Raw genomic sequence first — 72,089 nt, forward strand, 5'->3', positions numbered from 1 at the left:
TCCCTTTTCGGATTTCTATAGTCTTGCGCGCAAACAACTCGACGAAAGTTGTAACTCTTATTTTATTGATGTAGGTAAAAATAAAGGTATTCATTACACACAACTTTTTTACAGACCTAGAAGAAAACCGTGGTTTTCTAATTTTGTAGCTCGCAGATCATGGATCGTAACATTGTGTCGCGTACGTTCGAATCACTATAACTTAGCCGCTAGTCTGTTTAGGAAAAATTATATATCTTCGAGTAATTGTTCCTGCAGTGCGGGTGTAGAAGAAGACTTGGATCACATCCTTTGGGCTTGCCCAAGATTTGATGCAATTCGTCCGAACCTTTTGAAGGCACTCTCGAGAGCTTTAAAGTGTCCTCCACCTTTCTGCAGCATCCAATACCTCACTAATCCCTCCCCTAGAATAACCTCTCACATTTTCAGATTTTTAAAACGAGCCAACATTCAAATTTAATTTCAATTATACAATTTCTATACATTTCTCATCATTATTCAAATCTCGCGCGCTCTCTCTCTCTTTCTAACTCATTGTCGGTACGCCTTTGTCCGATTTAGAATCACTTTTAATTTGCACCGGGGGTTGCAACCAGAAAGGTGCTTATATACCTCAAATTTCGATCAGATGAACATTATTTCTGGACCGTGAAAATGCGTGAAAAGTCATTTTCACGGCGGGTATTTTTGAATTGTTTTAAACAAAAAATGTTTTTTTAAGAAATATAATATTAAATAATTGTTTTAATATGTAAGAACACTTTAAAATAGTGATAGAGAGATGATTTGATTAAAAAATTTAGCAAATTTTGCTTTAAAACGTTTTCTGCTACAAGAAAGTGTAAAATGACGATGTTTGTGAAATGGTTTGTACAGTGTACATGTGTACATGTTTCTTTCAGTTATTCGAAACAATTAGTAGAATTTAAATTTATTTGATAAACATTTCAACTTACCGATTTATTTTCAGCACTCATTATTTATTACAAGTTAAAAAGAAACGACATAACATAAACAAAACTCTGAGAGACACTCACAAGGAAGAAGCACTGTACAAACCTTTTCACAAACATCGTCATTTTACACTTTCTTGTAGCAGAAAACGTTTTAAAGCAAAATTTGCTAAATTTTTTAATCAAATCATCTCTCTATCACTATTTTAAAGTGTTCTTACATATTAAAACAATTATTTAATATTATATTTCTTAAAAAAACATTTTTTGTTTAAAACAATTCAAAAATACCCGCCATGAAAATTACTTTTCACGCATTTTCACGGTCCAGAAATAATGTTCATCTGATCGAAATTTGAGGTATATAAGCACCTTAAATGCCAACGTCAATCTATACTACTACTACTACTACTACTACTGTTTCTACCAAGAAGACTAGGTTTCTTATATTCCCTTGATTTTTTTGTCCGTGTGATTAGAGATAATATGTACACAAGATTTTGTGACATACACACACACACATATATACATGTGGACATTTGTTTAAAACATTCTAGACAAAAATAAGCCCATATAACCCATTTTTAAAAAATCGAAAATTGTCACGAATACAAAGCTTCCTCGAGAGGAGAGGAAGCAAAATTGACTGAATTTCATCAATTTGATAGCCAAAGATCAGTACTGGCTACCTGTATATATAAGAGGCCATTAAAACAAAAAGAAGAAGAAAAAGATAGCCAAAATAAAATTTTTTTTGAAATATCTGACATATTTCTTTGAGGAAGCAAAGTATTCATGAAATAACAAAACAAAAGTAAAATCATCAGTACTATAAATTGGCAGCGCGGTTTTTTACTTTTTCTTTCACATGTTGTCCCCTTTTTAAAGTTATACAGTTTTGTTGGAAAAAATTTCAGCTTTCAAATATTAACAAAATTCTTTTTTAAAGGGACATAAGGGGTTAAAATTGAAAAAGAAGAGTTCATTTGAAAAAAAATAAGATTAAACTTTCTTTGGCACTGAAAACTACATAAAAAATGCTTCAAAAATCTTTATTGACAAACTAAAATCCAGAAAGTTTAATAGAAGTTACACGAATTTGAAAATGAGAGTCTCATCTAAAAAGTCAAAACTTGAACTCCTACTTTTTATAATCTTTTTAAAATGAATTTATATTTTAAGGTTTTATTAATTTCATATATATGTACATATGACAACAATTTATAAAAGTATCAAGACAAACCCAGAACTTTTTTTTGTGTTTTTTTTCCAAAGAATGCCTCATAATAATTATATGAAATAATACATTCGATTAATCAAATTGGCATTCGTAAACATATAGGTATAGTTAAACAAAAATTCGTACGTAAATATTATACATATATAATAGAATTTAAATAAAATATAAATAAAATAAGTTAAATATACAAAATTAAAAAAAATGTTTTAAAGACTAGTTTAGTTAAGATAAATAAGATCAATTTATATTCCATTCTACAAGAGAACGAAAGTTTCTTGCGCAACTATATAGATATAGATTGAACTTTTAAATGAAATACATAGGTGATTCCAAATTTTTTTTCCAAAAATATAGCTAATGGTAAATGTGAGAAAACTAGCAATTATATAGTACTATAAAATAATAAATACAAATTAAAAATTTGAAGGACCTTTAAGTACATAGTACATGCTTTGATGATCTCTACAAACGGTCAGAAAGCTTTTTTATGATTATGGACAGTATATTTTGCAAATTGTTCCTTAAATTCATAACCTATTACCAGTTCAGTATTAATGAGCCAAAAGTTTTCAACGTTCAAATGAAAGATATTCTTTTTGCAACTTTTTGTGCGAATTTGATTACAAAATATTGTTTTAAATATCTAAAAAGAAGCTATTAATTTAATAATTGTTTAATTTACCGTTTTATTTTACATTGTCATCAGAATTTTTAATAATTTATATATTAAAAAAAAAAAAATTCGTTCATTTGAACGTTCAGAACTTTTGGCTCACCAGTATTAAAAGGTTTAATAAAAAAATGTTAGGATACGTTTTTTTGTAATCTCTTTATTGTGATTTAATTCATATAATTTTCCTGTCACTTTGTATAACACTATAAAAAATAATTAAGTGAATACATTAAAACAGGGAAAATATAAATTAAATTCGATTGTATTTGCAGCAGCGTTTAAACGGTTTGGGGGGTAATTGAATTAATTTGTTATTTTGTCATAAATCCATACATCTTGAACATATATCTTTTTGTTTTCTTTTTATTTCTTTTAATATCCACAAGACGTAGTACAATGTTTGATTCTGTTCCAATGCTACGTATTTTTACAACTTTAATTTAAATGATAAGTGTGTAAATTTCTAATAACTAATAAATGATCGACAGAATGGTACATTTACCGCTCAATAAAGAAAACTGACTTTTCTCTATGCGAGCGGAAATAGTTATATAACAGTATTGAAAAGTTACAAATGATACATGATATTTATCGTTGGGCGAAGAAAGACAAAACAGATTAAGCATTTTATGTTTTTAAAATGTTTTCTTTTCCACCACACTCCCTGCAGAAATTTTATAATGTCGCCAGTCTAGTCCAGATTGAGGTTAACACTATATCCCAAAATGATCCCAAATCTGTCTCCGATTTGACAATTTCTACATGGGATTTTATTTAATTAATTACATTAAAATAAAGTGAAGTGTAACTTTCTCCTGTTATACATAATTTCAAGAATGAATCAAGCTTTCTGACTATAATGTTGTTTGATTTAAAGACAAGCGACATTTATTTAATTCGTCTAAACTACTTTCTAATACTGAATTAGTAATTTTCTACTAATGAAATTTAGAGAACTCATTTTTCAACTGATTTAGTTGTGAATTTGACTAATTTTGGTTATTTAATAGCCATTCTCAATGAAAAAAAATACTAAACTTTTACCAAAAATTAATAAAAGTGCTAATGACATTAGTTCGTGGAGAACTTTTCTCAAATTCGCTAGTACAAAATTAGTAATTAAGATTTAGAGAGCTTCATCAATAGAAGACAGCGTTTCTTTGCCATTTTATTTAATCTTTTCTAATTTACGTATTGCAACCAATGTACTTCGTATGAATACAGAAATTACAGTTTTAATGCTTTATTATGTGTAATATGCTTCACTTTTTTACTTTCGTCTATTCGCGATCAACGCAGTGACACATTATATTTTTATTTTAAAAAACTTGGTAAAGACCATGTACAAAGCATACTGACTTACGATTTCATTTCAATAATAACAATGAAGCTTTTTTCGAAGTTAAAAAAGAAAATCACTCGTACAAACGATGGATGAACAAATTATTCTTGTTTACTTAATAAAGAATTTAACTTATAATCTACTTTATTCGCTAATTGCGCTGCGCAAATGTCTTTTCATGTATTTTCATTTTTCTATTCAAAAATCTGTGAAATAATTTGCTTTTTCAGTAATGATTGCAGTCACAGTCAACATCGCCATCCTACAATAATTTACATTATCGGATAAATATTCAAAATCCCTCTTTTTTCTAACCTGTCATTTTTCCAAAACCTTGTTTTGCAATCTCTCCGTATAGTAATTAATTATTAAGGCTGCTCGTCCGATAACTCTTAGAGGACTAAACGTGACCAAAAATCATTTTAATTACATATTGTTTTTATATTTAAAAAATCTTTCACAAAACAAAGCAAAAAACATTTTTTATAAATAAATTCGATTAAAAAATTGTTTACGTTCCTCGTTCACGCTCATTTATTTAAAAACCCCTTTTCTTTAAATTAGTTCATTTCAGTCTGATGGACAGGAACAACGCCCGCTTTACATGTTAATTTATTAACCTCTAATATTTTTAATCACAAAAAATTAGAGCTAAAAATATGTAAAGTGAACTTAAAAATTTAACTATGCTCCACACAATAAATTTGAAGTATTAAATTAAGTAAAGATAGCATTTAAATTGAAATTGTCAAGGAAACAAAAAAAAAATATATATATATGTAAATTAAAGTTACAGGGATTTTACTGTAAATTCAAGAACTATACGCATTAAGAGTAATTATCAAATGTACGTAAGAATTAATATAAGAAATTTAAATTGCACAAGATTCCAAATTGGAGTTAAATAAAACTTAGGTGAAGCTCTTAACTTTAGATTAACAATTTTGGTTAACAAGATATTGCTTTTCTCATATCGTTTACGGAAAGAAATGAGGAAAAAATAAGCTATTATTAGACAAAAAATTTAAAACTGTAACTTGGTATGCTTAAACAAAAAGTTCTTTAAAATGAAATTTTACAATAAAAGCACATTGCACGCCGATTATTATTAAAAGAAAAGCAATAGAACATTAGACTTATATTTGAAAGTAAAATATTCTCTACCGAAAAAAAATATATTTTTCTCTCGGATGTTGATGGCATACCAATGAATAAACTGATAAGACTGTCACGTTTTTTCATTTTTCAGTTTTTTCTATTTGCAAACATTTCAGAACACTAATCGATATAATAATCTTCATCGAAAAGCATTCACATCTTGGTCCACTAGCATACGACACACGACATTCTAAGTATCATACACTCGATGGTACTATAAATCTAATAATATAATACTTATAAGTTTGTGACAAGTCTAAAAATTCTATCAGTTGTCACGCAAATCGAATTTGTACTTTAAATTTTTTTTCGCGCATAGATTATAGATATAAGAACTCGATGCTTATATAAAGGACATCAACAATCCCATAAAGCACTACCGTTGCTTTGTGAAGACGTCATTAACAATTTCGACAATGACGCCTGCGAGCATTGTCGTCCATCATTAATGAGCTTCGTGTTTTAAATGTAGAGATCCAGAATCAGCTACTTTAAAAAAGTCATTCTGGATTGGCATTTAAGTGAAAATAATGCCCGGAAAAATATGATTTTTAAGGACTACAATAGCTATTGTTCAGCCCTCCCTTTTCGGACAACAGCCACATTTTGTTCTTGTAGTACACATTGCAACGACGTATATTTCATTTTAGCTCTATAAAGAAGTGAGCTAATTTTCTTCCCGACATTCAAAACCCATAAATAAATTAACTAAATAATTAATTTTATAATTGCAGTTTGAGAATTCTTCGTTTCTTAACTCGCGTGGAAATTGAATGTCACAAGATCGTTCAATATCACAGTCGTGTTTTTTGTTTTTTTGTATTTTTTTGTATTTTTTTTTAAAGTACTTTAACGTTATGTATATAACTGATCAATATTATAATGCACACATACATATATATTACTGATCAATGATTATAAAATATCATACAAATATGCATTGGTGCTTGACCGGTTTAAGGGCTCGAATTGTTTATTAAGAGTTCAAAATCACCGACTGAGTGCATTATATATTTTTTTTGTTCTACTCCTTCTGTAACTGCAACCTTGTGTAATTTTTTTATTACCCATTCTTTCAGTAATTTTAAAATTTTGTCTATTCTACATGCATCACTGTTGTAAATATTATTAGTAACGTTCATATTATTCTTGAAAAACGACAATTTCAGTGTTTAGAGCTTGAAAATCATCAGGACACTTTACATCTTTTATTGTTATAAAATGGCCCTTTTTCAAAAAAGGGTATAATAAATTAGAAAAGTAATTTAAATTTCATTTTACATTGAATTGAAGATTTTGATATATTTGGTTGGTTATATTGCCGCGTGGTCACTTCATATGAAGTTACCATCGCAACTTATAATGAGCATAATATCTGTAAACGCCAAAATAACAACGTACCATTCGTCGTTGAATAATAATTTTAAGAAAAAGATTAACATAAATTATTAATGTTTATGCGATATTAGTTTGCGTATTTTTAATTCAGCTGACATTTGTCCGTACTTAAAGTTAAATTTTGTTATTTTAAATTACTCTCAAATGAAATCATAGTGTCTTTAGTCATCTGATTCATAAAAAAATGCTTACCAATATCGCTAAATATTACATAGTGAAGTCATAACGAGCCTAAATGTCCCGACAGGGGTTCTAGACATATTGCTAAATATTCACCTATTGTGTGTGTGTGTGTGTGTGTGTGTTATTCATGGCCGAAATAGCAGCAACGATCAACCAATTTTTTTCACTCATTATTGATAAATTATAATTTATTCTACATGCATTCAATCGGCACAGTTAATCGCAATATCGAAATTTCGAAACAAGTTCCACAAATTCTTTTTTGGTACTTATTCGATGTTAAGCACATACGAGAAAAGGATCTCTGTTTACGAATTTCAGTAGCGCGAAAATTTTTCAGCATGAGCTTCAAATGAACTTTCATATCAGCCGAAAATTTCAAATGTGTGTATAGCTGTTAAAAATATTTTCTATTAGAAGACATATCGACTACGATCTCCAGCGTAGATTATTATTTTCACTCATGTGTACCGTTGTATGTACTGTTTGTCTTTCTCAAATATAATTAAATTTGCTTGCGAAATAGCAATAATGATAGTAACAGTTGCCGCACGAATTCTGATAAAACTCTTTACTTGTCCCACCAGTCATGAGAATTATTGCTGCCATTGTTACTAGAATTGTTATACGAAGAGTTGTTATAATTACCACCGTAACCTCCTCCATAACCACCTAATAAACAATGAAAAAAAATGTCATTAACATATTTGATTATTAGACAATTGTTTAAATAAATATATCTTAAATTTTAATTTATCTGAATTTTCATTTTACATAATTATTTCACACAATCTTCACTAAATATAATTTCTATTTTCATAAATGTTATCTAACTATAAATAAGTTGCGCAAATAGATAACAAAAATGTCATATTTAAAAACAAAAAATTTTAAGAATTAGGGTAAATTGGGTTATTATGATACATAGGTTTGGTTTGAGAAAATCACATGAGGCGTGCACGATTCGCTCGCATCTATGCAATTTTTATGATAGATTCCCATCAAATTGAGTATTATATCAAATATTTGACTATATTTATGAATATTAAGTTAATATCTTGTAAAATTTAATTATCATAAACTTTTACAATTGCATAATCAAAGATACCGTCAACCGGGGCTTTTCTGGTACATTAGGGGCTATTATGCTACAAGCTAGTTTTTAATTTGTAAAATATTCATTTCGAAATATTAAAATTTAACATCTAGCTGTAATTGTAGAAACTATTGAAATAGAAACTAGTTTCTAAAGGTATTTAGAATTTGCCAGGACCATTACTTTACGAAACTTGCCATTCTTTTGAACCGAGCAATAGATGTGATATGTTTGTAAGATCAAAAGAGTTATATGGAGTAAAGTATACAAATTATATAGAAGTCGGGGGGTCATGTGCAAAAATGAATGGCTAATGGAAAAGTGAAAAAACAAAATAAAGGTCTTGGTGGCAAAGGAAAATAAACTGCAAAACTCATTGATGAATAAACTGCTTATTACGGCCTAGAAATTAGTCGAAACACTGATTGCATTATAAAAATGAAAAATGCAATTTGGTTACATTGTGTACAATATAAGCTATATATACATGGGGTAAAATTCCTGTAGTATATTAAGTGAAAAAAAAGTTGGTCGGATTGGGCTGTAACTTGCACATAGTTTAGCCCTAGGGGTGAGTACTTTAACCACGAAGCATTGTTAGGTTTTTTCAAAAACTGAATTTTTTGAAAAAATTTAAACAGTGAATTTTTGAAGACTTGTAACTTTTAAACAGAAAGATGCAAAAAAAAATTTCAAAAAATTTAAAATTTGACCCTTTTTTTAGAAAATTAAACATTTTTTAGACTTTTCTTTTAAGTTCGGTCTTTTTAGGGTTCCGTGCCCAAAGGGGGAACCCTATTAATGAGACTATTGAAGCAAGGCATATACCCCCCCCCCTAGCGGCCACACGAATTTATCTAGAGGGCTGAAATTTGGTAGACATATGTATTTTGTCGTGTAGATTACAGGAAAAATATAGCAAATCTCATAGGAATTGATTATCATAGCGTTGTCAAGGAAAAACCATGAATTTTTACGAAAAATCCCTAAAAATGACTATGTACCCCCCCCCCCCCCCACTGGTGGCCACATCTTTTCACATAGAGAGCTCAAATTTGGTACACTTATGTATTTTTACGCGAAAATTACAGGAAAAATATAGCAAACATGATTCGGATCGATTTACATAGCGTTGTCAAGGAAAAGTCAAAAATTTTGAAAAAAGCGTTTAATCCTTCTAGCGCACACACTATTTGACCAAGACAGTTCATATTTGGTATACATGCGTATTTTTGCGTATAGATTACAGGAAAAATATAGCGAGCACGATTGGAGTTGATGATCATTGTAATGAACCCTTCTACATTTATTAATTAACAAAAAAGTTCATTGAACTTAGATAAAGTTACTTTAAATTTTTCTCTAAATCATTGCAACACAACCAACTCTGTTGCAATGTTTTAGGAATGGGCCCTTGCTCAGGAAATTCGCTGAATGCGAATGAATAATACTATTTCAACATTCAAGCAAAGGAGTAAATACTAACATTGATATTATATTAAAATCGCAAAAAGTACTATATATACATAGCTATGTATAGTAATCCAATTATTATTATTGTTATTAAATGGGGAAATAAAATATTTGTTATTATATAGAATCAATTGATACTATACACATATATGTGTATATATGTGTATATATCGACTCAATTATTATTATTGTTATTAAAAGGGGAATTAAAATATCTTGTTATTATATAGATTCAAAATGGTAGTATATTCTACGAGTTACTATATTAAATTCAAAAAAAGGGAAGAATGTGAATACCATTATTATTATCAAATGGAATGATTATCAAATTAAATCAAGGACTAATAATTAATTGAGCTCTACGTCTGTGAGATTCACAATATTGCGAAATAATTCGCTGAATAAGAGAATAAAGAAAAAAGGGAAAAACTCACTTACTAAAATCAATTTCAAAATTATGGACATAGGTTAATTTCCATTCCTAATATTCCATAGAAATTTTTCCAAAATTATTATCGCAAAAATTGTAATATTAAATAAAAAAATAAAAAAGGCTGAATTATTTCTACGATTTCAAAACAGAAAAAGGAATGTACCTTTTTCCAAAGAAATTCCAAAAAGGATTTTCCAATAAATATAGAAAAGGGAAAGAACCTAATTATTAAAACGGTCTCTCTTTTCTTTTTAAAAAAAGAGATATATATTCTACAAAAATAAAAGGAGAAATAAGTTCAATGCCTTTAACAAATTGCAAGCTTGCATTTGTTCAATAAGTTGAACGACTTGTTGCGAAACTATAGACCCTTATTGCACCACAATTCCCACCTGTGACAATTAACCAGTGTCCATAAAAACCAAATGAAACACATCAAAAATCGCAGTCTTCTAGTGTTTCAAACAGATTAACGTCGCGAGTCGCGAGTTATTATTTCACGAATTAAAAACTTGTGATCGCGAATATTTGCTTAAACGGGACTGTCCGTCTCGACTTACAATTTGATAAATATAACTAAAGTTTTAATTATTTTCTTTAAAACGGCGAGTAGTAAAGATAAAAATAATAATGGAGTGAATTATTCACAAGCGTAGATTTATTGTTTATTTTCTTGTGTTAAAACCGCGAAAATTAATTAATTAGTTATTAAATTTTTCAATTAGTTCAGGACGTTAAAAACAATTAAAAAAAAAAAAAGAGAACGCATATTATTATTATATTACGGTTGATTGGGAATCATTCCATATAATAATAATGGTGCAATAATTTTAATCTACTTCACCAAGGGTGAAAAACAACAATTTTTATATTCGTCGCCCGCTTCTATCCAAAGATTGGAGAGGTAGGATTAAGGACCTATAATAGAAATAGGTAAGAATTATAATATTTGTATCGTTCCAACCAATGTATAATATCAATTCATTTTTCACTTCATTAAAAGAATTGTTGTGTATCATTCTCATCCTTGAAATAAAGAAAACAGATGTAAAAGAATTGAACAAATTTAATTAATCGTAATTACACCATAACTCGGCTACCTAATTCTTTGTAATTCGATCTTTTAAATTGGCGAGAGATATCTAAGAAAAGGGAATAACGTTCCACATTAAAAAAAACAAGTTTAACTTGGCTATTTGAACCGGAGAGATTTGAATTTTAGGAATAATGACACAAGTAAATTTTTAAAAATCAAAAATTAAATAAATCTAATTTTCAAAACGCAACAATCATATTGTTTTTAAGGAAAATTCATATTTTTAGAAAAAATCATGAATTTTTCGAATAAAAAAAGAAGAAAATTTTTTTCTTAAGGAATTCAAATTTATACATTTTTGCGTATTAATTATGCTGGCATTAAATTCGGCAGTAGAGCATTCAAGAGCCTTAAAAAAGCCCTAAATTTTAACCCATAGTAGACCTTTCTACGAGTGCTCCTTCCTTGTGTGGACAAGCTACCTTAATGTTAAGCTAGCTTGTCTACAAGTTTTTCGAAGTAAATGCCGAGCATTAAATTCGTCATTAGGGCATTAAATTAGCATTAAATTAGCCCTTAATTTTCCAATAGGTTTCATCCAGATCGGACAATGTGGACAAGCTAGATTAATGGACCTTTTATAAGGCCGTATATAAATATATAAATGTACCAAAAAAAGTCACAAGAAATTGAACAATGTCCTGACATTTTAAGTTAATTTTTAAATAAATATCACTTTTTAAAAACTTGTCATTAAACAAAGGTTAGATTCTAATTAGATAAATATTTAAAAACAAAGAACGAATATTTTTTATTCATTTGTGGTTATCGAGAAGTTTAAATATTTAAAGAAAATGGATGGTATTCTATCCTTTCCTTTTACAGGTTTCATAACTTAAAAGTAATAATAAAGATCATATAGCAAATTAATACTTCTGTTTAAAAAGTGTTAGTAAATTTTTTTGAGCTATTACACTTTGAAATTTTTTATCTGTCGTAAAGAATTTTAAATATTGCATTTGCATATTATATGTTAAACGAAAAAAATAAGATGGTAATTATTTAAACTTATCCAATTATTATATATATATATATATATACACTACCGTCGGAAATTGTCGGTACGACTAACGTTCGAGGAGTGGACATTCGGCGCTGACTTTAAAGCAAGATATTTCAAGTTAAAAAAAAGTTAGAGACTTCTAACTTAGATGGTTGGAAAGCTGATAAAATTCTGCTTCTGAATGTATATGAGGTATCCCGTGCAGAAATTTCCCTACTTAGTTCTACTTTAAGTAAAGCTCTATCGTGGCCCTTGCCAGTTTTTCCGCAAGTCTGACATTTCTCAGATTAAACGACAGTTACTTGGTAATGCCATGTTTGCAATATAACCTAGAAAACTACATATCAAGGCAGTGGAAAGGCCCTTGCCAGTTTGTCCACAAATATGGCATTCCTTAGAGCAACTCGGTCTTGCCATGGTTTTATGACATAACCTCAAAATAAAAAGTCATTTTTAACACCAAATAAAACTATAATAAAATTAAATTTCCATGCAAAATATTTTACCTAGTAATAATTATTTAATAATAATATTTATGAATTTTAAATTATTTAAATAACAATTAATTAATTTAATTAATTAAAATAATTTATTTATTAAAATTACTAATTTTTTGAAAAATTAAAAAAAAATTAATTAAGTTAAATTTTTAAAAAAATTTAACAATTTTAATCTAAGAATTTTATCAACAACTCAAAAGAAATAAGTTATTTTTTCTTTACAAAAACTAAAATTTATTTGTCTTTTCTTTACTATATTATCTATATTTTAGATAATAAGAAAAATTATGTTCCTAAGTTTTTTTTAAAAAAAAGAAAATATTGACTTATGTGAAATAAATTATTTAACATTAAAAATAAATTATAATTTATATATAATTATTGTTTCTTTATTGTTCTGCTGCTCAAGTCTTCATTTTCCTTAGTCGCAACTTATCAAATCAATTTTGTAAGTACTTTACCCATAAATAAATATTAGTTTTTATCAAAAACTGTAGACGGGGAAGAGGAATAAAATTTTGGTAAAATATAAACAGTGAATTTTTTTTAAAAATCATAACTTTTGTATAATAGGGCCATCAACATATTACGTCACACGAATTTAGGCGTTTTTTGACCCCCCCACCCCTTGTCAAAATCTGTCACATTTTTAACATTGTTAATAAACAATTAATATAATAAGTTTATACTGATCAAAATAACTTAAATAAAAATTCGAAAGGGTTTTTTCTCTACTTTATGAATATGAAATCTACATTTTTTAATTTTTAGGGTTCCGTTCACGCAGTGAACCGAAACGAAAGCCTTATAGTTTCACTCATGTCCGTCCACAAAATCATGCCCCCCCTCTAAAACCTAGCCATTTCCACCGATTGAGCTCAAACTTGACGTACATACGTATTTTTGCGAGCAGATTAAACGAAAATTATAGCGAATCCGATTGGAATTGAATTGAATATAGTTATATTACAAAAACTCGAAATTTCGGAATAAAACGTACCTCCCGCTTAACTTTTACAGTTTTGGAGCTAGGATGTTCAAAATTGGCATACATACGTATTTTTACGAGTAGACTAAAGGAAAATTATAGCAAACCCGATTGAAATTGAATTGCATATAGTTACATTCGAAAAACTTGAAATTTCTGAAAAAAGCGTGTCCCTCCGTCTTAACTTTTACAGTTTTGGAGCTAAGAAACTGAAACTTGGTACACATTTAATTTCACGTGTACATTTCACAAAAAATATAGCTAACCTTTTTGAAATTGACTTAAATATTGCTTCGCTACAAAAACTCAAAATTCCTGAAAAAAGTTCAAAATTCCTTTTTATCTTAACTTTAACAATTTTTTAGCCAACCATCTCAAACTTTGTACATATATATGTACATATTTACAAGCAAATTGAAAGAAAATTATAGGAATTTTTTTTTTTTAAACATATATGAGGCATTTCATATGAGAATATGGGGTCATGTCTCGGATTTTTCTCAAAATTCGGTAAATTGTAATGATAGTGGTGCTAAATAAGTGTACAAATTTTGAATTTGAAATTTTTAATATTTTTCGAGATATTTACCATAACAAATTTGAGCAATATTTTTTTGCTTTACTTATAACTTTTTCGCTACTAAAAATAGAGAAAAATGTTGACAATGTTTTTTACGTAAAATACCTTAAACTTTTAGAAAAACATTATTTTTTAAAAAAAATATTTAAATAATTAATAACATTTAAGGAAATGAAGATAAACCGTCAATTCTTTTTTTATTTGAAAGATCATCTAATTCTGTGTTAAATAAAACCAGTGTAAATAGCATTTTTAACAATACAAATTATTAACAAATGATTATTGAAAATCGTTGTTTCAGTACCCCACGGCACAACTCGGCAGAGGTTGCCTATACCTACTAGGCATGGTAATTTTCAGTCTTTTTCTAAATAACATTTTATAATTAATTCTTGATTCTTAGTAATACTTAATAATCTTTTTTAGACACAGATTTAGATGATCTTCCAAATAAAATAAGAATTGACGGTTTATCTTCATTTCCCTAAATGTTATTAATTATTTAAATATTTTTTATCATTAATTATTAATTTAACACCCGTTTATCCAAAATAGTTCATAAAGGGCTCGTTGGTTGCAGATTTTGATAAGCATTCTAATAGTGTTTTTAAAATTACTCTAATTTTATTTGTTCGTAAAATATTTCATATTTTATTAACTTTTGTTAGTTAATTAATTAATATCTCGAAAACAAAAAATAATGCCATCTTAAAAATTTAACCATCGATTTATTATGACTTAAATAATATTCATGATTTTTTTCGCGCTTCTAAATGAGGGAGAACATGTTTAAAAGTTATAAACAAATTTTATTTTTTAAACAAATTGTTTAAAAATTAATATTTTTTTTAAAGAATAATTTTTTTCTAAAAGTTTAAGATCTTCTGCGTAAAAAACATTTACAACATTTTTCTCTATTTTTAATAGGAAAAAAGTTATAAGTAAAGCAAAAAAATATTGCTCAAATTTGTTATGGTAAATATCTCGAAAAATATTAAAACTTTCAAATTCAAAATTTGTACACTTATTTAACACCACTATCACTACAATTTACCGAATTTTGAGAAAAATCCGAGACATGACCCCGTATTCTCATATGAAATGCCTCATATAAACATTTAAATAATCCTGAACGGAACCCTAGGTAAGCGAGTGTAACTCGCACTTGACCAATTTTTCTTTTAAAGCGTTTTTTTTAAATTTTAAGAAAAAACGCTTCAACAGAAAATATTAAAAAATTTATAGTTGAAATTTCGAAATTTTTTGTATTTTGCTATTTTGCTCTTTGCTATTGGGTCAAATCGTTTAGTGGTTGAATGTAAGTCCACTAGGACTATACTTCTGCCAAGTATCAACTCAATCTGAGAAATTAATTTTTGGGATAGAAACAATTAAGGAATTTTGCCCCATATATATTTAAACTTTGAAAATTAAAAATTCAACTTGAATACCCAAGCAGCACGGTATATACCCTGAATATCACCGAGGAATAGAGCGATTTCGCGAGCATCCTTAACTGCGTAGGTAGCATTTGAAGATTTATATTTCACATTTATATTTCGAATTATGGATTAGAAATGTAGGATCATATTCTACAAATGGTAAATTAATATTTAAAGCAAAAAAAAAATGTGAAAAAATTCCATTTTACATGAGTGTCTCCTCTCAAGTGAGGGGTCAATAGAATGTGGAAATTATGAAAAATAAATGAAATTTCCCGAAATAATATTTTAATCTACTTCAGTTGTTTCTTGTATCTTTGGTTAGTGTAAACACCTTGATTAAAGTTAACAAAAAATAAATATTAATATTTTGTATGAAAAAGTGTTAACAAAAGTTTTATTTTTTATAACCAAAAGTTATGTCAGTTTAAAACTCGTCAAATAAATGTAAATAAATTCAAAATTAAAGACCCTCTAAAATTGTTTATTTAAAACAGGGACCTCCACAAAAGTAGAATTTTGATTTCGTTTCTATATTTTGCAACGAAACGAAAATAGAATGTATTTTTGATTCCGCTTGGTTAACGAAACGTACCGAAAGTAGAATATACATTCGATTCCGTTTATTGAACGAAACTAAAGTATAATGTACTTTTGATTCCTTTTGGTGAACGAAGCGAAAGTAGAATGTACTTTTGATTCTGTTCAGTGAACAAAACTAAAATCCATCAGAATACTTTTCATAGTAAAAATATTCAAAAAAACACTTGTTTCAATCAGAAAATCAGAAGTATTTTATGGATTTTCGTTTCGTTCAACAAACGGAACCAAAAGTTCATTTTACTTTCGTTTCACTCACCAAACGGAACCAAAACTAAGTTGATTTTTTATTCTGATTTGGAATCAAAACTAAAATGAAAATTTTTTGACCGCCATATTTGATGGGTCTTTTTGAATTTTGAAAATCTAACTGATAATTTAAAATCAACGACGCAAAAAAACCTTAGAATATTGAGTATAAAAAATAATCAAAGGTCTTCAAATTTTGCGACATTGATAACCATTTTTTTGCAATTTAGGCGAACATTCAAGGGTTTAATAGATTTTCAAGTACACGGAAAAGTTTTTGGGATAGCTCAGAGCTCCTACGAGAGAAAGCAGTAAATTCAAAATGGTGCCACCTCTATATTTCATGCCTAGGAGCTTGGCGCCACTATTGTTGATAAAGAAGAACTACCTTTCCATGTAATTAATAAAAATATATAATTTTAGACTGTATACACCAGAGATAAAAAATAAATATACTGAAGATGTTGCGGTGAAAGTTTAGATTATAATTTTTAATGTTGACACTTTACGTTTACTCTCTTGCAAGAGAGAAAACTAATCACCTCTCGAACAATAATTTTGTAGAGAATAATTCTCTCTCAGCGTATACCAGTTAATAAAGATAAACAAACTAAAAAATTACCTCCATAACCACCAGGTCTACTAGAAGGGCCATTACTGCGAGGTGGTCCACTGTTACCTCCTTGTTGACGATAATCTCTTGCACCAAATCCGCCACTGAAACGACTGCTCTTCGCATTTCCTGGACGACGAGAACTTCCGCCAGTGTGTCTAGCCTCTGAGCACATATCATCAAGCCATTGTGGCAGTTCTTGGTTAGCTTCAATTAAAAGAGATACCAAGTCACGTACAAGATTGTGATTCTTGTTATTGAAAAATGATGTAGCTAAACCTGTTGTCGAAAAATATATACGAATTAAGTTTACATTAACAGTTGAAATAATTTTCTACATTAAAAAAGATTTTGCTTTACAAACCTAAATTTCCCATACGACCAGTACGTCCAATTCGATGAACATATTCTTCCACATCTCCAGGGAGATCAAAATTTATAACATGTGTAACGTGTGGAATATCGAGACCACGAGCAGCAACCGCAGTTGCAACTAAGATTGGAGTATTACCAGCACGAAAACGACGAAGGGCATCTTCACGCTCACGCTGAGTTCTATCACCATGAATACTAGTCACAGGAAATCCTACCTTATACAGAAATTCTTCTAGTGTATCCGCGCCTTTCTTGGTCTCCACGAAAACAAGAGTTAAGGCCTCTGCAGCTGAAGAATAAAAAATTTAAATATTGAAAAACTTGATACATTTTTAATTCACTTCCTTTAAGAAGAACACACTTACAAGGTTGATGATGATTCTCAGCTTCAAGCAGATCAAGTAAATGAGATCGCTTATCGTGCTCTTCAACCCAGACAATTTTCTGGGTAATATTTTCAGAAGTGGAACCCACCCGCCCAACAGCTAAAAATATGTAATTACTCAAAAAATCTCTAGCTAACATTTGAATCTCCTTCGGGAAAGTAGCTGAGAACATAAGAGTCTGTCTTTCTCCGGTAGGAGGCATGTTATCTTCTTCAACTATGCGCCTAATTTGAGGTTCGAAACCCATGTCAAGCATACGATCTGCTTCATCAAGAACTAGATATCTACACAAGAAATTTCAAATTACTATTAAAGGAATAAAAATAATGCAGGAGGCTATATTTTTGAGCGAATCAAATTTACATATGTCAAAAAATAATACAATCTTCCTTAACGGAAAGTATCTTACCGACAATATTGCAATCCAATCTTGCCACGACTAAGCATATCCACTAAACGACCAGGAGTTGCTACCAAAAGATGACAGCCGCGATCTAACTCACGCATTTGATCGACAATATTTGCTCCACCATACACGACGGCAGGGCGCATTCGTGATCTATAAGCGAATTTACGAGCCTCATCATGAATTTGAGTAGCTAATTCTCTAGTGGGAGCTAGAACAAGACCTAATGGATATTGTTTTCGTCGTCCAGAAGTTTGAGGGGGAGCTGGTGGTTGGCCACTTTCATAAATTTGATTTAGAATTGGTACCAGAAAGGCCGCTGTTTTACCAGATCCTGTTTGAGCACAGGCCATTACATCGCGCCGTGCAATTATAATTGGAATCGCATATTTCTGAACTGGAGTAGGTTTATCATAACCAGCTAATTGAATGCTGTTCTTTATTATCTTTGTCAGCTTAACTTCATCAAACTGTAAAAATTGTGTACATTGAATATGTCGTAGGTCGATAGACAATCAAGCCTTTAGCAGGTCTGTTAAGCTGGCACCACAAGTTTGATATTTTTAAATATCTCCTAGGTGAGAATTTAGGGCTCAATTAGGGCTAATTACCGCTAAAAATGAAAAATTTACCGCTCTTTATTTTATTTTATTTTTTTTAAAAAAAAGCGGTTGGTTCTACCTTAACGTTAAGCTGGCACCAACCGCTTAAAAAACCAAATAAATAAAGAGATAATTAAAATTCTACCATGCCATAATTCAGAGCTTATTTAGGGCTTTCAAATGGACATAGAAAGAATTTTCAAAAAAAAAATTCAAAATCAAAGAACACACTCCACCATATAGTTTTTTTTAGAAAGGAGTTGGTGCTACCTTAACTTTTAGCTGGCACAACTCACTTCAAAACCCTAATAAAAAATCGGATATTTAAAATTCGACTTTGCCATAATTTAGGGCTCATCTCATTTAAGGCTTTAAAATGGACGTAGAGAGAAATTTAAAAAAAATTTCTAAATCGAAAAAAATCGCGTCCATTTGAAAGCCCTAAATGAGCCCAAAATTATGGCAAAGTCAAATTTTAAATATCCGATTTTTTATTTGGGTTTTGAAGTGAGTTGTGCCAACTAAGAGTTAAGGTAGAACCAACTACTTTTTTTAAAAAAAAATGAAGATTTTTTTCGATTTAGAAATTTTTTTTAAATTTCTTTTTACGTCCATTTGAAAGCCCTAAATGAGCCCTAAATTGTGTCAGGGTGGATTTTTAAATATCTCGTTTTTTATATGGTTTTTTTTAGCGGTTGGTGCCAGCTTAACGTTAAGGTAGCACCAACCGCTTTTTTAAAAAAAAAATAAAGAGCGGTAAATGTTTCATTTTTAGCAGTAATTAGCCCTAATTGAGCCCTAAATTCGCACATAGGAGATATTTAAAAATATCAAACTTGTGGTGCCAGTTTAACAGACCTGCCATTAGCTAAAAGCCAAGACAATTAGCTAGGAGCATAAGTCCTTAAAGGGCTACTCGTCTGATCATTTTTAGGCCATTAGATTAAACACTAATTATAATAATACCTTCTTCTTGTTTCAATTTATAATTTTAATTCATTATAAACTTTTTGAAGTGACACGCTTTCTAACACAAGTTTTACAGAAAGAAACAAACGTAGCGCAGGATATTTTTGGAATTTTCAATTTGTCTTTGGCATAAATCAATCATCTTATCCCTACCAACATGACATGTTCGAACGTGAGCTTCTAAATGTTTGTCGTCGAATTTTTTGAATAATAATTTATTAATTTCGCTTCAAATTTTGTACGATTGATAATTATTTCCGACATTTTCGCGACTATATCGGACGAAATGAAATTAGAAACTAAAATTTATTTTTTAAATTATTTCAATTAATTAACGTAAGAGTAAAACCTATATTATTTCTTTATTAGGCAAATACTAATATTTACATTTATCAACAAGAGGTCATCATTATTGAATAGTGTTCATTCTAATGGGCTCAATATGATTAGGCTAGTAGCTAATGGACTGATATTTCTAGGCAAGTAAGAGAATATAAAAATTCAATTTCTTCTACTGGCCGGCTATTAGCAAATTGCTTATTATTAATAATTAGTTCACTGTTTGAAACAATTTTATATATAGGGGGCCGTCCATAAACTACGTTACCTACTTTAGGGGGGGAGAGGGTCAAAAAGTCTAAAAAATGCATTTTACTCTATGGTAACGACGGGGGAGGGGGTCTAAAAGAATGAAAAATTGGTAACGTAGTTTATGGACAGCCCCTAGTAGAAAATAGAAATTTAACAGTATATTAACAACTCACGGATGTAATGTGTGTTGGTATGTTTTCTCCAGTAGCTTCAACTGGAATATCCTCATATTTACTAAAATTAATTCCAGTATTGCCAGTGCCAAAAAGTTCCTCCTCCAATCGTTCATCGCGAGCTGTTGGTACTGTCCAGTCGATTTCTGAACGTCCACCTTTGTTACCACCTTCTCTTTCATCTTTCCATCTACCACCACCACCGCCACCGCTTCCCATTCTTTGATCGTTTCTATCTTGCCAGCGATCATTTCGAGGCTGTTCCTGCCAACGATCATTTCCAGAATTGGTCGCACGGTCCCCTCCGCGATCGTTATTTGAGAAGCGATAGTCCCTTCCATTTTCTTGAGGTCCTCTTCTATTTCGACCTCCGAAATTGCCAAAATCAACGTCTCGAGTGTTACGAGAATCTCTGTAAGTATTACCTCCACTACCACTTCTGCCTCGATCTCCACCACGGTCTCTGTCTCCACCATACAACGGTCTTCCGTTATTAGAAGACTGATTACCACCTGGCTGTGAGTTATCTACTAACAAAATATCAACAATGACATGGTAAAATTTTAGGATAATTAAAATTCGAATAATTTGAAACTTTAATTGATTAATCTTTAGATAGATTGAAATTCCGTTAATTTTAAGTTTCGATCGATTAAACTTGCATTTAATTAACAAATTTGTTTTGACCAATAGAAATTAGAGATGAATGAAATTAAAATTTAGGTGCAACTGAAATTTGAATCGAATAAAATTTAATTAAATTAAAATTTGGACGAATTAATATTTGAACAGATTCAAATTTCGATATTTTGAAGTGAGCTACCGGATCAAAGAAGGGCATATAATCCATTTAAATTACATTAGCCCTTCTTTGATCTGATAGCTTAATTGATGGTTTATTAGATTTACACTACCGTCGGGAATTATGCAACCTTTGATTTTTTGATATAAAAAGGGCTTAAATAATAAAATCCAATCATTTCTTCTCCCGTTTTAAAATTGCGTCCATTTTAACCCAAGGGTAAAAATGAACAACTGGCCTATGTGTTTTTTTACCCTAGGATAAAAATAGATGCCATCTTTAAATGGTAGAACAAATGAATAGTTTTTTCACCAGGCTGTCAGGTAACCTAAATGCGCCACGTTTGTGTCTTTGGAATAATTAAAATAATTGTAAGTAACTTGGGTCCAAAGGCAGACAATTGTTTACGTTGGGACACTTTCCTTCTCACGATCGAGATACTTATTCAACATGATATAAAGGGGCAGTGATTTCGATTAAGATGTAGGTATATGCTCAGTTCTACACTAATAAGTGGATATTCAGCAAATAAGTTTTTGAAAATTGTTCTTCTTGATCTAGGACATTTTACTATACAATAAACTTTAACTGAATTAATTAATTTTTTTCATTTATTTTTAAAAAATATTTAATTTTTTATTAAAATACATTTTAAACGAAATAAGTTTTTTTATTATTGGTTTTATTATTGGCTGCCATTGTTGAGCCAATGATGAATGACAATCATTGGCAACGTCGAGATCATTCCACAATTTTTGCACACAGAAAAAAAAATTCTGTAAGAATTATCGAATTTGTACCGAAATCGAGGATTTGTGCAAAAAAAACTTAACTTTTCATGAATATTACGTAAAATCTATTTAACTGTTCTGAAAGAATTCCGGAACTGTATCCGTAAGTCTTTAAACTTACCAATAAAAATAAATTCCTGAAAAAGTCTAGAACTATTTCATAATATTTCAGGAATTCTCCCATAGAAATAACGTTTCTTTGCCGGCATATTTACAATCACCTTATTCGAAGGAGGCGCATGAATATTGCCCAATTAACATGTGACAGAAATGTCAATTAACCGAAATGCATGACACACATGTCATTTGACATAAATGACAAGTATCTAAATTGTCATTTAACATAAACGACATGTAACAAAAATGTCATTTGACATAAATGACATGTTAAAATATTGTCATTTGACATAAATGAAATTTATCAAAAATGTCATTTGACATAAATGACAATTATTAAAATTGTCATTTGACATAAATGAAATTGATCAAAAATGTAATTTGACATAAATGCCAATTATCATAATTGTCATTTGACATATGTAACTATTATAAAACTTTATGGATTTTAATTTTCTAGTAAAGGTTTTTCAAGGATTTTTGACGTACTTTTCAATGCTGAAAACAGTTTTTTGAAAAAAAATTTTTAACCCCTTTTTCAAAAACAACCCTTATTTTTCATTTTTCACCCCTTTGGACATTTTTTTTTAATTTTATTTTTATTTGAAAGCTGAGGTTTTTTCCGATGAGCCATGTAAAAATAAAAATGTGACAAACATAAGTTTTCGAGAAAATTGATAACAAACTAAGCGGCGCGACCCTCCCATTGATGCAGTGGGCCATGCCGGGCTATTGTCTTACCTTTCAATATAATAGGTTTTACTATAATATTATTTTATTAATTACAGTTAACAAATAGTACAATTTTACATTTTTTGGTGCATAGTTTTTATAAATAATTATGTGAATTAATAATATTAATGATAATTGATGTTAATAATTAACAACTAATTGTACACTTGAATAATTTCTTTAAAAAAATTATCATTTATTCTTTTCTTTAAACGTTCTGTCAAGATATTTTTCAGTCTGTAATTTTAATAAATAATTCTGTAAATTTATGAATTAGAAGTTCTACATTCAAATTGTCTATAGAGTATTATTATTGATTTATTCTTTTCAACTTTTATGCCTGGCAAATTTTTCTTATTTATATTAGTTTGTCAATCTCTCACTAGATGGCCTATGATTTTTCTATAACTCAAAAGCGAGATTCATTTAAGCAGGTATAAGAAGGCGTCTGTAATCAAATGGTTTGCTTTTACAATTTATTTTGTGAATACGTTTTTCGAAGGTAAGTATTGTTCAAGGAAAATATGTTATCGAAATCGATTTTCTATTTGAAGATTCGACAATTATTTTTTCATTAATTCATTCTTATGATTTTTATCTTTTAAGTATATTTGTTTTGAAATTTCATTTCCGCTCAAATGACGGACACAAAAAAAGATTTAAATATTTCTTGGAGAAATGAATGTACAAATCCTTTTGGGAAAAAAATCATAGATTAAATGATTTACGTCGCATTTCAAGTTCACTGCGAGACAAATTTCCGACATTACCAGAGAATTCGAAAATTTGTTCTATATAAATTGAAAATATAATGTATTAAAATTACTTAGTTATATAATTGTTTATTTTTTGAAGTTAAAAAAAAATAAAAAAAAAACCATTGGCAAATTAAACTGATCCTCCAGTTTCTCACAAGCGCCAAACGAAAAGGACGATTAGTACACTGAGAGACCTTTTGGACTGCAGCGGAACAAGGTAAGTGACAGCAGCGCCACTATGGTTTTGGTGTGCGGCGGTACAATTTTGGGAGTGTGACTGTCCAAAATGTTGGTGAGTAGCTCACCGAAGTAGTGGGGACTCCATCTTTAGTTTGTAGCTGTACAACTTTTTGGCAGTCACGTGCCCAAAAATGTACCGCAGAAGCCCAAACGTATAGCCTCGTAGCTTACCAACAGAATGCTCCGCAGCCGCCTGTCGAAGGTCAGCTACGGAGCAATAGGTCTCTCAGTCTATATAAAAGAGTTTCTAAATCCCTTCTACCAGCGTGCGAATTAATGCGTCGTGTATTTGCGTTTATATGTGTATGTAGCGAAACTATTTTAGGTTATAGATTTAAGTGTGCATAAGAATATATGTAGGTAGGAAAGTGTCTCCATGTATCATCTCGACCAATCAGACACAATAAAGGCGTCTACTATATGCCTCCTTTTTTTCTTTCGTCTCGCCGTCAGAATTTTTCCGGAACTCGACCGTAACTTCTATCGACAATTCAGTAATATCTACTTCTACTCGACCGGAAATTATATATGAAATCTTTAAGTCCCTGGTTTCCTAAATATTACTGCAGAGTTCCGGAATTTTTACATATAATTCAGAAATATCTACTTCAAAAGTTCCGTCCTTTTTCCGAATAAAAGGTCTGTAATAATTATGGTTTTTTGCACAAATCCTCGCTTTCGGAACGATTTCGGGAATTCCTACACTGAAAAACTTTTGGGGCAGCTGCTCTCCCAATCAAAAAATTTCTATATTCAGTTAACTTCACTCATATAAAAACTTATGATAAATATTGAGTATGAAGTTAATTGAATATAGAAATTTTTCGATTGAGAGAGCAGCTGCCCCAAAAGTTTTTCAGTGTACGGAACTTTTTTTTCCGTGCAGGTTTGGGCCATTAATGGTTACCAATAATGAAGCATGAAAAAATCATTGGCTTCCAATATTGGTCCATTAATAAGCCAATGATACAAGCATTGGCAATTTCCCACTGGGTACTTAACAAGTTTAGAAAGTTTTTGGGTTACACATTTAGATTTTCTTATTTCCCTTCGCACTCTATAGGCCAACGCAAAATAGATTCTGTTTGCATTTTGCGAAGGTATTCTCCGTTAGCCTTATCAATTTTCAATTATATAGGAAAGATGTATGCAGGTTGAGACAGTTGATATTATAGTAAATTTTTTATTTATGAAAATCTCAACCCGCATACATCTCCCATACTTAGAAAAATAACAATTTATTGATTAAAAAATAATTTTGTTGAGCACTTTTTTTGATAATACTTAAATTTGGTTGACAAAATAAAGAAGAAAGCAGTAGTTAACTGGAGAAATTGGTTAACTTGGACTACTCCAGAAAAACTGTTATAGAAAAAAAAACTATAAAGGATATCGAAATATTCTTTTATTAAATTAAAACTGAGATAAGAGTAACTTTTCTTTACGATAAACATTTAATTAACATGAAAATGACAAAGATAATGAAAAAAAGTGAAAAGTGTTCTATAATGCCCCAATCGCCCCTATTTAAAAATTACTTATACTAACTTGAACCAGATTTATTGCGTAGATGAGGTGGCACGTATCGACCCCCACTGGCTTGGTGGGAGTCCTGCAAGTCCAGACCAGCTAACTAAAAAGAAAGTGATATTAATGTTAACAATTTGAATGATTATCTACATTTAGTGTTTGGTCAGTTTCTTTTTTAAGAGTAATTATTTATATGCGGAAAAAAATTGTTCATAAGAAAGTCGGAAAAAGTTCAAAAGCCCAGGATAACGTGATCATTTCATGAGTAATTCAAACTAGTGCTTTTAGATAAGTAATACACTGTTTTTGAAGTAGTTTGGAATATTTCATCACTTATTGATGAATTACACAACATGACTTTCTTATAAAGTCTCATTTGAAAAATTCGGGAACTATTTCAGAAAGAAAATGTGAATTAAATGAAAGAAAAAATTGAAGATCCCGATCAAATAACTCGACCGACGCTCGGACGAACGCTCTAATGGTAGTTGGGTAGCAGTGATCCGCCCAGAGACTGTCACTGCATGCTACTTGACTGGTAATAGAGCGGTCGTCCGAGTATCGGTCGAGTTATTTGATCGGGACCCTTACACGTTTTTCCTCAATTGAAAAATATTTACTAAAATATCTACTTATAAATACTTAATAAAGTTTGTTACATATTTTCTTTCAGCGTAGTAAACAAATTTTTCGTCCAGAACTTCAGGCACATATTTTTACAACGATTTTAGTCGAATAAATTTTGGTAAATATATTTTTTAATTATCGCTTGGCATTGTCATTTCGATTATGTCTCCTAATAACATGTACCATTTTGAAATTTGTTGACTCAATTTTTGTAGAAGTTACAGAAGTGGGAAAAAGTATGTCTCACAATACCTTAATCTCTTCTATAACCACAACAAAACTTTAGAAATTGTAATTTTCAAATAGCGTTCATTAAAAGATTTTTCATGCATTTTTTAATGCCAGAAAAAGTTTTTTTAACGAAATTTTTTAAACCACTTTTTTGCAAAATTATTGGATTTCTTACATTTTTTCAAACCCCATTGTTGTCCCACGTTCATCTTTAGGGTAGGGCGGGGATAATTGAGCATTTTTTCACTTGATCGGTCGTAGCTCCTCAACGAAAAGTCCAAATTGCTTGCTATGCATACTGATGGATAAGAAATCTATCTCTTTTTAAAAATCTCTATAGTAATTTACTTCTAATATATCACGTTTAAGAGCTAGAGTCGTTTAAGTCAAATATGCTCAACGTTCCCCACAGATGAGGTAAGTTAAGCAAGGGTATATGGGGCAAATTGAGCAGTTAGAAATTTCAGCCAAACCATAGCTATTTTTTGTCAATTTTTTATTTATAATTTTTTAGTGTCATGAAAATGAAATATAAAACATTTTCTTTTAAACATTAATAGTAAAAAAAGAATTCACAAAACCTCAACTTAAAAGTGTAATTTTTGGAATCGACTCAGTCTTTCTGCTTTAAATCACATTCACTTTAATAATCACTTATTGTTAGTCATCAGATCGATTCAATTTAAAATTAAAAATGACAGTAAGGGGCCATTCATTAATTACGTAAAGGTCACTGAAATATATATACTACTGGAACAGGCTAGAGGAAAAGGAAGCTATTCTTACGTAAGATTTTGACAAGTATTTTCCATTTTTACTGTTGTAATTAATTCTTTTAATTACATTAAGATTTTTGAAAACTTACGTAAAAAGGGGGAGGGAGTCTGAAAAATCTTAATGGGGTTACATACCTTTATATGGGTCAAAAAATAAATTTTTTTTATTGCATATATCAAAAGTACATACTCTAGAGAACTTTTTCCCGAAATTTTAACAAAATCGGAGCACTAGAACTAAAGTTCTGATTCTGAAATCAGAATCAAAAGTCAGCTATATTCAGTTTGGATTCTGGTACCTGAATCAAAAGTCTAGTTCATTCAAGTTTTGATTCTAAAAACAGAATAAAGTAAATCCGAACGCTTTTAGTAAGTTTCAACAATCACATAAGTTTTTTCTTTAAAAAAAAAATACTTCCGGTATTCTGGTGCATGAAGTTGTTACTTTACTTCCATAGAACAATTTTATGGGGTAGCAAAAATTTTTGATAAATTACAATCGCAGGAAACTTAGCGTTCGTATTTACCTCGATACTTTGCAACTTTCCTAAAATACCGGAGTAAATACGAACGCCACTGTATTTCAGAAAAATCTTAGGGAAAATAAATTTAAAGTATTGCAATTGTTAAACTTATATAAAAACTCAAAAAAAATACGATAATAAACCTATTATGTAATAATGCATCATATATAAATACAAAAATCAAACAGGTTAAAAATTAAAATGCATTACACAATTAAAACCTTCAATAACTTTATCAAATCATAACGGATTTTTGCAAAACTTGGTACAGAAAGTATTTTAGAGTGATTGAATGTACCCAGGTGCGAATTGTCGGTCGGCCCATGGTCGGGCCGACCATGTGCATGGTCGGCCCACCTCGGGCAGCCAGAGGTCGGGCCAACTAGCGAATTGATAACGTCGGCCGACCTATGGTCGACTAAGTTGGACCGACTATGGGTACCATAGTCGGGCCGACCAAGGCTGCCCTAGTTGGGCCGACCATCCTTGCCGACGGTCGGCAGCCATAGTCGGGCCGACCATGGCAGCCATAGTTGGGCCAACCTTGGCTGCCGACCATCCAACTTGACGGTCGGCAGCCATAGTCGGCCCGACTAAGGCAGCCGAGGTCGGCCCAACTATGGCTGCCATGGTCGGCCCGACTATGGCTGCCGACCGTCGGCTATGATAGTCGGCCCAACTATGGCAGCCTTGGTCGGCCCGACTATGGCTGCCGATGGTCGGGCCAACTAGCGAATTGATAACGTCGGCCGACCTATGGTCGACTAAGTCGGGCCAACTATGGGTACCATAGTTGGGCCGACCTTGGCTGCCGACCATCCAACTTGACGGTCGGCAGCCATAGTCGGCCCGACTATGGCTGCCATGGTTGGGCCAACCTTGGCAGCTAAAATTTTGCCGACCATAAACATTAAAATATAAAAATTTGTTATACAAATAACATATATTAGTAATCATTTTAAATTCATTATACATTTATTTTATATACTTAAACACTAAACGCAATCGTAAACATACATATATACAAATTAAAATTTTTAACGCTCGCAGGGATCGAACTCGCAACCTAACGCACCGCAGTCTAATACGCTAACCACTACACTACGCAATGACATATGAGTCACGGAGAAAAATAAATGTTATAAGCTACAGCTTGAAAAAAATTAAAGTTAGTAATTCAAAATAATAAATTAATCACATATAACCTTTTTTCTTTTTAAATTAATCAATTACAAGTAAATTAACAAAAACATTTTACATTTGTCAATGGTAGGAGAGAAATTTACTTTATGATGGTCGGCCCAACTATGGCAGCCAAGGTTGGACCGACCTTGGCTGCCAAGGTCGTATCGACCATTGTCCCCCATGGTCGGCCCAACTATGGCAGCCAAGGTTGGCCCAACTATGGCTGCCAAGGTTGTGCCAACCATTTTCCCCTTAGTCGGCCCAACTGTGGCTGCCATAGTTGGACCGACTATGGGGAAGAATGGTCGGCCCAACTATGGCAGCCACAGTTGGGCCAACCATGGCTGCCAAGGTTGTGCCGACCATTACCCCCATGGTCGGCCCAACTATGGCAGCCATGGTTGGCCCAACTGTGGCTGCCATAGTTGGACCGACCATTACCCCCCCTGGTCGGCCCAACTATGGCAGCCAAGGTTGGCCCAACTATGGCTGCCAAGGTTGTGCCGACCATAATCCCCCATAGTCGGCCCAACTATGGCTGCAATGGTCGGCCCAACTGTGACTGCCGACGTCGGCAGCCATAGTCGGCCCAACTTTGGGTGCAAATATTTACCATGGTCGGCCCAACTCTGGCTGCCGACCGGTCGGCAGCCAGAGTTGGGCCGACCATGGGCCGACGAACCAACTCTGGCGGCCGACCGAAATTCGCACCTGGGATCGTGTTTCTTTTGAGAAAAATAATTCTGTAATCCTTGATATACCGACCATCGATATACTCGGCTGCCAGTCATGCTGACTACATTCCCCGTAGTCGGCCCAACTGCGGTTTTCAAAGTCATGCCGACCATTCTCCCCCTAGTCGGCCCAACTGTGGCTGCCATAGTTTGGCCGACTATGGGGAAGAATGGTCGGCCCAACTATGGCAGCCAAGGTTGGACCGACCTTGGCTGCCAAGGTCGTACCGACCATTGTCCCCCATGGTCGGCCCAACTATGGCAGCCAAGGTTGGCCCAACTATGGCTGCCAAGGTTGTGCCAACCATTTTCCCCTTAGTCGGCCCAACTGTGGCTGCCAAGGTTGTGCCGACCATTACCCCCATGGTCGGCCCAACTATGGCAGCCATGGTTGGCCCAACTGTGGCTGCCATAGTTGGACCGACCATTACCCCCCCTGGTCGGCCCAACTATGGCAGCCAAGGTTGGCCCAACTATGGCTGCCAAGGTTGTGCCGACCATAATCCCCCATAGTCGGCCCAACTATGGCTGCAATGGTCGGCCCAACTGTGACTGCCGACGTCGGCAGCCATAGTCGGCCCAACTTTGGGTGCAAATATTTACCATGGTCGGCCCAACTCTGGCTGCCGACCGGTCGGCAGCCAGAGTTGGGCCGACCATGGGCCGACGAACCAACTCTGGCGGCCGACCGAAATTCGCACCTGGGTAAATACAAAAATAAAAGTTAAATTTTTTAAATTCAAAATGGCGGACTTTCCTAAAACTTATTTTTAAAAATGATCAAATTTGCTAACTCCAAATTCGTAATCAGCGACCCTGAAAACCCCGAGTAACAATTTTCGAGAGAATCCAATGAATTTTTTAATTCTCGTCCGCCATTTTGAATTTTGAAAAACTGACTTCAAATTGGTAATTAGCGACCCCAAAAACCGTAGAATACCAAATTTTATTAAGATCCTGAAAAACTTTTTTCAACAAACCATTTGGCAAAAAAATTGAAACACTCCTTCGAGAGAACAGAGATTAAGTTTCTGCTTATTAATTACTAACGAGGATACGTATAGAAAGAAAAACTTTTTTCTATGTACTTTTATAATGTTAAAATAATAGTGTAATGAAATAAAAACAATTTTGTGTGGCTCTGATGTAAAAAAAAATTATTGAAAATACCGTTCGGATTTACCCCGGTTTTCCAATTTTCCTGGGTAAATACGAACGGTCTGATATTATTAATAAAATTTTACAGAAGGCAAAAATCAAAAATAGTTTCTGTTCTAGTATTCAAAACAAACAATTATAAATAATAAAATAAATTTTTAGCTTCTTTTTCTTCAAATACGAGACAAAATACTGAAAGAGTGTCATCTTTGATTTTCAATCTTTTTTGCAATACTCGTTATCTTTGTTTATGCTGTTGCTAATTAACAAACGAAAAATGGGATAATACTTAGAATCTCTTGAAGAGGATCTGAGGTAAAAATTCTCATATCAAACTTATTTTTAAAAATTTTAATTAAGCTGAAATAATTAGCGTTCGGATTTACCCCCCGTTCGGATTTACCCCGGCTGAACCTAAATTATTTTTAAATATTTTATCGTAATTTTTAAACATCACCATTCCCGCAATACTAGATAGTGGCTAGAATACAAAATTGTGACAAATGGGCGTAGCGCCATTACAGTGTCACGGCAAGCTAGGATGGTGCCATCCTAGCGCCACGATATTTTTCTACACGGGAATTATTTAAATTTTAATTGATTATTTTTTTCTAGATACCAGCATTTCCGTCGATAAACGTCCTTAATATTAGAAAAACACTTTGGAGACAAATTAATATTTGAAATAAATGGCGTTACGACTGCTTAACAACCGTTTTAAATCATTAATTTCTAAAAATTTAAAATACTTAAATATTCATAAAATCTTTATTTTATCGATGGTTGATTGCTCATCGGCTCAAACTATATATGTGGGTTATAGTGAACTATCCTTCTTATTACATTAAGTTCCAAAACGACCAAGACTATACCACAAAATTTTTGTTTCTTATAAATTTAATTTTGACTATATACATTATTTTATAAACAATTAAAGACTGGATTTTTCATAACTATTACATTTTACTATTATAAAAAATGATTTTTCTGACTGCATGACGTAGTACGCAATGTATACTTTAAATATTGAACTGATCAAACAATTAGAATGTCAACTATTTGACTTCCATATTTTTAAAAATGATTTTTAGACTTTTTGATCTGCTAAATCATTAAATCTTTAGTATTAAGTCGCCTATGGTCCATACTTTTTAAATTTCCATATGTCGGTAAGAACATGCTTCTATGATAAACACAAAAAACGACTATATGTATATATGTGTTTCTGCGTCTAACGTGCGCATACGAGGAAGATAAAGAGAACGACTATACGTCTAATGTGCATGTTAGACGAAGATGACGAATATCAGTTCGACCAATTAAAGGTCACTGTAGATGACACTAACAGGGTATTAAATGTTCTTCACAATAAAAAATTGAAACTTGAGAATTAAAAATAAAAGCTTAATAGATTTTTGTATATCATTCAAATTTTCACTGAATGAATGTAAGTATAATCAAATAGTATCTGCATTTTTTCAACAAGTGCTTGCGTATCAGCACAATTTGTCTGTCAATAAATAATGTCTATTTCACATCCACAACTTAAATGCAATCATGAAGAAAATCGATTGAAATTATGCGCTACATGTGGGAAAAAAATTGTTTTTCAAAATGAACCTTCCCAGTATTTCTTATTAACTGAAAAACATTAAAGTAATACGTGAGAGATAATAATAATAATCAATGATCAGTTTAATATTTCTAATGAGAAATTTCCAAAAAGTCTGTGTAGCTCTTGTCGACTAACTATATTAATGAATATGAAAAAAAATTTTAAAAGACCTTGTCCAAATATCCCTAATTACCTGGATCTTAATTTGGCAAAAGAAACAAGAACGTTGATTTGTAACTGCTACATATGCTTAACAGCGCGACTTCCTAGCTATTTAAAAACAAAAAAAGGTAGAAGTCAAGATAGAAAGTTCTCTACTAAAATTGATATAAATAATGGCCTTAATGGTACACTGTGCAAAATGGATCACTTTCTAAAAGTGAAGAGAATGCAATCGAAGCGCGATCTTCTATTCAAATCTATAGTAGTTGTTTCCAAGAAATAGGTAAAGGCATTTCACATTCTTGTAAAGGTCCTTCTTCTTCTAATGCACGTGATAATGTGTTCAATATAGTGGAACAATTACCTGAGGAACAGCAGAAACAACTAGTAACTACTCTTTTAAAATGAAAACTTGTGAGTAGTGAAGGAGGAAAAAATGAGATTCCTTTGAATACAGCAGGTTCAAAGGCTCGCATAACTATAAATAAAAAAAGGAGAAAGAAGTAATCTTTTCTGCTCAAAGTTTAGATCAATTTCAAACTATTACTGGCTGTTCTACAAATTATATGAAAAAATTGGCAAACTTCATTCGTTCTTCTGCTGGAAGAAAAGCAGTTCCTTCAAATCATAATCAACATATGTATGAAAAACCAAAAATGATGGAAAACATTTACAAAGAAGGTCTCTATGAATTCGAAACGTCTAAGGAAGGAGTTAAAAAAGACCAGTCGTGTATGCCAATGCGTCAGAACTTCTTGATTTTGCCTTTGAGAATCGGAACATTGAGCATATAGAAGAAACAAGAATAAAAGTAATGTCAGATGAAGGCCAAGGTTTTTTTTTAAATTTCTATCTCAATTTCAATCCAAGAAGACGAAAAAGAAGAAAATGATTCAGATACGTATGAAAGTAAGAACGTTTCATTTTACTCTACTGGTGGAAGTACAGCGAACGAACGCAAAATGAATAGTGTCTACAAATTGACTTAATTATGCATAGTTCCTCAGATTAAAGAGACTTATGAAAATTTCAAAACCTTAGTTGAATTAACCAAACAGAATGAGATACCTTTCAAATTTCTTTTAGACTTAAAACCTTTTCTTGTTGCTAATGGACAGCAAACGGCGACGGCAACTTACTCTTGCTCTTATTGTTTTATTACATTAATTGAATTAAAGAGATTTGATAAAATTGTTGATGATAATAATTCGAATAAAGATGAAGAGAATTTTCATTTAAAGACTTACAAACAGTTGAAAAATGACTATTTGCAATTTAAAAGAATAGGTTGTGACAAGAAAAAAGCTAAAGAATGTCACAGCACTATTCATTCCTCCTAACCACCTCTCTGAAGTTGGCATCGACGCCTCAGCGCCGAAAATTGTTTTTCTCAGAATCAAAAATTTCAAATTATTTTTTTTAATTGTTCATTCCAGATAATACCTTGCAAAATACTTCTCAAGGCATTGTGGGACCCAAAAATTTTACGCATTTGTATCATAAATAACTATTTTTTGTTTGTTTAGATAATTAATTGTAAGGAAAACGTCACTAAATATAAAAAATCAATAAACAATCTTCCCAATAAGGAAAATAATAAGATAGAATTAAATTTCAATTAAAGAAACATCGTATTTATTATACAACAAATAGTTTTAACTAATTGTTGTCGTTCACGAAGAAACGTCTGTCGGTGAACTTTGCAAAACTTCATAAATCTCCGTAAAGTGGACGGAGATTCACTAAAGCGTGCACAAAGTTCCCTAACCGATCAGTAATCTTCGTGAATTTCTGTTGCAAGGGAAACAGACATAGGCCGGTTTGCCCCCACAGGCCCATTAAGACCATTAAGATTTGTATAAAACAAATGCTTCGTAAAATCATTAAATAATATACCGATAAATTTAACTTAGGTATGCACCTTTTAAACCTGAAAAACAATTTTAATAAACATTACTCGATTTTCTCACAAATTGCTTATGAACAGATCCGTAAAAATTTCTAGCTGAAGCGAAAAAACAAATTTTTTTTATAAAATTGCACAAACACAATTAAAAAATGTCAAACTGAGGAAATAAGGTATTCTTAATATAGTCTTTTCAAATTTATAATTGACATATTTTAAAATTTCACCAATTCGAAGAAATTAACACCTGGCCGGTTTACCCACATGGTCGGTTTGCCCTAGTCTCCCCTATATTTTAAACTTTTATTATAAAAAAAGTAAATACTTTGAAAAATGAAAAATCTGACGGCACCATTATTATGAGCTATATTACAAAAACGTCTAAATAAAAAAACTGAATTGACATTTATGTATCAAAGTTTTTTAATTTGTGATTTCTTTTTATCAAAATTCCCTGACTTCTCCCTGACTAACAAAATTCACTGACTTGTGGCCACCCTGCTCCTGAACTACATCTCTTACGAGGATTTGTCAATCACCTTTTTTGGGATGGTATAGTTAAAATAGGTGGTATCGGAGAAGAAAAGGCTTTGCTGTGGCCAAACAAACTAGGCATATCTCACAAAAGCTATCAAGGAAATATTTTTGAAGGCAATCATTGTCGAAAACTTCTTAAAGAAGCGGATAAATTACAGGATCCTGAAATTTACAATTATGTCGGCCGGTGACTTTGTAGATAATTCATTTTTAAATAATACTTTCTTAAGACCAAACACATGTACATATATATAAAAGCAACAAATTTTCCATTTCTTTGATATTTTAGGGCAATTTTACTTATCTCTTTCATTTTCGAAAATTTACAATACTTTACAACACTTTAAAAAACAACCCCTTAAATTTGCCTAAACCTACATTCATCAAAATTCCACCCGGGATCGTTCAAATATATTTTTTTCTTCAAGGGCACTTTAAACAGACTAATGAACCAATTTTCTCGTAAAAATTATTCAATATCAACCCTTAATGTAAATTTTAGGGGTGAGCATATTTCACACATATTTATTTACACTAAAACAACAAATTACAAAAGGATATGTACATTTTTTTACGTATAATTTGTTGTGCTCGTCGAAAAACCATTTTTTGGGAACGAGTTACGCACTCGTTGCGCGTTTTCCCAGAACGATTACATAGAAATGTTAAGTGACACAATGTTCTACCACGCAGATTTCTTTTCTTGGATAGCTGAAAATGTAAATTTTATATGGGCGAATGTTAAATAATGATTGCTCAAAAGTATTATAAGAAAATTGATGATGTTCAAAAATCAGCAAAATTTAGTGACACTTATGAATAGTTCATTATCTCGCATATCACAAGTGGCACACTTGTCTAATACACATTTTTTAATCCTTCAGAACCCATAAATGAATGTCAAAAAACCCCAAGCATTAAAAACGATTGCTTAAAAAGTTATCGTTTGTTTAAATATCTAATTTTGCCTAATAAGACCATTTTTTATTTTTCACACTCGTGAGTAGTATTAACAAATGTAAATTAAATGTGAATTGACAATTTGGAGGTTTTTTTGCGGCACCGATATCGCAGTACGCAATTCGTAACGAGCTCGTGAGATATCCCCATATACACGCGCGTGCCTTTTTTATCCGCAAAAATGGATCGTATAAAAAAAGTAAAATGTGGATAACTTTGAAATAGGAGCAGCTATGATTTCATTCTAACCGGATTTTTCACCTACAATCATCCTTAAATACAACCCCACTTTCAGTTTTTCTTGACACTTTTGTTCAACCTATCGTCGCTTCCTGCCCACCGTGGTCGCAAGGCGGCTGCCTCAAACGTAGGTCTCCTTATAGAATCGGGGTACTCAATTGTTGTCCTACCTGACATTAAAATATTCCCAAAAATTTTTTTGACTTTTTTGAAATTTTCGGGGAGATAGAGAGGAGTCAATTTTATTAGTTTTCCCTGACACCGTCTACTATTTGAATTTTTTCTGTCTATAAATGCAAAAAACAAAATTTTCGCAGGTATGTTTTTTGAAGGTTTTTTCATGCTCTTTCCAATGGTGAATTTCGTTTTTAAAAATTTTTGAATTTTGACCTTGATTTTCTATAATTTAACATAATGTATAGTGTAGTGGTTAGCGTGTTAGACTTCGATGCGTTAGGTTGCGAGTTCGGTTCTTGTGAGCGTTACAAATTTTCAAATGTTTAAACAATTGCGTTTTCTGTCATGACTTATATTATAAATATATAATGAATTAATAATTATAATTTTTTAAACTTTTTTAAACTTTGACAATACTGGGCCTCTAATGGCAGCCAAGATTAGCCCAGTAATGGCGTCTGATACTTGGCTGCCGACGTCCAACCGCAGTTAACACCACAAGATTCGGCCCTGTATTGTCTGCCAAGACTTGGTGCCCGAATTGACAATGCGGGGCTAATATTGGCCCATGTTGGTTTTCACGCGGCGCGGTAAGAGTCGACCGCCTCGCCGCGCGCGCTGACAAAATCTTTGACATTTAATATCTCAAAACAAAAAAAATCGGCATTCTCAAAATTTATATACAGATCGGAAAAAACCTCAGATTTCGTTTGCAAAAAAAACGGACCGATTTTAGTGAAATTAGCAAATTTATGTTTAATTATAGAAAATCAAGGTCTAAATTCAAAAATTTTTTAAAACGAAATTCACGATTGGAAAGAGCATGAAAAAACCTTCAAAAATCATACCTGACAAAAATTTTTTATTGCATTTCACGGAAAAAAGTGGTGCTAATAACGCACCAGCATTTATCGTCCGTTAAATGCAGCTGGGAATAAGTGAATAGTCGCTGATTCAAATTTAAAAAGTATAGTATATTAATTATACTTTCGGAAAGGAGAAATATCAATTTTTAAGAAAAAAAATGTAAAACTTAAATAATTTATATGTTTATACAATTTGTATAGGATAAAATTTTTCTTTCACATCGCTTCTACAGAATTTTTTAAAAATGATTAGATAAAATGTAATATGGCTTATTTTCTTCAAAAAATGATTCTTAACCACTGCACTTTAGGGATTTTCAAACAAGCAAGCCGTTTGGAAAATAATAATATTTGTTTAAAACAATCTAAATTTTTCTGTTTAAAAAATAGCCATATTTTGGCTAAAAATAAGTCATATATTACATTGAGATCGAATCATTTTTAAAAAATTCTGTAAAAGCGATATAACAAAAAAATTTGTATCCTTTGCAAATTGTATAAACAAATAAACTTTGTAGATTTTAAATTATTTTCTTAAAAATTGATATTTCTGTCAGAAAGTACAATTAATAACATTATTTTGATTATTTAAAAGTTAATTTTTTTCTGGAAGTTTGCATTTCCGTAGATAAACGTCCTTAAAAAAATCAGACTATGGGAATTGTGTTCTATAGCGCTGCAGTGGAGATAACTCACCGTAGACAGAAGGATAATCTGTAAAATAAATACACTAAAAGAAATGTTTTAAAGATATGTGTTAAATATATAGGCAGGTCTATGCCAAACAAAAATATAGTCGACTTTGACCTCTTCGATTTGGCTCAAATTTTTTTACCATTTTGTACCCTTCACAAAAGAGCTTCATGATTTTTTAAAAATTTTTTCATCAAGCCGCTTACGAGATATGAGTTTTTCAAAATTAGAGAATTTTAATCATTTTTTATTTTTGAATGCTCATAACTTCCTTAAAAATGCATCAATTTAAAAAGTTTTTTTTCTTAAACGTGTGTTTTTAACTCAACTTTTCAAAAATTTCATGCAAAAAATTATAAAATTAAAATTTTTATTTCTGCATTTAAGAAAAAAAATATTTAAACGTAACGGAACCTCAAAAATATCACCCACTTTAATTTGATGCACTACTTTCTAAATTTTTTTTTTAATTAATATTTTTAGGATTTCTTACTCTCATGTAGAGTAACAATTTACCAAAGTTACAAGCCAATTCAATTTTTAACTAGGGGTATTTCATGAATAATGCATATATGAGGCAAAATTCCTGAAATGTCCGAACAAAAAATTAAAAATTCTCGAATTTAATCCATACTTTTCTAAAATGTTGTTATTGTTGGTGAAAGTCTAAAAATCAATTATTATTGAATTTAATAAAATAGTTTTTGAATTACAACGTTTTTAATTTTTGACTTTTGAAAAAAAAATTTTTTTTCAATGTACAATATTTATAAGTAGAATGCATAAAAGTTAACATATATATAATGATTTTTAAAGCTTTTTTGACGGGCTACACGCTGTTAATAAAATTTTTTTTTTAAATAACATTTGACCTTGAAATTCAAGGTCAAAATGTTAATTTACGTTTATCTCAAAATCGGATTTTTTAAAATTATTTTTAACTATCTCAATGGAAAGCTTGACTAATTTCCTACAAAACATGTAATTTTTAGAGTGGGATCTTTTAAAGTTTTTGAGATATTAATTAATTAATTAATTAATTAATTAATTAATTAATTAATTAATTAATGTTTATAACAAATGAAATATTTTACAAACGAATAAAGACCTTGAATTTCAAGGTCAAATGTTATTTAAAAAAAAAATTTTATTAACAGCGTGTAGCCCGTCAAAAAAGCTTTAAAAATCATTATATATATGTTAACTTTTATGCATTCTACTTAAAAATATTGTACATTGAAAAAAAAAAATTTTTTCAAAAGTCAAAAATTAAAAACGTTGTAATTCAAAAACTATTTTATTAAATTCAATAATAATTGATTTTTAGACTTTCACCAACAATAACAACATTTTAGAAAAGTATGGATTAAATTCGAGAACTTTTAATTTTTTGTTCGGACATTTCAGGAATTTTGTCTCATATGTGAATATATAATTATGAAATAAAATTTTTCGTAACATTAGATTATTTGAAAATTTTTCTTACGTAATTAATATCAATTTATAAATGACCAAGAAAGAACTTAAAAGTTTCGGTTCTTTAAACGAGCAGAATTTCAATTTTCAGCTTAAATATCAATTAATTTTTTATATAATATAAAAGTATTTTACATTTAAATCAAATGTATGTTACGAGAAATAAAAATAATTTTATCTTGAAAGATAATAATAACAGGGTGTGTAACAACTGCTAGGGAAAAAATTCCCTGACTTTTCCCTGACCTAAATTACACTAAAAATTTTTTATTTTGATGAAATAAAATTTATTTTGATACAATTAAATCATTTACCTGTCTATTATCCACTAATTTCGTATGTATTTGAACCAAATAAATAATGTTTCGTAAAAAATAAAATATTTAAGTGAAATAAATAAACTAATTGGGGACATATAAATATTCTCAACATTTAATTTAAAAGAATTTTTACGGCGTCAAATCTTAAATTGTCAAATTATTATTTCATAAAATTACCGTGGATGTACCAGTTACCGTCCATGTCCCAGTATCCGTCCATTTTACAAATATCTCGTATAGTAATTTAAATTATTTTTTAACAATAATTTATTCCTTTTGGCACGCAATCGACTTATTAGTTTAAGTAAACAAATGAAAGAAAATAATTTTTTTATAAATGTTATTTTGAAAATTAAACTGGACGGAAACTAGGTCTTAGGTGGACGGCAACTGGGACATCCACGATATATGAAGTCAGGGTGTCTAACAAAGATTGAGAAAAAAATTCCCTGACTTTTCCCTGACTCCTCCCTGACATTTTTTGATTTTTCCCTGACTTTTTAATAACCTTATTTCTGCTTTTTTTTGGACAAAAATATGGTTACTGACATATTTAACAATAAATTAATTTCTAATGGTAGTAACAAATGGTAATAAAAACCATTCAAGTTTTTTTAGATTTAAAAATTTTTAAATTCACAAAAAATTTTAATTTTTGTAGAAATTTACAGAAATTTCCCTGACTTTGAATGAAATTTTCTGAAATTCCCTGACTTTTCCCTCACATTTCCCTGACCAACAAAATTCCCTGACTTCCCTGACCGTTAGACACCTTGAAAGTAGATTTTCTAGTATATCGAATTTCAAATTAATACACTGAAAAAAATGTTGCCGAGAAATTCAACTACCTTTGGGTAGTTGACTAGAAAGTAGTCCAAATGACTACTTTTTAGTTAATCTAATCATGTTTATGTAGTTAATGTAACTATTTTTAAGAAGTTAATAAGTAATAGTTGATTTTACGAAAATATGTAGTTAAAGTACAACTGCAGGTCGGTAGTCAACTCAAAATTTCAAGACTAGTAAATCCAACTACTATTCACCAGTTATATGAAAAGTAGTAAAAGGAATTATTTTCTTTAATTGATATAATTACTTTTTGAGTAGTAAATTTTTTATTAATTTCTATGATTTTATAGGTTTCAATAAAATTTTTGTTGTAGAATTAACAAGTCGTCTGTAATTAGAACTACTATTTTAAGTAGTAGATTTTTACTATTTTAATTAATTCGATAAGCTTGAAAAACATTTTTTATGTACACGGAGAGAAATAGATGGTACGGGGTACAATCAAGATAGTACCAGGTACCATATTTAAACTACAGTACTGAAATTGACCGGAAGTATGTTAGGGCAAATGGAGTTTCTATAAAATTCTGATTATGGCATATAACGATTCGAGAAAATAGAGATTATTATAAATATATATTAGGGGAAATTATGTTAAATGGTAATTCCGAAAAGAATTAATTCTAATATTAATAATTCGTTAAAATTAAAATTCGGAAAAATAATAATTAGAAAATTTAGAAATTATGTGAAATGGCAATTGGGTAAAATGAAAATTATATAAAATAGCAAATCGTAACTTATAAAAATAGAAAAAATATAAATTTGATAAATTACATTTTAGAACAAGTACCTAATTGTTCGAATAAATATTTATTATGAAAAATGGTAATTCGAAGAAAAAAAATTATAAGCAATGTTAATTATGTAAAATCAAAAATAGTATAAACAGGTTTTTGGAAAAATAAAAATTTTGAAAAATACTAATTCTCTACAATATTATGAGAAATGATTATACGGTAAATTGAAAATTATAAAAAATGTTCTTTCGAAGTTAAAAAATTCTGTCAAATAATAATTCGAAAGTATTTTTATTATATAATCTGACGATTCGAGTTCAAAAAATTATAGTCAATTCCTTTTAGATAAAACGATTTTCGAGAAAAAAAAATTCGAAAAAACAAATTTGAGGTTTAATCATGCGCCTCTGAAAAAGTCAATTCTACTGTTAACAAACAATTATAAATAATAAATAACTAGCAAAATTACACGCGCGCGTCCAACTTTGAATCTAATGGTTGTTTTAAAATAATAATAATATTAATAATAATAATAATTCTGCATCAGTGGAGTAATAAATTAATAATAGGTATATTTCTAATTTTCACGTTATCATGTATTTATACACAGAAAAAAATGAGTTTGATGTTATATAAATAGTGGTTTTTTAGTTAAGCCAGCTCATAATTGGATGATTTTTTATAATCTTTGAAATTACAAAAAATTAGTTTTGCTAAATATTTTTTTGTATTTTCTATAAATATTTCGTTGCAAATGAAAATTTTAAATTTATGTTTTTTTCAAAAAATTTAATTAATTAATAATTAAATATTAAAAAATTATGTAATGAAAAAGAAAATTAAATTAACTGAAAATTAATTATATTTTAAAAAGTATTAAGCAATTAAAAAATATTTAAAAATTTTGAAAAAATAAAACCTAAAAAAAACTTTGTAATGTTTTAAACTTTAAACTTAAATTAAAAATTAAAATCAAATTGAAAATTTTTTAAAAAAGCAAACTATTTTTATATTGTTTACAGATAAAAAAATATAACAATTTAATAATTAATAATAAAAACAAATTAATAATAATAAATTTATGAATAATAATATATAATAAATAATAATGAATAATAAAAAAATAACGAAATAAATAATAATTATAAGTTAAAATGTTCTAATTATCTGTAATAATCATTATATAAAAAAATGTATATATACCTAATATAATAAATTTATAAATAATAATAAAAATTATATTATAATTGAAACTTTTTTTTCTATAAATACCAAGTAGGGAATATACTGGTGCTGCACACAATGAACAATATTTTTTTTACTTTAAACTGTCACTTTGTATATGACTTAATTAATGACGATGAATAAAAATATCCGTCGCGTTAACCATAAAATATTACGAAATCAAGAATTGTCAAAATTTTTAAAAAACAAAAGGAACAAAATACGACTAACTTCAAGTGTGGACAGACGGAATGAATGAATACGGAAATTATTATAAGTATTATTATAAGTAATAATAATAATAATAATAATAATAATAATAATAATAATTTTATTTTCCTATTTTAAGTAGTAAAATCTACTGCTTAAAGTAGTAGTTTTAATTGCAAAAGATTTATTAATTCTACAACAAAAATGTTCTTAAAGCCTATTGTACTTTAAGGCCAGGTCCAAGTCGAGTCAGCTGTTCCTTTGAAGTTTCAATGGAACAGCTGACACGACTTGGACCTGGCCTTAAGTAGTAAAATCTACTACTTACATCTTGAGTTGTTTCAACATTTTTAAATTGAGTTAATACAATCACAAAATGTCATTCTACCAATTACATTATTAAATGGTTTAACTATTTTTATATAGTCAATAGAACCTTTTAAATTCAGTTGAGGACCTATTGTACTACGCAGAGCAGTTAAAAAGTAGTAAAACCTACTAGTTCTTTTTTTCAGTGTACAATTTCAATTTAACGGAATTTATGTAAAGAAAAATTGCATAAAGAAAAATTTTATTAACAGAATTGGTATTTTAGTAGATTTCGATTTATCAAAATACATATTTACTTAACAGAATTGTCATTGAATAAATCCACAATTAACAGAATTTCTATTTAACAAAATTCTTAATTAACAAAGTTTTTATCAAAGAAAATTTTAATTCGATCTAATTCTTATTTAACAGAATTCTCATTTAAGAAAAATTCTACTGAGTTCTTTCTTTCTCAATTTTTCTAGACATAAATTTCGTCAAATTGAAATTATTTTAATTAAAATTTTTTAAAAAGTATTAGAAAAAATGCTTTATAAGAGTTCTGCTAAATAGAAATTCGATAATTTAAGATTCGACGACGGTAAAAATTTTTATAAGTTAAATGTGGGTATTATCATTAAATAATAAATTATTCGTATTAATGAATTTATTGATGAAGTTGAACCGATAAAATAAAATTGTATCAAATAATTTTTATTTATTTTAAAAAACCAAATATTTCACTGAAAAAAATTAATTAATTGTTCCAAGTTTAAAAAATCATTTATTAGATTCAATAAATAGTAGTAAATAATTATTTACTTAATGAATATAAGATATCACATGTTTAATAATTGAGTGTGAAGGACAAATTTTTAATTTGCATTTGCTTTGGGAAAAAAGTAAAAATTTTTTTGAAACTAATAGTTACTTTAACTTATTCATAAAAAATTCCAGAAAATTAAAGAAATTCCCTGACTTTTCCCTGACCGTTAGACACCTTGAATAAAATTGTTAACTACATAATAATATTTAAGCTGAATAAAGTGTGAAGAGTTAATTTAAGATTATTCATTCAGCTTTTGCTAATGAAGATTGTACCAGATTTTAAACAAGCTTTGAATAAACATTGATGTCCAAAAAATTAAATTAAAAAGAATGTAAAATTTTTTCTTGTTAAATTAAACTGTGTAGAAGTTAAAAGCATTCTTTATATATTATGTAAAAATGAATTTATCACTCAGTGGTATTTAATAATTAAAGATAAAAATATCTTCAGAGTTAAGATTCGTTCTTTATAAATTTAAGTAAAATCTCTCAATGTAGTAAATTAAACTTGTCTAAATATAATGTGCCAAATTTTCTCCTGTAAAAATAAATGTGTAGAATTTTTTGTTTTGTGTACGGTTTATTTGATTAGAAGCCGAAATGTAAAAATCTTAAATTTTAAAAATTGGTTCTGCTTCGACCCACAAAACATCCATCATAAACATTTTAACATAAATTTCAAAATTAACCAATCAAATAAAATCAAGAAAATTGTAGTTGGATAGTTTTTAAATTCGTATTGAATTGTTTACGACAAATGTTTTATCGGACAAAGAAAATAAAATGTTGCTGATTTGAAGATTTTGTCAAATGAGACTTCGACTACATAAAATTTCAAACTAATAAAAATTAAATGCAATTATAAATTATTTACAAATTGGATCAAGTTTTGTTAATCATAAAATTCATTTCATGGAAATTCTAATAGTTGAAAAATAGGTTTAAATTTTAATTCAATAAAAATGTCAGCTTATAAAATTGGGCCCCAAGTACTTATTTTCTGTTTATTAATTTTTAATTTGGTATTTAAATTTCACGTAACACTCTCAATCTATTAAAAACTATTTGGATTCTAATTTTAATTTCAATTTTTATTCTAATATTTTTCACATTTAATCAATAATTTTGAAATTTTTGTCAAAATTCTAGCATAACCTGTAACACTAACAAATTATGGAAATTTCACAAGATGTTGTAAGTTAATAGAAATTATATATTTGTTATACATTATTTTTATTGATGAGAAAATTGATATTATTCAAAATCTGCTTAAGAGTGTAAACTTTTGTCATTTGTCAAAGGCAAAGACAACAATTTTCCTCTTGAAAAATTATCACTTAGTTTTACATCTTTTGGAACATATTTAAGATTTTAAAAAAAATATTAATTACACTTAACTACGAAAGAGCTTCAATGGCCTGTTTATGAATGAAATTCAAAATTAAATTTCAGTTAAACAAGCATTTAAGAGCAAAAAATATGACTTATAATTATATGAAAAGTAAAACGAAAAAGAAACAACTGTTAGAAACGTAACTAGGAAGAACTAATTGAAGCCAGTAGAATAAAAAAATAATTTTATTAAAATTTCGTATTTATGAACAGTCTCATCATGCTCATGTTTGATAACTTAAGGAAATTTGACATTCTCTTATAATGAATTTCATGGGGAAGACAACGTGACAAAATTAGAGATCAACAAGTAAAAGGTTATTTAATAGCGCATTAGTTATGAAAAGTAATGAAAATCTCAGTTACTCACTTGCTGCTCTAGACCTGATCCATTTTGGTTGGCTGCATTACTCATATTACTCCTCCTCAGTGCGTAATTTTCGTAGCCTTGTTAGGGAAACGTTCTTTATTTCTTAACAAACCGAAAACAGAACTTATTCAACAAACTCTTCACAGTACAAGAAAATGAATAAAATTAGTTAATGGATTTGGAAAAGAACGGCGACAAAAGACTTGGTCGTTACGAACTTGACGTCGACGCAACAAAAATGGCCGAAAATATAAATGTCCCTTTTCCCAGTCAAGAGACAAGATATGGTCAAGATGGCTACCCCGCTATATCCGTTAAAACTGTATTTCAATAGACTTTTTACACGTACTGCAGTCGAAATGCGTAGAAAACTGTCAAAGTCCGTTTTTTGCACTTTTTCTCACAGACTTTTCTGATTTTTTTATTTGATTGTGATAAAAAACGACAAGAAAATCAGGTGTTTAAATTAAAGGGAGTCACTAAATTAAATTAAATAAAAAGAATGTAAGTTAGTCCCTAAAGCTGTTATGGAATTTTGAAAAATTAGTTTACTATAGGGTTTGCAGGAATAGAACAATAAAAATTATATGGAATAAATAAATATTATTCAAGGTTCACTCTAATTGAAACTAACACCATTTTGAATTAAAATTATTTTTATGTTTTGGTTGGGGATAGACAAAAAGTCTCTATAGTTTTTTTTTCACTGTATTATATTTAAGCTGCTTCTACATGACTCTATTTTCATTGGTTGACGTGGACACAAAGGAAGGTCGTTTTCGAATTGGCGTATATCTGGCCACGAGTGTACACTTTTCTGTTCTTGTCTTACACAAGCGTTGTCATGACAACACGTGCGTTAGAAAAAGACAGAAAATTAGAAGCATCACTCGTGGCCAGATATACCTACACTTTTTGTCCTTTTCTAACGCATGTGTTGTCATGGAAACACATGTATAAGACAAGAACAGAAAAAGAGAATTGTTAGAGTATTTTTTTCAATCTCAACTATAACAATAGTGTGGTTAAAATGTATATTTTAATACTATTATTTTAATAATATTTTAATATAATCAAACATTTAATAGCCTGATCGCGTGTCCCATATTTTAATAGATTTTTATATTCCGAACAACTTTTTCATTTGCCGTTTTTCTTTAAAGGTACGGTCACACGACTTTTGGAAAAACCATTCATGTCTTTCTCTCTCCTAAGACAGAGGCATAAGATTGTCTCACTCTGCATTTTCTTACATTTCCCAAAGACGGAAAATGCAGAGTGAGACAAACTTATGCGTCTGTAATAGGAGAGAGAAAGACAAGAATGGTTTTTCCAAAAGTCGTGTGACCGTACCCTGATATAAAATTCTTAGAAAATATCCAACTGTCCTGGTTTTTTTTATATACCCTTTATATAATTATACTAAATGTAAAAAATTATATATGTAATATTTTTTTATACATTTATCGTTATGTCATTAATAATTATATTTATCTTTATGAATATGTCAAATGTTATTAATATATATGGTATTTTATTCTTATTTTATAATTTCAGTTTTGCATTCTGCATTTTATTTCGGGGTAATGGCCTGAAGGCCTTTCTCCATTATGTTCCTAAATTTTTGCGTTGCATGACTGACGCGTTGGTTCGTAAGCGCAGTGACGTCATCATTGTTACCAATCGCGAACAAAAAGTTTGGTTTATGATTTTAAGACACTGATTTTTTTACTTATAAATATTAAATAAATAAAATTATTAAAAGCCATCGAGAAACATTTACATTAAAAATTGTAAAGTTGGAAAACAGGGATAAGAGGAACATAAACCAAACTTTTTGTTCGCGATTGGTATCAATGCTTTGATGACGTCACTGTGCTTGCGAACCAACGCGTTAGTCACACAACGCACCCATTTGATTAACATTGTGACGTCAGCACTTCGTGTTGACGTACACGTTCAATGTAGAGCCAACTTCACCAGAATGGAGCTAAACGCAACGCAGACGCGACGCATCGCAATGCTTAGGCTGCAGTCCCATGGCAGCGTTTTGCGTTGCGTTTTGTCACTAGACCCTGAGTGCAAACATAGCAAACATATACATAGCATACATAGCAAACGCGACGCATCCCCATTTGCTTAGCATTGCGATGCGTCGCTTCTGCGTTGCGTTTAGCTCCATTCAGGCCTTTCTCCAATAGGAACCTAAACTTTTGCGTTGCGTGACTGACGCGTTGATTTTAGCATTGGTTGCCAATAGCAACCGACGCAATGCATACGCAACGCAAGAGTTTAGGATCCTATTGGAGAAAGGCCTTTCTGGAGAGGGCCCAAATGGGGATGCGTCGCGTTTGCGTTGCGTCTGCGTCTCCATTCTGGAATCGGCCCTAAGGTCCATTCCACAATAGCTAAACGCAAAGTTAAAGCGCACGCAAAGATGACGCGCGCGTTGGTTTGGTTGGTTAGGTCCATTCCACAATAGCTAAATGCAAAGTTAAAGCGCACGCAAAGATGACGCGCGCGTTGGTTTGATTGGTTAGAACCAACGCGCGCGTCATCTTTGCGTGCGCTTTAACTTTGCGTTTAGCTATTGTGGAATGGACCTTAGAACCAACGCGCGCGTCATCTTTGCGTGCGCTTTAACTTTGCGTTTAGCTATTGTGGAATGGACCTAAGAGCATTTGTAAACGCAGACGGATGACGTCACCAATGCTAAACTAAGGCTGCTTGCACAAGAAAAGACGGAGCAGTGTGCAGGATGTGTGTCGAATGAGGTAGAAAAGGAAAGATCGATATTTCTGTCCTTTTCTAACTCATTTGAAACATATCCGACGCGCCTCGTAGTGTGCTTCGTAGCGTGCTCCGTAGCGTGCTCTGTATCCGTATCTTACGGAAGCTTTGACGATGCTTATTTGTTTTGATTACAAACCCAGTATAATTATTTTATTGTTATTACCGTGTTTTAATAAATGAAATGACATCAAATGTAACAAAACAATTTCATAAAAATTAATTTATAAGCCTAAATAGATTTTTATGGATACTGGTTAACATTGTCGATAGAATATTATTTATAGTGATTAAATAATAATAAGTGCAAAAATGTTTACGTTTATTCATTTGTTTAACTCTTAAAATTTTAATTCGTTTCTACATAACATAAATTACAAGTTAAAAATCAAATAATAATTTAATTTCTTTATGTTTAAATGTTGTTAAATATATATATTGTTATTATTTAAAACTTGATAAATATTGTTATTTTTTATTTAACGTATTAAAAGTCAACTTTATCTTGAAACCTTTTTATCAGTAACATATTTCTCTATTTTTTAATATATTTTCTTTGTAAATAATTTATATCAGCAGATATATGTATATAATATGACAGAATAAATATAAAATTTTCAGAAATAATTTTTTTATTTTGTTTCTAACAAAACGATCATACATTAACCTTAAACTAATAAAACGAAAGCACATTTAAAATCCAATTGTTTAATAAAATCTATCAAGAATATGAATATTGTTTGATTAAGTATATCAGATAATTTTACATTTGATGTCATTTCTTTTTTTAAAACCAATAATTGTCTGGGTTTGCAATCAAAACAAATAAGCATCGTCAAAGCTTCCGTAAGAAACGGATACGGATCACACCACGAAGCACACTACGAGGCATGCACGAGTGGGTCGATTCAATCGTGCCTCGTAAGGGTACGGTCACACGACTTTTGGAAAAACCATTCTTGTCTTTCTCTCTCCTATTACAGACGCATAAGTTTGTCTCACTCTGCATTTTCCGTCTTTGGGAAATGTAAGAAAATGCAGAGTGAGACAATCTTATGCCTCTGTCTTAGGAGAGAGAAAGACATGAATGGTTTTTCCAAAAGTCGTGTGACCGTACCTTAACGCGAGTGAGTGCTTACTGGTGGCGCATAGATACACAAATATATTTTTTCTCTTTTACTCTAATTGTCTATTAGGCTGTGTCAGTTCATCGAGATATTTCGAGTTCAAGATATGACGTCAGAGGCCTGGAGGGACAACAAACAGACGACACAATGTTATTCTTATGGGGAAGAAAATTTGTTTCAACTGTCATCAATTTTATTCATACATTAAACACGGAAAACACTTCTTGACATATAATAATATTAAAATGTGTGTTGATAATTAATTTTGTTATATATTTGATTCAATTACATTGATAGATTCTCTCAATTCGTGATAAAATATAAATATTGAGGTTAGAAAAGTTTGTTTACTAATCAAATTTTACATTTTAACAACATTATTAAACAATATCCAGTATGCATGTTATTAAAAAGATATAAAATATATATTTTAAGTGGGAATTACCACAGCAGTAAAAGATTTCAAGTTAGTAAATAAACACCCCTAACCTCAAAATTTATATTTTATCACGAATTCAGAGAATCTATAAATGCAATTGAATCAAATATATAACAAAATTAATTATCAACACACATTTTAATTTTATTATATCTCAACAAGCGTTTTCCATGTTTAAAGTATGAATAAAATTGATAAAAGTGGAAACAAATTTTCTTCCCCATAAGAATAACATTGTATCGTTTGTTTGTTGTCCCTCCAGGCCTCTGACGTCACAAGTGACAGAGCCTAATCTCTGATACAGCCGAGCTGTGAACGCTCCATAAACTTTATGCGAGTCAAGATGGATACTTCCATGGTAAGGATATGATTGGTTGACTTTTTTTACTTGCGTGTGGCGAAACCTGACTATGTGAATCATAACCTGTCAGTGACCTGCAAATGCATGCACATGTTATACGTTCACGTGTATATTTATTATTTCTTCATGGTTATGTTCCACAAGAATTCATAATCTTCTTAATGGCAATTTGAAATAGATTTCAATTTTAAAAGTTAATGAAATTTTGCTAGCTATGGAGAAATCAATTACAAAAACTGCAAGCAAACAAGAAATTTGTCCAAAGCATTTAAAACTTATTGAGGCAGTTTCAGATCTTGATGGAAAGCAAAGGTAAATAAAATTGCAATTCTAATGTTCAACTAACTACTTAGTCGTAAAAGTTTAATAAATTACTAAGAAATTAATAGAACGATAGAAGATCAATATAATACATTATTAATACGAAGTAGCTAAACGTCCATCTAGGTGGATAAGAAACCTCCAAAACATTGTTTGTCTTATCATTTCTGGCCGTAGACTAAAAAATTTATATATCCGATTTTTATACAACTACAAATCGGAAATGTGTACAGAATTTCTTTTTAAATGTATTGTTCAAGTAAGAGACAGTTTCTGTATAAAATTATTTTCAATTTATCTGCCTTTACTGAAAAAGACATACATATTTTTATAATGTTGATTAGATATGCTTATAAATTTTTGTATATAAGGGCAATTCCACGTGAAATTTACCTATAACATTTTAAATTCGGTAAATATTTATTTTATCTTTGTAGAAAAAAAGGGTTTACATATTATTTTATTTTTTTTTTATAGGGTGACTGCCCCAGTGAATGAACATGCACCAATAAATGAACATTCCTCTGAAAAGTACATATAACTAAGGCTAAAAATTATTATTTAATAAAAGAATGGTACATTAATTATTTAAAAGGTTCTTTTTATTAAAAAACATAAAAATTATGAAAAATCATTTTAAAATAATTTTACAATAAAATAAATTTTAAAGGAATACCCGATTTTGCGATCTAGAATCAGAATAATAATTACATTACAGAGAGCGCACTCAAAATTAAAACATTTTTTTAAAATATAATTCTTTCATAAAATATATAAAATAGGTTATCATTAAATTTGTTGAGCTTTAAAGTTTCATTATCAATCCTTTTTTTAAAAAAATATTTATATTACTGAAAGTTTTAAACTGCTCAAACAGTGGTACATTTTTTTTCAATGATTCAGTAAATAGCCACTGTTCATTCACTGGTGCAAACAGTTTTTATCTTTTGATCCAGTGAATGAACACTCACTTTAAATCCATATAAAGAATTCTTTTCAAAGAATCTTTGTATAATTACATTTACATATTATAATTATAATATAATATAATTATATTTAGTTTATTTATTTATTATATTTAGTTTGAAATACATTTACGAATTACATTTAAATATATATATATTTCATTTACGCTGTTTTATTAACCCTAAAAGTTTTACTTTAACATTAAAAATGGCCACTATCTGATTTATAAGTATCGAAAATATTTTAAAGATTATATTTGATGTCACTTCTTTGTTTAAAAGGTAATAAAGAATAAATCTTTTTAAATTTTCAAAATATTTGAAGTAGCAAATGATCTAAAAATAACGAGTGTTCATTCACTGATTTACCATGTTCATTCACTGGTGTTTTCATCAATTTTTTATATTTTTATTAATTATTAAGTTCTGGTTATTTTATTTAAAAAAGAAAAAATGTTATTAAAAAATTAGAGTATTCTAGAATACAGTACTACATTTTTTAGCTGTCATTGAACTACCGTTTAAAAATAACAACTAGACAAAGTTGCTAAAATCACTATTTGTTCATTCACTGGGGCAGTCACCCTAATGACATCTAACTCTAAAAGTATTGGATTTAGGAATTATCACTAAGATACGAAAAAGTTTCAGTTTTTCATCGACTTTCAAAATATATTAACTAAAAAAAATTGAATTTGTTTAAAAAAATGCATTTGAAATACATTTTGTTCTAATTTCTTATAAAATGGGAAAATGTTGCAAAATTTACAAAACAGTGCAATAAAACGGAATTTAATGACTGAAATGTTTGATTTTTATTATTTTCATTAAAAAATATTTTAATTAAATAATTACACTGAAAGAAAATTATTATTAAAATGTACAAAAACTTGTATTACATTGTAATATATTTTATTTCAATTTAAGGAAATTTGCACTTTTATTAAAATACTAGCTTTCGTACCCGCCTTCGGCGGGAGAGAAATCTCATGGTGTGCGCCCAACAGTATTTTCGTGCAAATAATTTTTTGTATAGATAGTTGATTGTTATTAAAAACTTGAACTAATAATTTCACAAATTTGTTAAATTTTAAATCTAAAAAACACATACTAAAAATATACTAACCTTTTATTTTTCTTTATCAACATCGTAATTAATGATTTCAAATGTTTTGAATCTCTAACAGATTACCATGATTAATTTGATTTCGTTTAAGCCTTGTTTTGATAATTCTCGAACCAAATTTTTCAAACAGCATCATTATTCTATTACCTTTTTTCATTTTTAGATTCTTTATTTCTTAAAAAGAAACATTATTTAAGAAGTTTTATGTTCTAAGCTATATATATATATATATATACAAATAGACTGGTATTTAGCCAATTTCATTGAAACTAATTTGATCATTTTCTTTCTGTTTCAAATTTATTTAAATTAAATATATATATATTGAATACTTATATAAAAGCATTCAAACGTGTTGACAAAATAAGACAGTCAATTGCGGGAAGGAAGATAGCAAATAATCAGTTGAGACAAAATCGAAACAGCATTATAAAATTTTATTTAAATAATTATTTTCAAATTTTAATTTCTTATACTTTTTTTATAACTTAAAATCTTTTAATATTATTTAAACTATAATATTAAAATAAAAATCTATAACCCGAAAACAATAATTATAAAAAGGTTGTTACTAAAAAAACATTTTTTCATTTCTTTATCTTTGTCATGTTTTTTAATTCTAAAGTTAAAATTTGATTAATTGGACTCAAAAACATAGCTCAGAAAGGTTTAGTAAAATATAACAGAAATCAAATTTAAAAAATTTGATTTTTGGAATTTTTCTTCACAATTTTAAATCTATTAGTTATTTTCTCAATTTTAAGGTAAAAATGCGATTAATTAACCTCAAAAAACTTCTAAAAAAAGTCTAGTAAAAATAAGCGAAAAATAAAAAATTTTAAAATTTCGATTTTTACAAAATGTGCCATAACTTCCGTTCAAGTTAATATTTTTTAATGGAGTATGGCTAAGATTTTAAGTTAGTCTAATACCTAAAAGTCTGCCAAGTTTCACTTAAATCGGTCAAGCCGTTTATGCGTGATTGGCGAACAAAATATTGTGCAGACAGACAGACAGAATTTTTTTTAATGCTATTTTTAGAATCCTTATGACTTGAAACGAACAATTATACATGAATTTTTAAGTTCTAAGCAATGTACAGACAAAAGTCTAATTTTATTAATATAGATAACGTAGCTTCTTACAATTTGAAAAATTTTATATGAAAAATTCGGAATGTTTGGAAGAAAGGGAAAAAAAGAAAAGAAACTTCGGCTACTGTTGCTCAGTTCCGTCATTTTTAAATTTGTCTCATGGGTCATTCCAATTACCACATCACGGCGATTGGAAGAACACAAACGCACACATACATAAACGGTAGATACACAGATTATTTTACTTATACATAGACGCTCGCAAACCTATACTAATACGCATATATATATATATATATATATATATATATATTTATACACTGAGCAATGGAGTTTTTTTTAGCAAATGTGAGAAAAAGATTTACTTGTAGAATATCTTAATACGAAAATAATTTAATAGGATATGAACTAATGCAAATTGTGTAATTTTAAAATGGTCATTTTTGAGTATGAATTTTTAATTCAAATTAGTTATAAATAATATTTTTTCATATACGTGTAAATTTATCATAGTATCGGATTCAATCAGGACATTTCGGGTTAAACACGAAGTCGAACTCGGTTGAAGTCGGAAATAGTCGGGGAAGTCCGACACTTTTCATATAAAATTTTACAACACGGAGGAATAGTAAGGAGACCGATCTCTGCGTTTGAAAATGTCAGAAAAACATGTACGATAAGTGCCAGGTTCAGTGCATTGTACTCAACTGGCCAAAGCAGTTGAGCATGCGCATTGGACCTCAATTTTGACAGATGAAAAGTGTGGTTATGCGATATACATATATGTCACAAAAAAAATTTTAGTGTTCAGTGTTTATTTCAGAAATTTTATTTACCATTGCGATATTGTATCTCCAAAATCATGTTTAAGTATATAAAATAAACATTAATAATAATTATTAAAATAATAACATAACAATAACACATAACCCCTTCATCACAACACGCATGGAAGACTTGAGAAATATACGTCAGCCAGATCTCACTCGCACACTTTTTGCGAGAGAAAGAGACAGCACATGGCTAATGCGCATGCTCAGCTACTTTGGTGGTTGAGTAAAATGCAGTGAAACTGGCATTTATCGTACATGTTTTTCTGACATTTTCAGAAGCGCTACTACAGCAAGATCGGTCTCCTTACTATTCGTCCGTGTTTTACAAATAGTCAAATAAGTTTCCTAAATGGCTGATATCCAGTGTTGTCAGATGCCTATGGCGCTTTCCCCCTAGATCACTAGATATTTTCCACTAAAAGTAAATTTTTTCCACTAAAAATTTTTTTCCCTAATTTTCACTAGAAAAATAAAAAAAAATAAATAGAAAACGTAAAAATCTTTAACTCAACGCAAAATTAAAAATTTTTGACACTAATTATGCAAAAGTTATTTAAACTTAGAGAATCGTTTAATAAAATTTAATATAGTTCAATGTAATAAATATATAACAATAATGATAGACATTTTTTTGGAATTTCATTTATTTAAATATTAATTCCAGTTAAAATTTATTTATAAAATTTATGAACTTAAGAACATGAAATAGACATTGCATTAATAAAATAAGCTTCACAAATAAACTGTACTGTGACTGTACTAAACAGCAGTGCAGGGCTTGGGACGTAGAAGAGCATCCTTTCTTATAGAACTGTGTGACTAATTTTGATTGTCCCAGTCTGAACATTTGCTGAATCTCCATCAGTATAACCGCTCAAATTCACTTGAATAGTTTAAACTTAGTGACCACACTTTTAATACTTCAGATACAATTTACGTAGAAAAAATGACATTTAGGTAAAAACACTAAAAAAACCACGAAAGAAAAAAAAGATACTAAATTTCCTACTAAAATATTTCTCTCACTAAAAATGTTACTGAAGGACCAAAATCTTACTAAATTTAGTGGGAAAACCACTAACTTGGCAACACTGCTGATATCGAATTGCGTGCGCTTGGTTGAATTGCGTCTCAAGGGATGGCAGGTATAGGTTGAAATGCGTGCCATGGGTAACCCTAATATACTCGAATTGCGTGCGGTGGTCGTTGTCCTATATAAATAATTTTAGGTTACACATTTCCCTTCGCACTCTACAAGCCAACGCAAAATAGATTCTCTGTTTGCGTTTTGCAAGGTTCTTTTCCCGTGCAGAAATTTCCCTACTTAGTTTTACTTTGAGTAAGGCTCTCTCATGGCCCTTACCAGTTTTTCCACAAGTCTGGCATTTCCCAGATTAAACGACTTACTTGGTTATGCCATGTTTGCAATATAACCTAGAAAACTACATTACCAAGGCAGTGGAAAGGCCCTTGCCAGTTTGTCCACAAATATGGCATTCCTTAGAGCAACTCGGTCTTGCCATGGTTTTATGACATAACCTCAAAATAAAAAGTCATTTTTAACACCAAATAAAACTATAATAAAATTAAATTTCCATGCAAAATATTTTACCTAGTAATAATTATTTAATAATAATATTTATGAATTTTAAATTATTTAAATAACAATTAATTAAGTTATTAAAATTATTAATTTTTTAAAAAATTAAAGAAAAATTAAGTTAATTTTTAAAAAAAATTTAACAATTTTAATCTAAGAATTTTATCAACAACTCAAAAGAAATAAGTGATTTTTTCTTTACAAAAAATAAAATTTATTTGTCTTTTTTTTACTATATTATCTATATTTTAGATAATAAGAAAAATTATGTTCCTAAGTGGATCATGGAATTATAGAAATCTCATGGAATTTCTGATCGTATCATGGAATTTTTTCAATTCCATGATCTAAGACTCCAATTTACACGTTCGTTGAAAATGATACCCATTTTTAGTATTTTAATTCGTCATAATTTATATTTATAGTGAGTTTTAAAGTATCATGGAAATTTTATCATTTATCACCTAGAAATCATGGAAAAATCATGGAATTTCGCGAAGAGAAATTTGTAGAAACCCTGTCCAGGCTTAGAACTGGCAGCAGTAATGCAATAATCCTTTGTCATTTGTTAAATAAATAAGTGAATAAAAGCAGCAATAGCGCCTTGCGCATATAGCTATACGAAGGCGATTTGGGAGGGAACGGCACGCAACTCAAATACAGCAAACGGCACGCAATTTAAGGAGGTACCACCTATTATCGAATAAACAAGCAGTTTTTGGTAAAACTTGATACACTACTAAATAAATCTTCTAAAATTCTGTAGTTAAATTTTTGAGACCTGTAGGTTCCGGAGAAAAAAGTTCTGATCGATTTATTTTTTCACTGTTCAACATTGATTCTTATGGGAATTCATTACTTTGTCACATATATTTTCATACTATGAAATATTAAACAAACAAATGTTGATCAAAGTTTGTATAGTTAAAGACAGATATGCAATAAACCGGTATTGTATTTAAAAAAGGACAATAGGTTCCTGTGAGAGTTCAAAATAGTTCATTTATAAATTTTTTTCCACTTTTTGTGATACACAAAAGATAACTTGAAACATCTGGCAACACGGCATTTCGCGTCTTCACGGTTTCCACCGTGCGCGTGCGCTTGTCAAAGTTTTGAGGTTATGCGCGCGTTATTTCAAATTTTGATTTCTGGGAAAAGAATAAAATGTTCAAATTAAAAACTGAAATTCTATTAGTTAATAAAATTTTTATTATTAACTTGAAAAATATGACAAACACATAATATTTTTAGAAATTAAAGCTTATAAATAAAATAAATCATGGAAAATAACATATAATATTAAGTAATTTAATATAATAATATATTATATTGATATTATAATTTTATAATTTATAATTCTATAATAATAATTATAATATTAATATAATTAATTAAAAAATTAAGTTACGCGACAATACAAAACAACAGTTGTTGACAACGTACATAACGTGAGTTGCAGTGTTGCCAGACGTTTCAAAATACCGAGCAAGTCAAATCAGACAAAAATGGTTATTGCTTTTACTAGTTCAGTGAAGGGATGGAACCTCCTTAAACACAGGGAGGGAAGGATCGGGACGCAATTCGAACAAAAATGGATCATACCTGAAAAATCGGACGCAATTCGAAATCACCGGTAGAAAAGGTCACGGATGTTTTAATTCTTACCTGCAGCGCTTTAAGAAGGGATAGACTGAGGAGTATGCTTACTGCTAGTTCCCTGTGGACAACGCAGAGCACACCCTCTTTGCCTGCAGTAGATGGGACTTGGAGAGGCAGGCCATGTTCACCGGTGTAAACGCTACAGTTACACCGGAGAATATGGTAGCGTTGATAATCCAGTCCCTGAAAAACTGGCGGCTCATCGAGACCTTTATCATCTCTGTTATGATGAGAAAGGATCTCGATGGCCGCAGGAAGGCGTAATTGACATGCACTTATTTATTATTTATTTTTTTAAATTTTTATTGTCTTTTTACAAATTTATGTTTATTTTGTGTTCCATTTATTTCCGTCTTTTACAGTTTTATTTATATTTTATGTGTTTATCTGTCTTTTTACAATTTTATTTTTGACTTTGTTTATTTTACTTTTTATTGACTTTTTATTGTTTTCTTTTCTGGTGTGCTGTTAATTCCGCTTTGACATTGATTTTTGTTTTATTTTTAAAATTAATAACGCAGGATGTCCGTAGGACTGGACGAAGAGTGGGAGCGCCACCCTCGAAGGCTAAAGTCTTCACGACAGTACCGAGGGTGGATGAAGGGCTCCCAAGAAGGGTTGACGGGTTTTGGTGGGTTGGGGCTGGTAGTTGTTCGACAGCTTATTTTGTTTAGTGTTCTCCTTGTTTTTTACCAACCCCACATAACCATGGCATACGGAAGCCAAGGTATCTGTATACAGATTTCCCAAAAGTCCCTAAGCAAAAAAAGTACATATTTAATAATAATTTTTTTTATTTAATATTTATATCCTTCATTAATTTTTCGTTAATCCACTTGCAGTAGTATTTAATTATTTATATTAAAAAAATTAATTAAAACTTAACATAATCCTAAAATTTACTTGGCTAACGTTCATTTCAAGAATTGTTTCGATGGTTAAGATAATTTTTGCTAAGCGTAACTTTTTGCATCGAAAATGTTTTTGTTGGGATTTAAATTTATCTAAATTATCTAAAATTAATCTTTTATTATATTATCTATTACTTCATTTTATGTAAGTTATCTTACTTTTTCACATTTCATAATTTAAATAAAAAATATTCTAAAAAATATGTCTTTTTCTTCAATTTTCAACGGTGGAGCACAACTCTTCACTGTTTTTAAAAGTCATGAAACTAGTATTTTCGAAAAACAAGCGAAATTTCTATTTCCGTTCTGAAATTTAATTAATCAATTATGCCAAAAGTTGTGTTTATGAGTGTACTGAAAGTTCTATATAATAGAATAGTGAAAAAAAATTTATTTAATAGTTTTGATCGAAAAACAAAACCTGGAGCATAACTCCCCACTCTCCCCTAAATTCTATTGGTTTTTAATCTTCCTGTCCTCCATATTGGATCTGACATTTTCAGTTTTGAAAAACTAACATCAGATTTGATTTCAGCGATCTTTAAAACCACCGAGTAACGAGTTTCAAATGAAACTGACTTCATATTCGTAATTAGTAACTCCAAATACAACCCCAGTGATGAGTTTCAAGTGAATTTCAAAATAGGTCACTTTTGAGAAGACATATTGGATTTTCAAATTCATAATTTTTGACCTTAAATTCGGATTTAGCGTTGAAAATACCTTAAATAACGTCAGTATGATTTTTTTCAAAGTTTTTTGTAAATACTTGTATAGACGTATCTCACAGTCAAGAGGTTAAAGGGGGAAACTCGTGTAAATGCACATTTTTCAGGATTTTTTTTTAAAATTGTGAAAGTTTATTGAATTAAAGTAAAGCATACCTTAAAATACATAATATAAGCTTTATAAAAAATTTGATTTTGCGCCGTGCAGCCTGAAGGTCACAAATCTCAACTAAAATCAAAATTTTTACAGTTAAAATACGCATATACTCTTTGCATGACAAAAAGAAAACTAAAAAAAAATTTTTTTTGAAATTTTGGGACCATTTTGAAAAAAATTACTTTTTTTTATAAACAATGTTCATAAACAATTGTTAAAAAAAAATTTTTTTTAAACGGAGCTCGTCATGCAATAGCCAGTAAGATAAAGAAGAAACACGTTTCGAGAAAAACGCGTTTAAAATTTTCGATACATAAAAGTAGTGTTTTAACTATTGCCTTCAAGACGTTATGTATTCGAAAATAACTATTGCACTAAAACCACAGTATACTATAACTTGCTTATGGTGCTTGCTAATGACAATTAATAAAATTATATTGCCATAAACCGAAAGAATAGAGAGATCTCGTGCTCATCGTTAACTGCATTTGGTAGCATCTGACCCACGTGAAAATATTCCCGGGAATTTTTTCCCGAGAAATTCCCGGGAATTGAGCAGAATAAAGTTAAAATGTTTTCGTGAGAACTTTTATGAATTTCATGGGAATTTTTCATAAATTTTCCAAATAAATTTCAGTTTCCGATTGACCTATTTTGGATCTTTTTTCTATCAAATAGAACAGAATTATTATAGAATATTCTAACAAAGTTTTAGATGTCTTTAAACGGCATCTATTTGCGAATTTAAAAACGTATTAAATTGAAAATTCTAAATTTTGAAAATGAGCAATCTCTAGACGGTAGAAAGTGTTCATGTTCCTAATGAACACAAAATGTTACTCTAAATGAACAGTGCAACACAACTTTACAGCGATATTTTGATTTAATTAAATACTGAAAAATGTTTCATTTTTAATTTTAATTTAGTAATATTCACCTTATTGTTAAACAGTCAGTAAAAGAATAATAATAATAATTAACAGATTAATCTGTTAATTATTATTATTATTAAAAAATATGATAAAATCAACTGAGATTTTCGTTCAGTGTAGAATTTTTTCGTATATTGTCTACAGTGTATATAATTATAAATTTTTTTAAACTTGAATTAAATATTTTGAAATTGTCAACAAACGAATTTATTTATTTTTTAAATCTTTAAGAAATACTAACTTATTGAATTAAATGCTTAGAAGAAAATTTATCAATAAATAAATAATGTTTATTTTTTGCTCAATTAATAAATAATTTTGTTTTCATTTTTATTTTATTTATTTATTCAAATATTCGGGACAAGCCCTTTTGTACATAAGTACTCCTAAAACTAAGTAGTATTGCATAAGTTACAATATCTGAAATCATTCAACATTATCGTGCTAGTTGGATTGATAAACAGTCAAATTTGATCGAGTGTAAGTCAGCATAACAATAAGGTGAATATCCAAATCGTCCTTACGTTATTGTCCCTCTAACTGTATTTAAGTCATATTAAGGGACTTTCGGTTTTGTATTGATTTTTATTCCATAACTAATAAGGAATTTTTATCAGATTGAACTTCCTGAGAAATATCGTTTTATATATGTCTCATTATTTTTCAAATATTTAAAATTAATATATACTTTTCAGAATAAAAGAATCAAAGTGCAGTGAACCCAGCTTAGAAATATCAGAATTTCATTTAGTTAAAAGTGGAATTAGTGATAAGAATAAAATAGAAATCTCTGATTTCGCAAAAAACTCATGTCGAAAAGGTCAACAATTAAAAATTGCTAAGGTTTTTAATGCATCCAAAAATCGTGAAGTTTTGCCAAAACTTTTAGAAAAACCTGTTATAGAAAAGGTAAGAAATTTTAATAATTTTATCTTAGTACATTAAAAAATAAAATTTTCTTGAAACATACGTTGAGCAATAGATAGCGTTCTAAAGCTCTTTGTGAATATCTTTTTATCATTTTACTCATTTTACTTACACGGACGATGGACAGATTTTGTCGTGAAATCAGTTCAAATTTAAAAAATACATAAAACAAAAACGAATTAGTTATTGAATAAAAACTTTCAGATAAAATGCCCCATAAATTAAAAAACCTAAAAAAATTAGTTCTTTTGTTTGGTCAACCTCGTCTTTTTTTATACGATTTAAGCTTCTTTGGTTTGTTTTACGCACTATCCTGTTAAATTACGAAAAAAAAGTTTAAAACACAATTACAACGAAAATAATAAAATATATCGGCGTATCACTTACCCACGTTCTTTGTTTCATTTAGTCATACCCGTAATTGTTATTTAAAAGATCTCTTAACGGAGAAGAACGATAAATATTGTAAAATCACGATCAGATTCGTGTTTAATGTACACAAATTAGGTATACTACTTACTGGTCTGATTATGTATTGTAAAAAAAAGTTGAAAAAGTTTATAATTCTAAAAATCAAAAAAAATGTTCGAATTTCTCGTACAGGCATGTGTACGTGCGCCTCAATTTGTTTTGATGGAGGTCATTGATTTCAATTTTTTAACTTCTTTTACATCTTTTTCTCTCATTTTGTTTCGTCAGTAGAAAATTTGTCGTCGTTTTATCACGTACTCGTTTGACGTGAAATTTCATTTCAAAAGTTTATGTTTTAAATTTGACAATTTTGATGTTTAATTACTCAGATAGAAAAAATAAATTTTTCAATTTTTTATACTGATTATTTAATTCTTTTTAATTCTTTTGTAATTTATCGTGATTTGTTTTTTTAATAAACAATATCCTAAAGAAGTCGGCAAACCCTAGCCAATATGAGTTTTTATTTACAGATAAAACGCAGTGTTGGTTATGAACATTTAAAAAAAGATCTTCAAAAATGGAATTCTGTGATTGCACAACAAAGAACTGCAGAAAATGTTTCCTTTCCATTGAATCATCCGCCGATGAAATCAGAACCAACAGGTGATTTTGTAAACAAATTTCGAATTCAATCAGACTTAGAAAAGGAATTATCATTAATAGAACCAAGTTCAGTAAATGTACAAAAAGAAAATGTTTTGCAATTGTCGTTGGAAGAAATTTTGCAACGTAGATCAGAAACTGCTAAATTTAGAGCTGAACAGGTATTGTGTATTATTATTTTTGTTTTATATTTCAAAGAATGCTTTCCACAGTGGGCTTTGACTAACTTTAACCCAAAAGTACTGGACAATCTCGGCTCTCTTCAGATACTAATTCCACATTATTTTCTGAGTAATTTGAACCTAAGATGAAAAAAATCGGTAGAGGGATTTTCGAATATAGTCAATTTTTGTGTATTTTTAACTTTTTATAGTACTTTTTTTTATTTTGAAACAGTTGAATACTAATCAATTTGATTTCTTATCATGCATAAATTCTTTCTGAAGTTGCCGATTATTCAATTTAGAAGTGTCAAAATTAAAATTCAATGTTTGTTAATAATCTTGTATAAGAGTGATTCTCCACGAAGCGTACAATTCCATGTCCCTTGTGTTTTTTAAGAAATAAATTGTACATATTGTAATAAATCCAACGTGAGAAATTAACTTTAGTGTTCACAAACTTTTGTTTAAACACACTAAAGTTACTTTTTCACTATAACCACTTTAATATATTAAATTAAATATTATTTTTAAAATGCAAATTAAAGAGCCAACCTGTAATGGGGAATCCCGTCCCCAGTGTCATTTACGTGACAAAAATAAATATTTTTAGCAACATACAATAATAAAAATAATTATTGGTATCAGTTTTTAATTGTCGATATTAGTTCTTGTCCCCAGTTTTGTGCGTCATGAGGAAGCTTTTTAATGAAACTGAATTATTTCATAAAAATCAAAACAAAACTTACTTATACTTTTGCGGAAGCAATAATTAATTCCCCCAAGTAGATTTATTATGGTAAAAACAAATTTCATAATTAATTTTTTGCTTTTACACCTTTAAAGCTACAATTTTACATGGAGAATCACAGAATCTTTATGGGAAAGCCTTCATAAATTTTATAATAAATTCACTAATTATCAATATTTTCTGTTAAATAAAGTGTAGTTGTATTAATTATTTAGCCAGTATAAATGCCGTGAAGACGAAACAGATTGAAGATCGCTTGTATATTGTTTAAAAATCAGTATTAATTGTGCGTCATGTCATGGGGAAGCTCTATTAATTAAAACGTGTGTGTTATTTAGTAGGATTTACATTATATGTTAATTTTTGTTAAATTGTAAAAATATATTTTGAATAAAAGCAATAACTAAATTATACGCTACGTGGAGAATTACCCATAAATTCATTACTGCTCGCTCAAAAATATCAAAAGCTAGAAGTCATGAAGAAAATCCGTACTGTGTTTGCCTTTTTTGTTTTGGAAAATCGTCAACAATATTTCTAATTAAAGGTGCAATAAATGATTTAGTCATGAAAAATCATTTGTTGCGCCTTTAATTGAAATCATTATAGACTTTTTTCCGAAGCAAAAAAGGCAAACACAGTAACTTTTTGCTTCATGACTTCTAGCTTTTGACATTTTTGAGCGAGCAGTAATAAAATTAAACAATGTTATTAACAAACAATGAGTATTATTTCTGACACTTTTAAATTTAATACTTGACAACTTCATAAAGAATTGATTCATGATTAGAAATCGAATTGATTAATATTCAACTGTTTCAAAGTACTATAAAAAGTTAAAAATACACAAAAATCGACTTTATTCGTAAATCCCTCTACCGACTTTTTTCATCTTAGGTTCAAATTACTCAGAAAGTAATGTGGAATTAGTATCTATATTTTTATCGCACAGGCACAAATATGGTGCTTTTAGATACCTGTGGACAGGGTATAAAGCCATTTATTTGTTCTAATGTTTAAAAATGGCGTCTGTTTTCACTAAGGTAAAAATGAACGCACGGTCCTTGTGATTTTTATCTAAGGAAAAAATGGACGTTATTTTCATAATATGGTCAGAACAAATTAATAGCTTTTCACCTGATCTCTAGATATTTGAAATTACTACGTTTGGGTCTTTAAAATAAAAACTATCAAAAATGAATTATTTTTTTAACCCTAAGATAAGAAAAAAGTTTAACTCTCTTATTTTCAGTCGTACAAAATATCAAAGGCCAATCGACGGAAGAAAATTAAAAGTAAGAAGTATCACCGTATTGAAAGGAAAAAGAAATTAAAAGATCAATTAAAAGAATTGGAACAGTTAAAAAAAACTGATTCATCTGCTGCTCTAGAAAAACTAAAATATTTGGAAAAAGTTAGGTCAGAAGAGCGAATGACATTAAGACATAAGAATACCGGTCATTGGGCAAAAAACAAATTGATACGAGCAAAATATGACAAAGAGGTAAGTCTGATTAATTTTTAACTACTACACGGAGAGAAAAAACTTGCCTTTATTCGGCGCTCCTGCTTTTAAAAGCATGAATTCTTACTACCAGAGTATGTTTGACATACCTTTTTATTATGAAATGATTTCATGCTGAAAAGGACCTCCGTATTGATAGAACTACAATTACAAAATATTTAAAATTTCCTATTGGTCCTTTAAATGCGTAATTTGCAGTTCATTTGTCAATATCATTTTTTACTTAATCTGTATAAAAAAGTTTCAATAGATTAATTTGGCAAATAATTATGTAGGGCCAGTATGCCAATAACTGCGCTTATTAATTTAATTATTATAAGATTTAATATCGCGCAAGACAATAATTGACACATTTTCATTCAATGCATTTGCTTCATTTACTTTTCGCCAACGCTTTTATGCCTGCATGGGATGGGCTCTTTACAATAATTGACGCTGCCAAACTATTTTTTTGTTTTACAGTTTTACATCCTTCACCTACGATAGCAACCATGTAGTTATATCAATTCATTTTCTTTAAAATAAATGTATTTTCTATTCAAATGGGACAGTTATGTTATTCTTAACTGGAATTACGAAATAATTGGTATATTTATCCTATAGGTAAATTTCTCTGAAATTAATGATCAAGCTTGCATTACATAAATGTCTACATATGGTGTTTAAATTATAAAGATAAATTAATTAATGTTAATTAATTAATGTTCCGCTCTCATTGCACAATGTACTATTGGATTTTTTCCTTCGTGCAATCTTGCTGAATCTAAAAAAACACATTTTCGAGGTGTAATGTCACTTAAATTTACCTGTAGGAAATTCAGCTAGTCCAAGTATAATAAATAATATACCGTTGGAAAGGTCGTAGAATAAAAGCCAATAAAAATTGACAGACTTATGGTTGATCAAAGTTCAAATTTCATGCAAATTTTGATGATTTTTAGAAACTTGTCTGGCTTCTGTTAATTTTTTCTAATCCAAACAATAAAAAAAGTTCATGTTTTAAATTTTTTATCGATAGTCTATTTAATTACAAAAATTTTAAGCCCAAGTAAAGCACAATCGGATGAAAAATAAAAATTCTATACCAGATTTAGTGAACAAAACAATTTTTTCATTTTTAGTAACCTCTCAAGTTCATTTCTTTGATAATTTAAATGTTTTTGATTATCATGTGACAACGATCCACAAGTTTATTTTAGTTTGTAAAAGAATGTTTTGTGCAATAAATCAATACCAATTTCGTAATTATAGAAATAAAAAGGAATAGATGTTTGCAGTGAGATCTGCAGCAAAAATGCAAACTGTAAAATAAAGTTAAGCTAAGGTTTTAAAAATCTCTAATCTGGGGTTTTTAGAGTGGCTGATTACGAATCTACGGTCAGTTTCTGAAATTCAAAATGGCGAATCCAATATGACGGACAAAATTTTATAAATATGAGATAAATTCACTAAAATGACTACACGGGGGTTTTTAAGGTTGCTGCAAATCTCACTGCAAACGTCTTTTCTTTTTTATTTCTATAATTATGAAATTGGTATTGATTTATTGCACAAAACATTCTTTTACAAAGTAGAATAAATTTGTGGATCGTTGTCACATGATAATCAAAACTATTTAAATTATCAAAGAAATTAACTTTTAATACAAAACAAATTTAGATCGAAATTACTTGAGAGGTTACTAAAAATGAAAAAATTATTTTATTTACTAATTCTGGTGCATCTCGTTGGAAAACAGCTTCTTTCCGCTCTCGTTGCACAATGGACTATATTATATTAGGACTAGATGATTTTCCTACAGGTGAATTTAATTTACGTCACATCTCGAAAATGTGTTTTTTTTAGATTCAGCAAAATTGCACGAAAGAAAAAAATCCAAAATATGTTTTTCTTATTCAAAAAACACCTATTAATCGAAAAAATATGTTTCGTTCGATTGGTAATTTCACTGTAAACCGGTGTAAGAAATTGAATATATATAATATTTAATTTTTATATTACTTATATGTTTAAATATTTTTACACACACTAATTATTAGCAGTAAAAAAATAAGTTTATCCAAAAAATAAACTTTTTACCTCTTGAAAATTGAATTAAATTATATTAATAAATTAAATTAATTACCTATTAATTAAAATTATATTGAATAATTATTTGAAGAAATATTTTATTGATCAAACTGTTAAATTAAAATTTTATTGTACGCAACTTGAATTAGCACAATTTTCTGAATTAATATTTTACTACACTATTGTTTGAATAAACATTTTATCTACGGGGGGCGTCGTGTTGTTCAATACATTACAAAAAATTATTTTCTTGGATGTTTAAAAATATTGGGTTTTATTGGGTTTATTAGCATGTTTTTTATAAAATAATATAACATTCGAAGAATATTTTATGAAATTTTCCTTGGAAAATATTAACAATTAACTGGTTAACTGGTGGAGCATTTTCCAGTTTTCGTGACAATTCTGGTAGAAGCCAATTATCAACAAAATTACATAAAAACTGCTTCTAGAAGGATTTTTGTGCCCCTGATACCATTTCCAAGCTTATAGTCTCCATTTTGAAACATCCTAAAAGGGTGAAAAAAACACAAAAAAAACAAAAAAATGGAGTGTAAAATCCTTCCGTAACCTCCTCGCCGGTACACTCTGGGGTCGTGAATCTTTCACTAGCTAACTACGAAGGTGAAAAATTTTTGTGTGGCTGTATTGTCGTAATATTGAGGTTAAGATTCAGAATTTCACAAAAATAACACCTAAATAATATATATATATATATATATATGAGAGATTCTTTTTCAATCGCCCCAGCCCAAAAAGTCAATGTTCTGGGATTGGCTTCATACTTTGGTAAATTGTTGTCCTATATGATAGTAATAAATCCCTAAAATATAAACTCATTAAAAAAATATTTGTAGAAAGTAGAGGGGGTTGAAGTTTGGACGTTAAGGGTAACATTGTCATTTTCAAATCCGTATAACTATGACAAAAGTTAATGGATTTAAATTTATCCATAATGAATTTTAATGCATTTTTCACGTACTTTTCAAAAATGTATACAAAATTTAAAAAAAAAATTTTTGACCCCCTTTATTTCAAAATCAACCCTTATTTTTCGATTTTCACCCCTTCGGGTATTTTTTTTTTTTTTTTTTATTTTCATTGGATAGCTGAGGTTTTTTCCCATGAGCTATGTAAATATGAAAATGGGACAACAATAATTTTGTGAGAAACAGAATATTAATGTAGGCGGTGCCGATAACGGGTATACCTGAAGATCATCTTCGAGGATTTAGGTAGGTACCGCCTACTTCAATATTCTGTTTCTCACAAAATTATTGTTGTCCCATTTTCATATTTACATAGCTCATGGGAAAAAACCTCAGCTTTCCAATGAAAATAAAAAAAATAAAAAAAAAATTCCCGAAGGGGTGAAAATCGAAAAATAAGGGTTGATTTTGAAAAAAAGGGGTGAAAATTTTTTTTTTTAAATTTTGTATACATTTTTGAAAAGTACATGAAAAATGCATTAAAATTCATTATAGATAAATTAAAATCCATTAACTTTTGTTATAGTTATACGGATTTGAAAATGACAATGTTACCCTTAACTGCACCCTTATCGGCACCGCCTACATTAATATTCTGTTTCTAACAAAATTATTGTTGTCCCATTTTCATATTTACATAGCTCATGGGAAAAAACCTCAGCTTTCCAATGAAAATAAAAAAGAAAAAAAAATACCAGAAGGGGTGAAAATCGAAAAATAAGAGTTAATTTTGAAAAAAAGGGGTCAAAAATTTTTTTTTTTAAATTTTGTATACATTTTTGAAAAGTACGTGAAAAATGCATTAAAATTCATTATAGATAAATTAAAATCCATTAACGTTTGTCATAGTTATACGGATTTAAAAATGACAATGTTACCCTTAACGTCCAAACTTCAACCCCCTCTACTTTCTACAAATATTTTTTTAATGAGTTTATATTTTAGGGATTTATTACTATCATATAGGACAACAATTTACCAAAGTATGAAGCCAATCCCAGAACATTGACTTTTTGGGCTGGGGCGATTGAAAAAGAATCTCTCATAAGGGAAATTTTACGCTGAACACAAATCCGGTGCTCAAAGTGCTCCATCACGTCAAGTTTTTGAGGAAAATAGGGTTGAAACCCCTAAAAACAGCGTTTTTGTCGCTTTTTGAAAAATCATGGGGAAAAATCCTGACGTTATAAAAACTTCCCTATTATCATAAATTAAAGCTTAATTCGCTCCCTTTTAAATGAGCTCTCAGGCAACTCATATGCTGTAACCCTTAGAGCAGGGGGTAACTTTTTGTGCAGGAGTGCATCAACGTCAAAATAATAAGTATTGGGCTTTTAGAGGATAAAAATAGTATATTAAGCAACAAGGGTCCAAAGGCAGCTATTGTTTACGTTGGCGTTTGCAGCCCGAGACGTGAATAAGTGCTAGGAAACGTCAACGTAAACAATTGGCTTCTTTTGGACTCATGATTCTTACCATACTTTTTATTCATTTGTTCTACCGTTTGAAAATGGCGTCCATTTTTACCCTAGGGCAAAAATAACACATGGGCCTTTACACCCGGACAACAGGTATTTAAAAGCGCCATGTTTGTGTCTGAAGGATAAAAAATGTTTTTCGTTTTGAAAAAAACAGTGTACTCTTACCCGTGGCTAAAAAAATTTTCTCGTTCCACAAATGTAGCTGAAGTATGAGACGTTGCAATTCGTCTCACAAAACGCTCGCAACGCCACGCAAGCTGTTTTGCATAGGCGTCGCAAGTGGTGAATAGCCCAAAAGATAATAGATATATAATTCAATAAATTACATTAAAAAATAAAGTTATTTAAACATTTTAACATAAAAAACATAAAAATATACCAACTCATATATAAAAAAGTAGTATATATATACCTATTAAAACTTTAATTTTTTTAATTAGTAAAGGTGTTATGTTTCAGATTATAATGAATATATACATTAAAATTTTCAGTAAATTTAACCTTAATATAAATAATCTGTTAATTTCAATTATTAAATTTTAGGAAGTTAATATTAAAAATTAACATTAAATTATAACATACAAGACAAAAAAAAGAGTTATAGAAAATAAAGTAAAACTGATAATAGATAGAGACTAGAAATAATTTTTCATTAAACAATCAAATATTAATAAAACAATTAATAACAAATAAAATACACTAATAAAAATCATTATTTTTTCTATTTGTTTTTAAACTAATTATAAACAATTTTAAAAAATAAATGTTAAATCAAATTTCTAGGAAATTAATTAGTTATTGAAGAAACCATTCTGGTTTATTATAATTTAAACCATAAAAGTTTGAAAAAGTTGTAGGATATTAATTAATTATTCGAAAAATCATGATGGTGCAACCAATTGTGAATTAAAATTCAATTTTTATGTATAGTTCATAACAATTAAAATGCTGTGATCAACAATTTTATTTTTCCTACGTGTTTCTATATTAAATAGGAATTAGATGGAAAAATAAATTTTTTGATCAAAGCAACCTAATTGTTATTAATAATGCATAAAGGTTGAATTTTCATTCAAAAATAGTAATGCCACCATGGTTTTTCGAATAATTATTTAATATTCTAGAACTTTTATGCAACTTTTATTGCTGGAAATTGTTTACAATTAGTTTAAAAACGAATAGAAAAAATAATAATTTTTATCAGTGTATCTTAATTGTTATTAATTGTTTTATTGATGTTGGATTGTTTAATGAAAAATTATTTCTAGTTTCTATGTACAGTCGAACCTGTATAAAAGAGAGTTCAAGGGACTGGCAATTTTCTTTCTCTTATAGAGGTTTCTCCCTTATTCAGTTTTTCATTTACAGAGGCCTGAGATCGATTTTTCTCACTTATAGAGATTTATGAATTAATGTTTTTTTTTAAATAATATAATATGCAATATTTGACTAAGAATGGTTTATTATTTTATTATTATTATTACTCCACATATACTATTTATTTACGTTTAAGAAAATCGGTAAGTTTTGTTTGTTTTCCTGTTTTAATATTTTCAATTTCCTTCTGAAGCGCATAAATTTTGTTAAAAAGAGAAATATCTATATTTGACGAACTTTGAAGAAATCTATGTACTGTATCTAATTCCTTTAAAGTCTCTTGCTTGTTCGGAAAAGTTTGTTCAACTGTAGTCAAGTTATCGTCATCGTTTTCCTCGTCATTGTCATTATTGTCACATTGAACACAATTATTAACAATATCGTCATCTGTCAATTCTCCTGCAACAATTACATTCTCATCAACCTTTACAAAGTCTTCAAAAGTTGGAGTTTGAATATCAGTCTCGGTAGTTATCAATGTGCTCCACTTATCGACACTAGGGACAGCAACATCGTCTTCAGTTTCGTTTCCCTCAACAGTCCAAAATCCAGCTTTTTTGAAGCAATTCTTGATGGTAACTTGTTTATAGAATGCCAAGCTTTGCTAACGAATTTTATAGCAAGAAGCACGTTTATAGCAGGATTAACATTTTTATCCAAACAGGTTAAAATATGATTGACGACTTCTTTGCGATAATAACGCTTAAAAGCATAAATTATATCCTGATTATAGATAATTCTTATTTTTTACTTTAGAACAAGTAACCGAGAAGTAAACAAATACTAATGGATTGAAGGCCGATTATATTCAAATAAAATTTTGAAATATGCGCCGACAAGACTCTCGCTTATAGAGGTCCGCGAGATAAACGACTCTCTCTTACAAAAATCTCTTTTACAGAGGTTTTTACATGTAAAAATGGCGGGACCATCAATCGACTCTCCCTTATAGAGGTTTCTCTCTTAACCAGTTTCGACTGTATTATCAGTTTTAATTTATTTTCTAAAATGTTTTTTTGTCTTTACTGTTACGATTTATTGTTAATTTGTAATATTAACTTATTAATATATAATAATTAAA

At 29.6% G+C, this 72,089-nt stretch overlaps 2 protein-coding genes and 1 long non-coding RNA gene across 4 annotated transcripts in view; 2 read left to right on the forward strand and 1 right to left on the reverse strand.

The window, feature by feature from the left end:
• Window positions 1-3,211: 3,211 nt before the first annotated feature.
• Window positions 3,212-46,294, reverse strand: LOC127287432 (ATP-dependent RNA helicase bel). 2 transcript variants are annotated; one of them, XM_051314376.1, is made up of 8 exons: window positions 45,605-46,294; window positions 25,511-25,595; window positions 20,523-21,049; window positions 18,191-18,657; window positions 17,761-18,065; window positions 17,385-17,684; window positions 17,030-17,299; window positions 3,212-7,619 (listed from the first exon to the last, which is right to left on the reverse strand). In XM_051314376.1, the coding sequence occupies exons 1-8, from the start codon at window positions 45,647-45,649 to the stop codon at window positions 7,519-7,521; spliced, it is 2,100 nt and encodes a 699-aa protein (XP_051170333.1). In that variant the 5' UTR covers window positions 45,650-46,294; the 3' UTR covers window positions 3,212-7,518. The 2 variants fall into 2 exon arrangements, with proteins under 2 accessions (XP_051170333.1, XP_051170326.1); XM_051314369.1 differs by having other exon boundaries at window positions 20,523-21,052.
• On the forward strand, window positions 28,354-30,218 carry LOC127287445 (uncharacterized). Its single transcript, XR_007843885.1, has 3 exons — window positions 28,354-28,969; window positions 29,767-29,911; window positions 30,033-30,218. It is a non-coding gene; the product is annotated as an uncharacterized LOC127287445 (long non-coding RNA).
• A 4,067-nt stretch (window positions 46,295-50,361) lies between the features above and the next one.
• The window catches only part of LOC127286665 (U3 small nucleolar RNA-associated protein 14 homolog A), a 45,052-nt gene continuing 23,324 nt past the window's right edge, over window positions 50,362-72,089 (forward strand). The window contains exons 1-4 of the mRNA XM_051313174.1: window positions 50,362-50,633; window positions 61,346-61,559; window positions 62,522-62,815; window positions 64,819-65,070. Of these exons, the coding sequence (XP_051169131.1) occupies window positions 50,536-50,633; window positions 61,346-61,559; window positions 62,522-62,815; window positions 64,819-65,070 (858 nt within the window). The 5' untranslated portion in view covers window positions 50,362-50,535. The remainder of the gene's footprint in view (window positions 50,634-61,345; window positions 61,560-62,521; window positions 62,816-64,818; window positions 65,071-72,089) is intronic.

This window comes from Leptopilina boulardi, unplaced genomic scaffold (assembly GCF_019393585.1).
Source record: "Leptopilina boulardi isolate dan_hultmark-lab unplaced genomic scaffold, ZJU_Lbou_2.1 LbouV2_122, whole genome shotgun sequence".
Classification (NCBI taxonomy): Eukaryota; Metazoa; Arthropoda; class Insecta; order Hymenoptera; family Figitidae; genus Leptopilina; species Leptopilina boulardi.

What these genes read in the sequence shown, in the direction of transcription:
- LOC127287432 (XM_051314369.1), bottom strand. Translation starts at nt 45,649, where the DNA reads ATGAGTAATGCAGCCAACCAAAATGGATCAGGTCTAGAGCAGCAA. An exon ending in ATTGGATTGCAATATTGTCG is followed by an intron (nt 18,066 to 18,190) that starts GTAAGATACTTT and finishes TTTCTTGTGTAG; the next exon opens with ATATCTAGTTCTTGATGAAG. An exon ending in TGAGAATCATCATCAACCTT is followed by an intron (nt 17,685 to 17,760) that starts GTAAGTGTGTTC and finishes TTTATTCTTCAG; the next exon opens with CTGCAGAGGCCTTAACTCTT.